Source organism: Hippopotamus amphibius, chromosome 3 (assembly GCF_030028045.1).
Source record: "Hippopotamus amphibius kiboko isolate mHipAmp2 chromosome 3, mHipAmp2.hap2, whole genome shotgun sequence".
NCBI lineage: Eukaryota > Metazoa > Chordata > Mammalia > Artiodactyla > Hippopotamidae > Hippopotamus > Hippopotamus amphibius.
Genome location: NC_080188.1, coordinates 106,666,430 through 106,738,518, shown reverse-complemented (window position 1 = coordinate 106,738,518; position 72,089 = coordinate 106,666,430). Strand labels below are relative to the sequence as shown.

The 72,089-nt window shown below is 35.7% G+C and overlaps 6 pseudogenes; 2 read left to right on the top strand and 4 right to left on the bottom strand.

Annotated features, from left to right (window-relative positions):
- LOC130848554 (M-phase inducer phosphatase 3-like) overlaps positions 1 to 1,954 on the top strand; it is a 1,975-nt pseudogene extending 21 nt beyond the window's left edge.
- Positions 1,955 to 14,714: 12,760 nt separating this feature from the next.
- Positions 14,715 to 15,649, top strand: LOC130848553 (olfactory receptor 4P4-like; annotated as a pseudogene).
- Positions 15,650 to 30,055: 14,406 nt separating this feature from the next.
- Positions 30,056 to 30,991, bottom strand: LOC130848982 (olfactory receptor 4C46-like; annotated as a pseudogene).
- A 9,634-nt stretch (positions 30,992 to 40,625) lies between these two features.
- Positions 40,626 to 41,553, bottom strand: LOC130848552 (olfactory receptor 4C11-like; annotated as a pseudogene).
- A 17,149-nt stretch (positions 41,554 to 58,702) lies between these two features.
- Positions 58,703 to 59,636, bottom strand: LOC130850120 (olfactory receptor 4C46-like; annotated as a pseudogene).
- Positions 59,637 to 66,475: 6,839 nt separating this feature from the next.
- On the bottom strand, positions 66,476 to 67,407 carry LOC130850282 (olfactory receptor 4C11-like; annotated as a pseudogene).
- Between the last annotated feature and the right edge of the window lie 4,682 nt (positions 67,408 to 72,089).

The following is a 72,089-nucleotide window of genomic DNA, read 5'->3' as shown; positions in this document are numbered from 1 at the left end:
CTCTCTCCTGTTCTCTCTCTTCTTTCCTCCCTCCTGCTCTCACTTCCCCTTGTTATTCTTGCTAAGGCCTTATCAGTTTTATTGATGTTTGCAAATAATCATTCTTTCCTATCACTGACTTTTCTATTTGTTTCATTTTCTATTTTGCTGATTTTTTGTCATTATTATTTTTCCTGTCTTCTACTTATTTTCAGTTTAATTTTATCTAGTTCTTTAAGTTTGTTTTCTCTATAAGTCAAAACTTTGGCAATCAATTTTAGACAATATTTTCTAACATATATCAGTATAAGATGTATATCTGAACAGTCCACTGAGAAAAGAGGCGAAGAGTGATCCCAGCCTATCCAGTCAAGAGGCATAGCTGTTGTCTGGTTAAATCGCCTCCTTTCCCCAGATTTCCTTGAATTCCGCAAGAGTCTTCGCTTGTGTGTGGTTCCCTGCCTACTTCTTTTCCTCCTGAATGCAAGTCTCAGACTCAAACCTGAGAACTCGCCTAGTTTTAAGTCCAATCAGAGGAAGATATTTAACCTGCTCCTGGAGAGAGACACTTCCTTTTCTGTCAGTTCAAATCTCCCTAGAACTCCAGTGGAGAAGAAACTTTTTGGTGATTCTGCAAATCTAAGCATTTTGTCTGGAGAAACACCAAAACTTTGCCTTGATCTTTCAAATCTTAGCAGCGGGGAGATGTCTGCCACTCAGTTTGCCAATTCTGCAGACCTTGATGAAACTGGTCACTTGGATTCTACAGGACCTGAGGAAATACAGGACCTGAAGAACTTAGCTGGGATGAATTATCAACAGTACCTTGTAAAATACAGCACAGCACAGCTGCTTTGTAGCACTCCAAATGCTTTGGACCATGGCCACAGGAAGAAAGATGCAATATGTAGCTCATCTGCAAATAAAGAGAATGAAAACAGCACTTCAAAGCCTTTAGAGTGGTGGGTACCCAGGAACCTGAGGTCTCCTCTTTCTCTACTGGACAATGGAAACTTGGTGGAAAGTGAAATGAAACATCTGGGCAGTCCCATTACTACAGTTTCAAAATTAGATGAAAATCCAGAGCTAGGAGAAGACCAGAGAGAGGAGATTTCAAATGAATTGATGGAGTTTTCTCTGGAAGATCAAGAAGAGGCCAAGGCATCTATGAACAGGAGCTGCCTGCATCGCTCCTCTTCATTGCCAGACAGTTTGAACAGTCCAAGACTGAAGCAGGTGGTAAAATTCAAGGACAACACAATACCAGATAGAGTAAAAAGGAAGTATTGTTCTAGCCACAAAGAGCTCAGGAAAGGGCTTAGGTCTAAAGAAAATGGTCTCTCTCTGTAACATTAATATGACTCAGATGCTGGAGGAAGATTCTAACCAAGGGCCTCTGAATGGTGATTTCTCCAAGGTTTGTGCACTGCCAACCATGTCAGGGAGACACCAAGATCTGAAGTATGTCAACCCAGAAACAGTGGCTGCCTTGCTATTGGGGAAGTTCCAGGGTCTGATTGAGAACTTTTATGTCATCGATTGCAGCTATCCATATGAGTACCTGGGAGGACACATCCAGGGAGCTTTAAACTTGTATAGTCAAGAAGAACTGTATAACTTCTTTCTGAAGAAACCGATTGTCCCTTTGGATACCCAGAAAATAATAATCATCATGTTCCACTGTGAATTCTCCTCAGAGAGGGGTCCCTGATTGTGCTGCTCTCTGAGAGAAGAGGACAGGGCTCTGAACCAGTATCCTACACTGTACTACCCAGAGCTGTATATCCTCAAAGGGGGCTACAGAGATTTCTTTCCAGAATATATGGAGCTGTGCGAACCATAGAGCTACTGCCCTATGCATCACCAGGACCATAAGGCTGAGCTGCTGAGGTGTTGAAACCAGAGCAAAGCATGGGAAGGGGAGTGGCAGCTGCAGGAACAGATTGCCTTACTGGTGAAGAATGTGAGCCCATGATGTCAGATCACCCACCGGCTGCCCAGGACTCACCAAAAGACGCAATAGAAACCCTGAGCAGAAAGATGCCATCTTCTATGAAGCTAAAGCCAAGATGTTAAAAGATATCGGCAAACCAACAGGCTGCCAAACTAATGAAATCCCGGGCCTGGGGATTGGTTAGGTTTTAGTAGAGCTGCTGGCTGGTGGGGAATTCCTGGAGCTGGGTCTATAAGGCTGGAGATTTGGGTTGCATAGAGATTTATGTTACTCCAGGGAGCTGTTGCATTCCTCTTCCTAACTCCTCGAATCTTCTCAGAGGTTAGCCAGATCTTTTTCCTCCTGGGCTTCTGGCTATGCAAGAGAGAGTTGCCCATCTTCTTTCTCTACATTTTCCTTGTTTCTCTCTCACACCTTTATTTTAAATGGGAAAATAAACATTGAAGAATGAGAAATGCAAAAAAAAAAAAAGATGTATATCTAATAGCTAATATATTTATTATATATATATATGGGGTAACATACAAAATATATAACAATGTTTCAAATTTTCCTGTATGGATTTCACTGCTTTCCAAAAATTCAGATATTCTGTTAATCCAATACCATTTATTTCAAAATTTTGTATTTGTGGTTATTTAAATTGAGGTAAATTTCATATAACAAAATTCACCATTGTCACCATTTAAGAATATATTATCCATTGGCTTTTAATACATTCACAATGTTGTACAATTATCACAACTTTCCAGCTGCAGAATATTTTCATTACCCCTTAACAGTTAAGTAGTCTATTACATGTTACCATTTCCCCTCCACCCAGGACACGGAACCCATTAATAAGCTTTCTGTTTCTATGAACTTGCTTATTCTGGTCATATTATATACATGGAACCAATGTGCGGTCTTTTGTGTTCTTTCACTGGGCACTGTTTTCAAAGTTTAATTATTCGATAGCATGCATTCATATTTTTTTTGTTTTATAGTTGAATAATAGTCTATTGTAAGGATATATCACAATTTCATTATTCATTCATCAGTTATTAGAAATTTGGATTGTTTTAGCCCTTGTGGATAGTGCTGCTATGAACATATATACATGTTTGTTTGAAAATGTGTTTGTAATTATTTTGGTTATTTATCTAGGAGAGGAATTGCTGGGTTATGTGGCAATTCTATGAGGAACAGTAATTCAGCATTCACAGCTTATGTCTATTTTACATTCACAACAGCAATATTTTTCTAGCTTTCACTTTATTAATAGTATCATTTCATACATAAGAATTTTTAATTTTGATGGAGTCCAACTCTTCTATTTTCTTTTCGCTGCTTGTGCTTTTCTTACATTTAATAAACCATTGCTTAATTCAAGATCATTAAGATTTCTCCCTATGTTTTCTACTAAAAATTTTATGCTTTTAATTGTACATGTGGTCCTTAATCTTGACATGTACACACTGCTATATTTAAAATGGATAAACAACAAGGACCTCCTGTATAGCACAGAGAATTCTGTTCAATATTATGTAACAACCTAAATGGGAAAATAATTTGAAAAACAATAAATACATGTGGATGTATAAATGAGGAAAAAAAAAAAAAAAAGAAGACGAAGTAGACCTGCACATACTGGCCAACAAATTCTCAGCAAATGTCTGTATGTAATTTTTTTTTTCTTTAAGAACTTTTATCGAAATACAATTGACATAAAATAATCTGCATATATATAAAGGGTACAATTTGACTTTTCTTATTAGTATTATATATATGGCAATCCTAATCTTCCAATTCATCCCACCCAACCCCCCACTTTCCCCACTTGGTGCCCATATGTTTGTTCCCTACCTTGTTTCTGTGTCTCTGTTTCTGCCTTGCAAACTGGTTGATCTGTACCATTTTTCTATGTTCCACATATATGTGTTAGTAGGTGATATTTGTCATTCTTTTTCTGGCTCACCTCATTTTGTATGACAGTGTCTAAGTCCATCCATCTCTCTACAAATATCCCAATTTTATTCCTTTTCATGGCTAATATGCCATTGTATACATGTACTGCATCTTTATCCATTCATCTGTTGATGGACATTTAGGTTACTTCCATGTCCTGGCTATTATAAATAGTGCTGCAATGAACATTGGGGTGCATGTGTCTTTTAGAATTATGGTGTTCTCTGGGTATATGCCCAGTAGTGGGATTGCTGAGTCATATGGTAACTCTAGTTTTAGCTTTTCAAGGAACCTCCATACTGTTCTCCATAGTGGCTGTATCAATTTACATTCCCACCAACAGTGAAAGAGGGTTCCCTTTCCTCCACACCCTCTCCAGCATTTACTGTTTGTAGATTTTCTGATGATACCCATTCTAACTGGTGTGAGGTGATACCTCACTGTAGTTTTGATTTGCATTTCTCTAATAATTAGCAATATTGAGCAGCTTTTCATGTGCCTCTTGGCCATGCATATGTCTTCTTTGGAGAAATGCCTATTAAGGTCTTCTGTCCATTTTTTGACTGGGTTGTTTGTTTATTTGATATTGAGGTGCATGAACTGTTTATATATGTTGGAGATTCATCCTTTGTCTGTGATTCATTTGCAAATATTTCTCCCATTCTGAGGGTTGTCATTTCATCTTGCTTATAGTTTCCTTTGCTGTGCAGAAGCTTTGAAGTTTCATTAGGACCCACTTATTTATTTATTTATTTTTTCATTTCCATTCCTCTAGGAGGTGGGTCAAAAAAGATCTTGCCATGATTTATGTCAAAGGGTGTTCTTCCTATGTTTTCCTCTAGGAGTTTTATAGTGTCTGGCTGTACATTTAGCTTCTTAATCCATTTTGAATTTATTTTTGTGTATGGTGTTAGGGACTGTTCTAATTTTCACTCTTTTACATGTAGCTGTCTAGTTTTCCCAGTACCACTTGTAGAGGTTGCCTTTTCTCCATTGTATATCCTTTCCTCCTTTGTCATAGATTAGTTGATGGTAGTTTATCTCTGGGCTTTCTATCCTATTCCATTGATCTATATTTCTGTCTTTGTGCCAGTACCATATTGTCTTGATCATTGTAGCTTTGTAGTATAGTCTAAAGCCAGGGAGTCTGATTCTTCCAGCTCCATTTTTTCCTTCAAGATTGCTATGGCTATTCAGGGTCGTCTATGTCTCCATACAAATTTTAGGATTTTTTGTTCTACTTCTGTAAAAAATGCCATTGGTAATTTGATAGGGATTGCATTGAATCTGTGGATTGCTTTGGGTAGTATAGTCATTTTCACAATGTTGATTCTTCCAATCCAAAAACATGGTATGTCCCTCCATCTCTTTGTGTCGTCTTTGATTTCTTTCATTAGTGTCTTATAGTTTTCTGAGTACAGGTCTTTTACCTCCTTGCTTAGGTTTATCCCTAGGTGTTTTATTATTTTTGTTGCAATGGTGAATTGGATTGTTTCCTTAATGTCTCTTTCTGAACTTTCATTGTTGGTGTATAGAAATGCAGGAGATTTCTGTGTGTTAATTTTGTATCCTGCAATTTTACCAAATGAATTGATTAGCTCAAGTAGTTTTCTGCTGGCATCTTTAGGGTTTTCTAGGTACAGTATCCTGTCATCTGTAAGCAGTGAGTTTTACTTCTTTTCCAATTTGGTTTCCTTTTATTTCTCTTTCTTTTCAAATTGCTGTGGCAAGGACTTCCAAAAATACTTTGAATAGTAGTGGCAAGGGTGGCTCTCCTTGTCTTGTTCCTGATCTTAGAGGGAATGCTTTTAATTTTTCACCATTAAGAATGATGTTTGCTGTGGGTTTGTCATATATGACCTTTATTATTTTGAGGTACTTTCCCTCTGTGACCACCATCTGCAGAGTTTTTATCATAAATGTGTGTTGAATACTGTCAAAAGCTTTTTCTGTATCTATTGAGATGATCATGTGGATTTTATCCTTCAATTTGTTAATATGGTGTATCACAGTGATTGATTTGTGTATATTGAAGAATTCTTGCATTCCAGGGTTAACCCCAGTGATCATGGTGTATGATCCTTTAATGTATTCCTGGATTCTATTTGCTAGTATTTTGTTGAGGATTTTTGCATGTACATTCATGAGTGATTTTTGTCTGTAATTTTCTTTTTTTGTAGTATCTTTGTCTGGTTTTGGTATCAGAATGATGGTGGCCTCAGAATGAGTTTGGGAGTATTCCTTCCTCTGAAATTTTTGGAAGAGCTTGAGAAGGATGGGTGTTAGCTTTTCTCTAAATGTTTGATAAAATTCACTTGTGTAGCCATCTGGTCCTGGATTTTTGTTTGTTGGAAATTTTTAATCACAGTTTCAATTTCATTACTTGTGGTTGGTCTGTTCATATTTTCTATTTTTTCCTGATTCATTCTTAGAAGGTGATATCTTTCTAAGAATCTGTCCATTTCTTCCAGGTTGTCCATTTTATTGGCATATAGTTGCTTGTAGTAGTCTTTTATGGTGCTTTTTACTTCCACAGTGTCCATCGTAACTTCTCCTGTTTCATTTCTAATTTTATTGATTTGAGTCTTCTCCCTTGTTTTCTTGATGAGTCTTGCTAAAGATTTATCAATTTTGTTTAACTTCTCAAATAAACTGCATTTAGTTTTATTGATTTTTGCTATTGTTTTCTTTGTTTCTATTTCATTTATTTCTGTTCTTATCTTTATGATTTCTCTCCATCTACTAACTTTGGGTTATGTTTGCTCTTCTTTCTCTAGTTTCTTTAGGTGTAAGTTTAGATATGTCATTTGGGATTTTTCTTGTTTCTTGAGGTAGGATTGTATTGCTATAAACTTCCCTTTTAGAAGTGCTTTAGCTGCATCTCATAGGTTTTGGATCATTGTGTTTTCATTGTCATTTGTCTGGAGGTATTTTTTTGATTTCCTCTTTGATTTTTTTCAGTGATCTCTTGGTTATTTAGTAGTGTATTGTTTAGCCTCCATGTGTTTGTGTTTGTTACAGTTTTTTTTTTTTCTTGTAATTGATTTCCAGTTTCATAGCATTGTGGTCAAAAAAGATGCTTAATATGATTTCAACTTACTTAAATTTATCAAGGCTTAATTTATGACCCAAAATGTGATCTATCCTGGAGAATGTTCCATGTGCTCTTGAGAAGAACATGTAATCTACAGTTTTTGGATGTAATGTCCTATAGATACCTGTTAAATCTAGCTGGTTTATTGTGTCATTTAAAGCTTGTGTTTCCTTATTAACTTTCTGTGTGGATGATCTGTCCAATGATGTAAGTAGGGTGTTAAAGTTCCCCACTACTATTATTTGTGTTACTGTCGATTTCCTCTTTCATAGTTGTTAGCATTTGCCTTATGTATTGAGGTGCTCCTATATTGGGTGCATATATATTTATAACTGTTATCTCTTCTTCTTGGACTGATCCCTTGATCATTATATAGTGTCCTTTCTTGTCTCTGGCAACATTTTTTTAGTTTAAAGTCTATTTTATCTGATATGAGTATTGCTACTCCAGCCTTCCTTTGATTTTCATTTGCATGGAATATCTTTTTTCATCCCCTCACTTTTAGTCTGTATGTGTCCCTAGGTCTGAAACATGTCTCTTGTAGACAGCATATATATGGGTCTTGTTTTTGTATCCATTCAGCAAGTCTGTGTCTTTTGGTTGGTGCATTTAGCCATTTACATTCAAGGTAATTATCAATATGTATGTTCCTAGACCATTTTCTTAATTGCTTTGTTTTTGTTTTTGTAGGTCCTTTTCTTCAATTGTGTTTCCCACTTACGGAAATTCCTTTATCATTTATTGTAGGGCTGGTTTGGTGACGCTGAATTCTCTTAGCTTTTGCTTGTCTGTAAAGCTTTTGTTTTCTCCATCAAATCTAAATGAGATCCTTGCTGGGTAGAGTATTCTTGGTTGCAGGTTCTTCCCTTTCATCACTTTAAATATATCCTGCCTCTCCCTTCTGGCTTACAGAGTTTCTGCTGAGAAATCAGTGGTTACCCTTATGGGAGTGCCCTCATATGTTATTTGTCATTTTTCCCTTTTTGCTTTTAATAAGTTTTCTATGTCTTTAATTTTTGTCAATTTGACTAGTATATGTCTTGGTGGGTTTCTCTTTGGGTTTATCCTGCCTGGGACTCTCTGTGCTTCCTGGACTTGGGTAGCTATTTCCTTTCCCATGTTAGGGTAGTTTTCAGCTATAATCTCTTCCAATATTTTCTCGGGTCCTTTCTCTCTCTCTTCTCCTTCTGGGACAGCTATAATTCGAATATTCGTGTGTTTATCATTGTTCCAGAGGTCCCTAAGACTGTCCTCATTTCTTTCTTTCTTTTTTCTTTATTCTTTTCTGCAGCAGTTATTTTCACCATTATGTCTTCCAGGTCACTTACTCATTCTTCTGCCTCAGTTAATCTGCTATTGGTTGCTTCTAGTGTATTTTTCATTTCAGTGAGTGTATTGCTTTTCTCTTTTTGTTTGCTCTTTAATTCTTCTAGGGCTTTGTTAAACTTTTCTTGAGTCTTTTCAATCTTTGCATCTGGTCTTTTTTCAAAGTCCTGGATCATCTTCACTATCATTATTCTGAATTATTTTTCTGGAAGATTGCCTATCTCTACTTCATTTAGTTGTTTTTCTGGTGTTTTATCTTGTCCCTTCATCTGGTACAAAGTCCTCTGCCTTTTCATTTCTCTATCTTTCTGCGTCTGTGGTTTTCAGTTCCACAGAATGAAAAACTGCTGATACTGCTTGATACTGCTATCTGTCCTCTTGTGGAGGACTGTATCTAAGAGGCTTGTGGGTGCTTCCTGTTGGAAGAGACTGGTGTTGGGGGTAGGGCTGGATGTTGCTTTGGTGGGTGGAGTTCAGTAAAAATTTAATCCACTTGCCTTCCTATGGATGGGGCTATATTCCCACCCTATTGGTTGTTTGGCCTGAGGCTATCTAGCACTGGAGCTTACTGGCTCTTTGGTGGGGCTAATGGCTAACTCCAGAAGGGCTCATGCCAATGGGCACTTCCCAGGACCCCTGCTGCCAGTTTCCCTGTCCCTACAGTGAGCCACAGCTGCCCCTGACCTCTGCAGGCAACCCTCCAGCACCAGCAGGTAGGTCTGGTTCAGTCTCCTATGGGATCACTCATCCTTCCCCTTGGGTCCTGGTGCCCACACTACTTTTTGTGTGCCATCCAAGAGTGGAGTCTCTGTTCCCCCAGTCTTGGGGAGGTCCTGCAATGAAATCTCAGTGGCCTTCAAAGTGTGATTCTCTGGGGATTCCTCCTCCTGTTGCTGTATCACCAAATTGGGAAGCCTGATGTGGGGCTCAAAACCCTCAACCCAGTGGGTGGACTTCTGTGGTATAGCTGTTCTCCAGTTTGTTTGTCATCCACCCAGCATGTTTGAGATTTGAGTAACGTGAATGCACTGCTACTACCATCTCACTGAGGCTTCTCCTTTATGTCTGGATGTGGGGTGTCTGTTTTGGTGAATTCCAGTGTCTTTCTCTTGTCAACTTAGTAAAGAAAGCCATTTTTGCAACAAAATGAGGACAAAGTTTGGGGCATTCATATGCACTAACAGCAACAACATATTTTATCATTACATCACACCTTGTAAAAAATGAATTCAAATTGGGTCAATGTGTATCGTGGAAAAGTATGCACAATTTTGAATAAAACTAGGAGATGATCTTTGTTGGCTGGGTTAGTAATATAATGTTTACATATGGTACTAATACTGTGGTATTGAAAAAAATGATATTGTACTTTATCAAAATTTAAAGTTTGCAGCAGAACAATGTAAATGGTCAGAGATGAAATCAAGATTTGAGGATGTTAATGGGACATCTGCATGTGTCTCTAAGGAGTATCTAGTTTGTGTTTGTGGGAGATGGAGATTATAGGTACAATCAGCTTTCTCCTAATGTGGATCAGTATAGGCTAGTGTAGGTAAAGTTTGGTCAACAGTGGGGGTAATGTTAAGATTAACAACCAGGAAAACATTGGGTTTTGGTAGCCTCTATGCTGAAGTGCTAGATCCTTCCTTTACTCAGGGTTACTAAACTGGAAGCAGGTATTAAATTTAGAAACACCCATTTTCTTGCTTCTATTGTTTACTCATTGTTTGAGCTAGTTATTTAATCTTACAATCTTCAGCATTGTTAAATACATAGTTGAGCTAATAAGATTTATGTCAAAATATACATTATCATGAGTGTCAAATAATATAATAAACTGAAATCACCCAAAAATGTCTCAATGAATTCTTGTCACTATTATTATTTTGCTAAATTGTGTGATCTGAACCAGATTAGATATTATAAAATTTGATTTCTTGATATTTAAATACATAAGAAAATTTTAAATGTATGAATTTGTATATAGTAGAGAGAGGGAGACTCACTGAACTTCAGTGTGTGCAGATGAATCTGAGTCTAAACAACCTGTGGATATTCAGTGTCAAGAGAAAGAACTGAACGGTAAACAGAGAAACATGCTGTCTCTTGAGTACTTCCTTCTTCTGATTTCTCTATCTCTCTTTTACTTAATAATGCATCCTTTTTCTCCTCACTGTGTTTATGAGGAAAAGGATACTTATTCTTCTCTTATGTTCTTTGTCTCCCATTCCCCAACAATCCTTTTTTCAGAAATGATACTCCCTGGAAACAAGTAACCTTGCTCCAACTGTGACTTTTCAGGTCATCACTTTTATTGATTTATCTGCTCTGTACACCTAAGATCTTGATAATGTTTCATACTTGGAATGTACATGTTTGATTCTCATTGCCCCATTTCATCTCAGATTTTCCTGAAGGCCAACCTAGTACTTTTACAAGTTACATTATGTTCCCTCCTATCCTTCAGAATGCTGGAAGAACACAGAGCAGTCAGAGTTTCCTGAATAGCCTCTGTGGGCCTCCAGATAAATAATTCCTGAGGCAAGATAAGACAAATGTGGAAAGTAAACAACTAGGGGAACAAGGGACATTACCATGGACAGTGGTATGGCAATCTCTGGCCTGGCTCTGTTTACAAATGCCATTGGCAATATAATTACTTAGAGCCTTCAAATACATTAATTTTTGCTTAGTCATTTAAGTTTATATTCTGGTCTTCCCAACCAAATTTTCCTGAGGCATAGGCATAAAAGAGAGAATACTAAGGACCTAAATACTTGTGTTAGTTTTCCAAGAATTTTAAAATGTGCTTTATTTTTTAGTGAGCTAGTATTGAGAAGTTAAATCAACAATTAAAATTCCTAACCTGGTTTCCTGAGGGATGACAATGCACTTCTTGCATTACTGATAATTTTATTGACTATTTTAAGTCTACTTCACTTGTAAACCTGTAGAATTTTTAAGATGGATTGAGTTTCCAAAATCTTTGAGAAAATTAATCTGGAAATGTTTGAATAACTGGTTTTTATTCTCTGCATTTAATTTCAGCTTTTCATACAGGAAACAAATTGACAGAGTAAGTATATGGGGGTGAAATTCCTCTTGATGTACCCTAAAATTAACTTGGCAGCCATCGGGGTCTGATGGTTGTAAAGTACCATGCTTGGGAAGTGTCACACAAACCATGTACTAGGTTGATTATATGCTGTTTATATTTGTTTGATATAATTTCCTTCTGAACACTATTACTTCTTTTGTAACATGTGATAATTTGATTGCTGTAATACTGTCATAGCATATTTTAGTTTTATTTATGCATTACTTAAATGGAAAATTCTGTTTAATAACAGAGTTAAAGCATTTTCAAGATGGCAGTTAATTTCATTGCATCTCATTTCCTCTTAATATGCATACTTCCATATTACTATTAAGATAAGGCCCAGTTTGGGCTTAAATATTCATAAATATCAAGAATTTCTCTATTTAAAAATACCTGCCATTTTCACAAAGGCTCATTTCACCTGGAGCAACTAAAGTAAGTTTATAACATGCTTTATGCTATATGCTAAGAGAAAAATTGAATATGGTCTGGCAAGTTTAAGTTAAATATAAGAGGTTCTGTTCATATGCTGACAGCATAGTACATGTAAAAGATTTATTCAAAAATAGGAAGTAAAGTAATTTTTGAGAATATATTCATAGTGCAAGAAAAATCAGACAAGTGATATATGTTAAAATTTGCCATAGATAACCAACCTATCATCAAATGAATTTAAATTTTTTCATAACCATATAGTTGAAAATGATGCTTATCTGATGCACTTGTTAAAATTATGTGTGATTTTTTTCCTTTATTTTTTTGTTGAATGTGATTGTATATGTATGCATGACAATTGCTTTGGTTGATAAACTACTTACTCAAAGAGAAGTGACCATTTAAAAAAGAACAAAAAACAAAAAGCAAAAACCTATGTGTTTTGAACCATATATATCACTGGAGTATTTCACATCCTTCATTAAATTTTTGAATTATACAATAATACCTTACTTGTGAGATGAATAATATAAGACTTTTAAAGAGATTAAGTAATTAGCTCAAGAAACACAATAGTCAGCTAATTTAGCACTCCTCACCTTTCCCACATCTTTCTTTGCTGCCACTACTCTAACCCTCTGTTTACTGTTGCCTGATACTTTTTATTTCATCCATGTTCAAAATATTATTTTATGACAATTTTCTCCTCACCTGATTTTCACTTTTCCCCTTTACCTATGTTAACAACATTCATTAAATTGCAATAACTTTCAGAATACAGGATGGTGTCTTAAGCTATTAGAGATTAAATGTCAATGATGATCTAGAAAAATAAGCCAGAATCCTGACTAAGGAATTTACATTTTGGTAAAACTGAACTAAAACTATTTCAAGATACTTTAGAGTCAAAAGTTCTAGAATTTGCATTTCTATTAAACACACAGTATCTCTTTAGAAACACAAATACTCAGAAAGACAAACTGGGTGTTCAGTAACCCAATATTTGCATGTTGTTTTCTACTCAGGTGAGGATTCAAAATTGTGTTTTCATGCTGTCCTTCATGATACCTTCTCCCCCATCCCTTTCAGCTCCCCTGCTTGGAAATTTCACACTAGATTAAGTGAGAATCAGAATTTCTGTCTTATCTCATTTTAGTTTATTACTTTCCAATCCTGAGGTATTACGTTGACTCTCTTGCTCTATGCCTCTTCTTAAAATCAGAGATTCAGGTTAATGAAGTGATTTACTTCTTTAATTTTTTTTAGTCTACTTATATGAAAATCCTTTTAAAATCAGTCTGTTTTATATAAATAAATTTATTTGAAATATTAACATTATTGTACCTCATAAACATAGAATCAGTATCAATTGCAATATGTAGATGATAGGTTAATGTACGCCAACAAGAAAAACTTTTAAATACTCTTTGGTTAGGGTTAACTGCTAAACACTGTGTCACTGACATTTTGTTCTTGTTATTATCTAAAAGCAGGAAATGAAGTTTTATAGTGAGAGTGAAAACAAAGTATGATAAAGAGAAAATTTCACCTTTGTGAAATTAGAGTTTTGAATAATAATTTAAAATAGAATTGATGTCACATAGTACAGGTCATTTTAAAAATACCTGTTAAATATTTGCCATCTAAAATAATTTTCATGACTATAAACATGTAGGTAATGATTTTCAGAATCACTTGAGTTGATTTTTAAATATGAAAAACATTTACTTATTGTAAAGGCATTCTGAGTTTTTTAAAATAAACATCCGGGGACCTGGATATGATTGTCACACGCAACAGATGTGAGAGCTTCTGCAAACCCACTGTGGACAGATAATTCCTCACCAGTGGGTGAAATACCATCTGGAAGTGAATTCTTTCTATCCTATACTAATTTTCCACTGATTTGATAATGTCTTATGGTTACACATTAGACACAAAAGATGAAAATCCATGAAATTTTCATTTATACATTGTTGCAACAAGTGCCACTGAGGGATAACTGACCAAAAGTTGTCATGTCATCTCTGTTATTGACATTAGTTTTTTACCTGAAATTTCTAGCAAAAGTCATACATCCTTGAGCAAATTCACAATCTTATATATTCTTTTTTAATATATTCTTTAATGATTGCCAAAAGAAACTTAAATATCACTATGTATTTTTCAATTGTTTTAATACATGAAATGTAAATATGAGAAATAAGTTAATGTGTAGATTATCTTTTACAATTTAAGTTATTAGCTAACATTCTGTCTTAATGTATATTTCTCAACTATTCTTTGCATTTTAATGCAACAACAATTACATTGGTTTACTATGACCCATTGCCAGCATTTGACTTCAAGCAGAATATGTTCTACCCAAATTAAAGTTCAGCATTGCAAGCAGGGTTTTCAAACAAATTTTTGTTTCTCTTGGATTCATCCCAGATAATTCAGGGAATTTGGTCAGATAATTTTAAAAAAAGAAAGTTGACTTCATGTATATAGCCATAAGAATTTAAAAATATGCAAAATAATATTTTTTTGCCTTGTGTCAATTAGCATTCTTTGTTTTGTAAAAAACTTTAAGGGAAATCAAATATTTTATTTTCAAAATAATATTTAAATATCAATACATTACAAGTAATATTGAGTAAATTATGTAATTATTTCCATTGCTAATTGTTTTGCAATAGATTTATAAAAGGAGATATTTAATAAAAGAAAAATATTTACTTAAATCAAAAATAATTAATATTAAGATTTTATTCATGTCAATCTGTTTTTGGTAAATTTTATATTACTATGTTCATACTATTAATTTTCCACCCAAATTTATGTTTTCTTTTTTTCAGAAACATAAATCATTTGTGTATAACCTACACTGAACTCAAATGGAAAGCCAAAGAAACATCTCAGAATTCATTCTTCTAGGACTTTTGTATGACCAGAACATACAAATATTTTGTTTTGTGTTCTTCTTGTGTTATCTTGTCCTGTTGGTAGGAAACCTTCTGATCCTCTTCTCCATTCAATACAGTCCTCTTTTTCACAAGCCAATGTACTATTTCCTCAGCCACTTATCCTTCATAGACATCTGCTATACCTCCAGCATTGCACCCAGATTAATTGGAGATCTGCTAGCAGAGAGAAAAACCATTTCCTATAGTAATTGCATGGTACAGGTCCTTATCATGCACTTCTTTGGAGGTACTGAGATCTTATTCTTACTGCCATGGCTTTTGATTGCTATGTTGCCATCTGCAAGCCTCTCCACTATGTGATTATCATGAACAGAACAAGATGTAATCTCCTACTCTTAGCTGCTTGAGCTGGTGGAGCTGTCCATTCCTTTCTTCTGTTCTTCATGGAAATTGGATTACCATTCTGTGGTCCTAATCAAATTGATCACTACTTCTGAGATACTTTCCCTCTGCTGAAAATTGATTGCACTGATACCTACATCACTGGTGCCCTTGTGATTGCCTTTTCAGGTATGATTGCCTTAGTTACCTTTGCTGTCTTATTTGTTTCTTATGGCATTATATCATTCACCTTAAAAACTCACTCAGCTGAGGGAAGACACAAAGCCCTCTCTACCTGTGGGTCTCATATCACTGTGGCTATCTTATTTTTTGTACCTGTTATCTTTATCTACCTTAGACCTCCTACTACTTTCCCTGAGCAGAAGATATTTGCACTGTTTTATACCATCATTGCTCCTATGTTAAATCCCCTAATTTATACTCTGAGAAATACAGAGATGATAAATACTTTGAAAAAAATTAGTATCAAGCACTTTCCAAGGAAGCACACAATTAAGAAATAATTTGGACAACCAAGAGATATTTAGAGTAGCAAATATTTTAAGGTGGTTCCTGGGATGCAACTAACCTGGTGCCCTGTGGAAAATAACAATAACAACCTGTGAATATAAAGCAAGAATCAGTAATTCAGATTGCTGAAAACAAATTGACTGGCATTCCACCTATTGACCTGAGTTTAATAACATTTCCAGTATTACTTAAGGAACTATGTAATAAAATTTGTGTTGACTTACCCTTATCTACCTAAATTGGTGAATAAATGACTAATCATTGTATCCAGAATCAAATACTTTTCCTGTTACAATGAAGGGAAAAAATAGGAAAAGACAAATAAAATATGACCTAAAAACAGATTTAAAAAAATGCACACAAAAGGAAAAAAAGCAGTTTGGTTGCATGTAGATGTTTATAGCAGCTTTATTTATGATTACTAAACCTTGGAATTAACCAAGTTGTTCTTCAATAGGTAAATGGATAAACTGTGGTCCATCCAGACAGTAGAAAATCATTCAAAGCTAAAAATAAGTGAGCTATTAAGCTATGAAAAGATATACAGGAAACTTAAATGCATATTTAAGGTGAAAGAAACCAAACTGAGGGTGCCACCTGCTTTATAATTTCAACTATATGACATTCTGAAAAAGGCAAAACTATGGAGAGAACAAAAATATCAATGAATGTAAAGGATTAGGGATGGGTGAGGGATGAATAGGTGGAGCACTGAGGATTTTTATGGCAGTGACTCTCTTCTGTATGTTCTTACAATTTTAAATATCATCATTGTATATGTCAAAACCCATTAACTGTACAGTACCTGGAGTGACCCTTAATGTAAACTATGGATTTAGGATGATAACAATGCAGTAATGTAAGTTCCTTTGATTTTAATAAATGTATCACTCTGATGGGGAAGATTTCCTGGTGTGGGGGCAAAGGGTATATGGGATCTCTGTAATTTTTTCTCAATTTACCATGAACCTAAAACCACTCTAAAAAAAAAAGTCAATTAATTAGCAAATACATTATGGTACAATACTTAAAGGAAATCTTCTTACAACTAAGAAGAAACTCCAAGAAAGAATTTCTAGTAAATAAAGGAGGGGAAAGCCATTAAAACTTCTCAACTTTTATAAAAAGATCTTTTGTGCATACTTAATAGTTTTTAAAATTAAGAGCACTAAATATACATTGAAAATATCATAATAGAGAAGGAACTGGGCAATGGGATTTATGAAAAGATAGTTAAAATACTGAAAGAGTTTTAGAATTTTTAAATACAAGAATTATGGTTATTCTGGAGGCACTGTACAAAGAAAGTTAAAGAGTAGAAAACAATAGTGAGGGTGACAGAATTAAGTGTGGTTGTTTTATCCAAGAGGAATTAGACACATTGCTATCACAGCCATTACTATAAAAAATAACCAAAAATATCACAAGATTTAAATGTATATTTTAACAACCAAAAGAAGGGGAACTTAAAGAGATTTCCCATATACTGCTTGCTCCCCCCAAAACAGAATCCTCATTATCAACATCCAGCTCTCAAGTGGCACATTTATTGGTTCATTTATTACAAATGAAGGTATGTTGCCACATCATAATCCCCCCAAAGCCACAGTTACATTATGGTTCATTCTTGGTGTTGTGCATTCTATGGGTTCAGACAAATGTATAATAACATGTATCCACAATTATGGTATGTACAGACTGTTTTCGCTGTCCCCCAAATCTGCTGTGCTCCTCTTATTTATCCCTCTTCCACATATTATGTCCTTTTTTTTTTCTTTTTTTTTTTCCCCTTCACCCCCCACCCCCTCCCATACCTTGAGTTCTCCAGTCCATTCTCTGTATCTGCTTCCTTGTTCTTGTCACTGAGTTCATCAGTACCATTTTTAGATTCCGTATATGTGAGTTAGCATACAATATTTGTCCTTCTCTTTCTGACTTACTTCACTATGTATGACAGATTGTAGTTCTATCCACCTCATTACATATAGCTCCATCTCATCCCTTTTTATAGCTGAGTAATATTCCATTGTATATATATGCCACATCTTCTGTATCCATTCATTTGTTGATGGGCATTTAGGTTGCTTCCATGTGCTGGCTATTGTAAATAGTGCTGCAATAAACATTGTGGTACAAGTTTCTTTTGGCATTATGGTTTTCTTTGGGTATATGCCCAGGAGTGGGATTACTGGATCATATGGTAGTTCTATTTGTAGTTTTTTAAGGAACCTCCAAATTGTTTTCCATAGTGGCTGTACCAACTTACAGTCCCACCAACAGTGCAGGAGAGTTCCCTTTTCTCCACACCCTCTCCAACATTTGTGGTTTCCAGACTTTGTGATGATGGCCATTCTGATTGGTGTGAGGTGATACCTCATTGTGGCTTTGACTTGCATTTCTCTGATGATGAGTGATGTTGAGCATCTTTTCATGTGTTTGTTGGCCATCTGTATGTCTTCTTTGGAGAAATGTCTATTTAGGTCTTCTGCCCATTTGTGGATTGGGTTATTTGCTTTTTTGGTATGAAGCTGCAAGAGCTGCTTGTATATTTTGGAGGTTAATCCTTTGTCCGTTGTTTCATAGGCAATTATTTTTTCCCATTCTGAGGGTTGCCTTTTAGTCTTGTTTATGGTTTCTTTCACTTTGCAAAAGCTTTTAAGTTTCATGAGGTCCCATTCGTTGATTCTTGATTTTATTTCCATGATTCTAGGAGGTGGGTCAAAAAGGATGTTGCTTTGATGTATGTCAAAGAGTGTTCTGCCTATGTTTTCCTCTAGGAGTTTGATAGTGTCTGGCCTTACATGTAGGCCTTTAATCCATTTGGAGTTTATTTTTGTGTATGGTGTTAGGAAGTGTTCTAATTTCATTCTTTTACATGTTGCTGTCCAATTTTCCCAGCACCACTTATTGAAGAGGCTGTCTTTTTTCCATTGTATACTCGTGCCTCCTTTGTCAAAGATAAGGTGCCCATATGTGTTTGGGCTTACTTCTGAGTTCTCTATTCTATTCCATTGATCTTCCTTTCTATTTTTGTGCCAGTACCATACTGTCTTGATCACTATGGCCTTGTAGTATAGTTTGAAGCCAGGAAGCCTGATTCCACCAACTCCATTTTTCCTTCTCAAGATTGCTTTGGCTATTCGGGGTCTTTTGCGTTTCCATACAAATCGTAAGATTTCTTGCTCTAGTTCTGTGAAAAATGCCATTGGTAATTTGATCGGGATTGCATTGAATCTGTAAATTGCTTTGGGTAGTACAGTCATTTTCACGATGTTGATTCTTCCAATCCAGGAACATGGTATGTCCCTCCATCTGTTTGTGTCATCTTTGATTTCTTCCATCAATGTCTTAAAGTTTTCTGCATACAGATCTTTTGCCTCCTTAGGCAGGTTTATTCCTAGGTATTTTATTCTTTTGGTTGCAATGGTGAATGGGAGAGTTTCCTTAATTTCTCTTTCTGCTCTTCCGTTGTTAGTGTATAGGAATGCAAGAGATTTCTGTGCATTAATTTTGTATCCTGCTACTTGACTAAACTCATCAATTAGTGCTAGCAGTTTTCTGGTAGAGTCTTTAGGGTTTTCTATATATAATAGCATGTCATCTGCAAAGAGTGACAATTTTACTTCTTCTTTTCCAATTTGGATTCCTTTTATTTCTTTTTCTTCTCTGATTGCTGTGGCTAACACTTCCAAAACTATGTTGAATAACAGTGGTGAGAGTGCACACCCTTGTCTTGTTCCTGTTCTTAGAGGGAATTCTTCCAGTTTTTCTCCATTGAGAACAATGTTGGCTTTTGGTTTGTCATATATGGCTTTTATTATGTTGAGGTAATTTCCTTCTATGCCCATTTTCTGGAGAGCTTTTATCATAAATAGATGTTGAACTTTGTCAAAAGCTTTTTCTGCATCTATTGAAATGATCATATGGTTTTTATCCTTCAGTTTGTTGATATGATGTATCACGTTGATTGATTTGCGTATATTGAAGAATCCTTGCATCCCAGGGATAAACCCCACTTGATCGTGGTGTATGATTTTTTTAATGTGCTGTGCAGTCTGTTAGCTAGTATTTTGTTGAGGATTTTTGCATCTATATTCATCAGTGATATTGGTCTATAATTTTCTTTTTTTGTGACATCTTTGCCTGGTTTTGGTATCAGGGTGATGGTAGCCTCGTAGAATGAGCTTGGGAGTGCTCCGCCTTCTGCAATATTTTGGAAGAGTTTGAGAAGGGTAGGTGTTAACTCTTCTTGAAATGTTTGATAGAATTCGCCTGTGAATCCATCTGGTCCTGGGCTTTTGTGTGTTGGGAGATTTTTAATCACTGCCTCAATTTCTGTACTTGTGATTGGTCTGTTCATGGTTTCTATTTCTTCCTGGTTCAGTCTTGGAAGATTGTATTTTTCTAAGAATGTATCCATTTCTTCCAGGTTATCCAATTGATTGGCATATAGTTGCTTGTAGTAGTCTCTCATGATCTTTTGTATTTCTGAGGTGTCCGTTGTGACTTCTCCTTTTTCATTTCTAATTCTGTTGATTTGCATCTTCTCCCTTTTTTTCTTGATGAGTCTGGCTAATGGTTTATCAATTTTGTTAATCTTCTCAAAGAACCAGCTTTTAGTTTCATTTATTTTTCTTATGGTTTCTTTCCTTTCTTTTTCATTTATTTCTGCTCTGATCTTTATGATTTCTTTCCTTCTGTTCACTTTGGGGTTTCTTTGTTCTTCTTTCTCTAGTTGTTTGAGGTGTAAGGTTAGGTTGTTTATTCGATCATTTTCTTGTTTCTTAAGGTAGGACTGTATTGCTATAAACTTCCCTCTTAGAACTGCTTTTGCTGCGTCCCATAGGTTTTGGGTTGTTGTGTTTTCGTTGTCATTTGTTTCTAGATATTTTTTGATTTCCTCTTTGATTTCTATAGTGATTCCTTGGTTGTTTAAGAGTGAATTGTTTAGCCTCCATGTGTTTGTATTTTTTGCAGTTTTTTTCCTGTAATTGATGTCTAGTCTCATGGTGTTGTGGTCTGAGAAGATGCTTGATATGATTTCAGTTTTCTTGAATTTGCTGAGGTTTGATTTGTGACCCAAGATGTGATCTATCCTGGAAAATGTTCTGTGTGCACTTGAGAAGAAAGTGTAGTCTGTCGTTTTTGGATGGAATGTCCTATAAATATCAATGAAGTCGAGATGGTCTAATGTGTCATTTAAAGCTTGTGTGTCTTTATTTATTTTCTGTTTGGATGATCTGTCCATTGATGTAAGTGGGGTGTTCAAGTCTCCCACTATTATTGTGTTCCTGTCGATGTCCCCTTTTATAGCTGTTAGTATTTGCCTTATGTATTGAGGTGCTCCTATATTGGGGGCATAGATATTTACCATTGTGATATGTTCTTCTTGGATGGATCCCTTGATCATTATGTAGTGCCCTTCCTTGTCTCTTTTAATAGTCTTTACTTTCAAGTCTAATGTGTCTGATATGAGTATTGCTACTCCAGCTTTCTTTTGACTTCCATTTGCATGGAATCTCTTTTTCCATCCCTTCACTTTCAGTCTATATGTATCCCTTGGTCTGAAGTGGGTTTCTTGTAGGCAGCATACAGAAGGGTCTTGTTTTTGTATCCATTCAGCCAGTCTGTGTCTTTTGGTTGGAGCATTTAATCCATTGACATTTAAAGTGATTATTGACATGTGTGTTCCAATTACCATTTTCTTAATTGTTTTGGGTTTGTATTTGTAGGTGTTTTCCTTTTCTTGTGTTTCCTACTTAGAGAAGTTCCTTTAGCACTTGTTGTAAGGCTGGTTTGGTGGTGCTGAATTCTCTTAACTTTTGCTTGTCTGGAAAGCTTTGGATTTCTCCCTCAAATCTGAATGAGATTCTTGCTGGGTAGAGTATTCTTGGCTGTAGGTTTCTCTCTTTCAGGACTTTCAGGATATCCTGCCATTCCCTTCTGGCCTGCAGAGTTTCTGTAGAAAGGTCAGCTGTTATCCTGATGGGTTTTCCCTTATATGTTGTTTGTTGCTTTTCTCTTGCTGCTTTTAATATTTTTTCTTTGTGTTTAATTGTCATTAGTTTGATTAATATGTGTCTTGGTGTATTTCTCCTTGGGTTTATTCTGTATGGGACTCTCTGTGCTTCTTGGACTTCGTGAATTATTTCCTTTCCCATGTTGGGGAAGTTTTCCACTATAACCTCTTCAAATATTTTCTCAGACCCTTTCTTGTTTTCTTCTTCTTCTGGGATGCCTATAATTCGAATATTGGTACATTTAAGGTTATCCCTGAGGTCTCTGAGGCTGTCTTCTAGTCTTTTTATTTTTTTTTTCTTTTTCCTGCTCTGTGGCATTTATTTCTCCCATTCTATCTTCCAACTCACTTATTCGTTCTTCTGCCTCAGTCATTCTGCTGGTTATAGCATCTAGAGTATTTTTAATTTCAGTTATTTTGTTATCCATTGCTGTTTGTTTTTCTGAGTTCTTATGAACTGTTTCTTGTACTTTCTCTATTTTGTTATCGAGATTTTGTATCATTTTTACTATCATTACTCTAAATTCTTTTTCAGGCATTTTTCCTATTTCCTCCTCATTTATTTGGTCTTGTGTTTTTTTTTTTTTTTTTTTGCTGCTCCTTTGCCTGCATGGGGTTTCTTTGTTTCCTCATGGTTGTCCAAGCTTTTGGGGTTGCTTGTCCTGGTGATAGAGGTGTTTATAGAAGACTGTCCAAGCCTCAGACTAATGTCCAAGTATTGGATTAAATGAATATTCAGTCTAGGAAACACATACATGTATAAGACACACAATTATTGAATCCATTAGGACATAAGTCTCTAGAAAGACCTGACAGAACCCCAGTGTGCTATCAGATATTCAAAGAGAAACCCAGCAGAAACTGACAACTGAAACAGAACAAATCAGAGACAAAAGCAAAAGCAAACAAACAACAAATAACACCCTACACATACAAACATCAATCCAGGGAGATTTTGTAATCTAGGATCAAATATAGAAATGAGCTGGAGTACCACCAGAGAGAATGGAGATTCTCAGAATGTAATTAGACAACTGTACTAAGAACTAAGATAAAGACAAAAGCCTAATATTAATACCAAGGCAGTGCATCATCTGGAGAATAGAGCAAGGAGTCTGAGCAGACCGATAGTGTTGCTTATAAGTATGTTAAGAGAAAATACACTTAAAATGGCTAGAAGAAAGGGGAACAGAAGAGTGTAATGTGGTTGGAAATATGCAAAGAAAAAGAAAGGAATAGAAGTGTATAAAACAAAGGGATGAAAAGAAAGTATGAAAGATATTTTGTCCGTACTACCAAAAACTTAGCTAGATATAGAAGTATATAAAAAGGCAAAAAAAAAAAAAAAAGAATGAAAAATATCATTAAAAAATTATGGTATGAAACTTGTATATCCCTTAGGGCTAAGATCGTATTTAATAAATCAAAAAAAAAAAAAAAAAAAAAAAAGAGAGAGAGAAAGAAAAAAAGAAAAAAAATCCAGAACTGATCCCAGAATGGAACAGTTCAATAGGTATTGATACTACTGTTTCTGTTTCCTTAGCGTCTCAGCTGTAAGTGTCCTTCTCCTTGCCTTGGGTTTTTTTTTTTTTTTTTTTTTTTTTTTTTTTGCGTTATTCTGTGACCAGCAGAGGTTCCTTTATTGTTCCTCTGTAAGCCTCGGTGTGTGCGGAGGGAGAGGGTACAATAGTGGCTCCTTCTCCTGGGAGTGAGTGAGCAGTGGCACACTGTTGTTTCAGTCAGGCTTGGAGGTGCCTGTTGCAGAGGGCGCTGGTGGCTCAGGCGTACACAGAAAGTCTTAGAGTTGGGCCTCTCTCGGGGTTTTTTCTTTTTGATGCTGGTTTTTTTTTTCTCTCGGCAGCCTCCCTGCTGCTGGCGTTGCAAGGAGTTTTAATCTAGCCCTGCCTGAGTGCCTGAGGGTGCTTGTCATCCCTGAGCGCCTTAGGTGGCCCGCAGGGCGTCTCTCCACTACCTGTTGCAGAGGCACCGAAAGAGAGGGAGAGGCTATGCGCGCGGCTCCTCCCCCTCGCCCGGGAGCCTGCAGCCTCCAGCGGCCATCATGGCCGGGCAGCTCTCAGGGACCGGCGCTCCTCTCCGCGGACCTCCTCCCTCCTGACCTCTCGGTCCGTCACCCTACCGGCAACAATGTTTCTCACTCTGAACCAGCTCTCCGGTTCCCACGCTCCCGCTCCTGGACCCTCTGTTCAGCCGCGGATCGATGTCTCGGTCCGGGAACGCTGAGCTGCGCTGCGGACCCTCAGTATGTTTCTCACTCCCTCCCGTCTGCCACAGCTCCGCTGCTTCACCCTCTTTGAGCCCTCATAGATGCCTCCCTACCGGCTATGTCGGGCTCCCCGCAGCCCTTTCTGGTGTCCGAGGCCGTCTGCTGGTGTTCAGCTGGTTCTCTGTGGGAATGACTGCGTCCTTCCATGCATTCCCAATGCATCTGTGGAGAGGGATGTACTCCACGTCTCTCTACTTTGCCGCCCCACATATTATGTCTTTTTACTCATTTATTTCCTTCATTAAGGAGACGCTACTCTTTCACTTACCCTGTACATTCACATCTTATAAATTGTAACCTAGTTTCAGGTGTGTCTTGACACCTATTTCCCAGACATGTCTCTCTGCTCAGGCTCTTCTCTTTTCTCAGTAGAATGACTGCATTTCTCCCACACAGTACATACACCTCAGTGAGTTACCCCTGCTTTATCACCAGGAAGACTTTCAGGGAAAACAATTCCTTTAATGTCAGGAATTACTCTTTGTTGTTCCACTACTTGGTCCCTTTTCTACAGCTAGCTTTTATTCTCCTGGAGCCATGGAAGCTTCTGGGTTACCAGGAGAAAATATTCTGCTCATTCTATAGGAAATTATCTCTGATTAATTAGTTATATAAGAGTCCACTTGGTTTGGTTGAATGTACTATTTTTCCATGGACTTCTGGATTTATTTTTTTTTCGCAGAGATAGGTAAAGAAAATGTTCATGTGAATGTATGTCTGTGTTTGTGAGATGACTGTCTCTGGATGTGCATAATATAAGGATGTGGGACTCTGATGGACATTCACAGGAAAGACTCCATTGGAGAGAATGCTATGAAACAAAACCACGAAGCCATCATCATTGCTGAGGATGGCTTCTTCCAGACACAAAATGCCTTGCTTCTGCCATCACCAGGGACCACTCTAAAAGTGGCACAACCCTGGGTCCCTACAAAGTTCCCCATTTTAATCAGTGAGTCTCAGGTTAATTTATCCTTCTCCACTTGCCCAGATGACCACCCAAGGTCTTTTGTGTTTTCTAGTTACTCAGTGGTTAGATTTCAACACATATTCTTTTTCTGTTAAGTTTTCAGGATTTTGTATATTTTCCTTACTGCCCATGAGCTCAGCAAAACAATAAAAACTACACTCTGTGTAGGCCATTTGCTGTGAAAGCCCTTACAAACAGCTCATAAGCCAAACTGTTGGCATTGATTGGCAAACAGGTGAAAAAATAAATGTATTCACTGAAGAATAAAAATAAATTTATTAATTTATTAATTTCAACCTTAGAGTATCATTTTAATTGCACCATGTGCAGTGATGTACAGAAGCCACAGATAGGGCTCTGCTGAGTCCACACACAACTAATCTGTCCTGCTAATGTGCTGCATGCAGGCTGTCAGACAGGAAGAGCTGATGTTTCAGTGTGAAGGCTCTCAGGCAGAAAAATTCTCTCATACTCAGGTGAGGTCAGCCTTTTGTTTTTTGTAGACCTTCAACTGATTGTATGTATTTGGCGAGGATCACCCACAGTAGAGAGGGAAATCTGCTTTACTCAGTTTACAGTTCAAATGTTACTATCATCCAGAAAAACCACACAGACACAACTTAAACAATGCTTCACAAAATATTTGTGCAGGTTGTGGCCTCATCAACAGAAAAAATTAGCCATGACAAGCCTACAGTGATCAAGCCAGTATAGTACTGGCACAAAAACAGAAACATAGATCAATGGAACAGGATAGAAAGCCCAGAGATAAACTACGGTCAACTAATCTATGACAAAGGAGGCAAGGATATACAATGGAGAAAAGGCAGCCTCTTCAATAAGTGGTGCTGGGAAAACTGAACAGCTACATGTAAAAGAATGAAATTAGAGCACTCTTTAACACCATACACAAAATTAAACTCAAAATGGATTAGAGACCAAAATGTAAGGTCAGACAGTATAAAACTCCTAGAGGAAAACATAGGAAGAACACTTTTCAACGTAAATAACAGCAAGATCTTTTTTGATCCACCCCCTAGAGCAATGGAATTAAAATAATAATAATAAATAAGTGGGACCTAATGAAACTTCAAAGCTTCTGCACAGCAAAGGAAACTATAAGCAAGATGAAATGACAACCCTCAGAATGGGAGAAATATTTGCAAATGAATCAACAGACAAAGGATGAATCTCCAAAATATATAAACAGTTCATGCACCTCAATATCAAATAAACAAACAACCCAAGCAAAAAATGGGCAGAAAACATAAATAGGCATTTCTCCAAAGAAGACATATGGATGGCCAAGAGGCACATGAAAAGCTGCTCAACATCACTCATTATTAGAGAAATGCAAATCATAACTACAATGAGGTATCACCTCACACTGGTTAGAATGGGCATCATCAGAAAATCTACAAACAGTAAATGCTGGAGAGGGTGTGGAGGAAAGAGAACCCTCTTTCACTGTTGGTGGGAATGTAAATTGATAGAGCCACTACGGAGAACAGTATGGACGTTCCTCGCAAAACTAAAAATAGAACTACCATGTGACCCAGCAATCCCACTGCTGGGCATATTCCCAGAGAATACCATAATTCAAAAAGACACATGCACCCCAATGTTCATTGTAGCACTGTTTACAATAGCCAGGACATGGAAGTAACCTAAATGTCCATCAATAGATGAGTGGATAAAAAAAAGTGGTACATATCTACAATAGAATATTACTCAGCTGTAAAAAGCAATGAAACTGGGACATTTGTAGAGACATGCATGGACTTAGACACTGTCATACAGAGTGAAGTGAGTCAGAAAGAAAAACAAATGTCGTATATTAACACATATATGCGGACTATAGAAAAATGGTACAAATCAACCGGTTTGCAAGGCAGAAATAGAGACACAGACATAGAGAACAAACATGGGCCCCAAGTGGGGAAAGCGGGGAGGGTTGGGGGGGAATGAATTGGGAGATTGTGGTACCAAATTGTACACTCTAAATATATGCAGTCTATTGTATGTTAACTGTATCTCAATAAAAGTTATTAAAAAAATTAGCCATGACAATTCTATTTTGTGCCAACTTAGCACCTATATGTGTCTTCTTAAATCATAATTAATCTCCAAATAAAGACAATACTAAAGTCAAAATTCTACCTAACATGGGATAGCTCTCCTGTGCACAAATTAAAATTTACTCAGTTCTTCCCAGGAAGGGGAGGTAAAGTCCTTGATATCCTGTAACTTAAATACTATGGTGGAAATTAATAATAATCAAATACTAGGATAGAAAGTCAACACATCTTATGTTACATGATAAAGTGTTAAGAGAAAGAAAAAACAAAGATATGCTTGCATATCCTACATATGTATGTGTGTGTATATATACAAATATGATAAAACATTCATAAAATAAAGGAAATACAATGATTATCATTCACATTTCTGTAACCGGTCACATAGTTCTAGCTGACCTTTATAACTAATTTCTTCTGCTTCTCATTTTTATTCACTGTGCCTTCAATAATACCTAAGCTGCCCATGGATATTTACCTAGCAAAGTGGCACAGATCTTCATTGCTAAAAAATCTGGGTCATTAGAAGTTCTACCTGGACTGTGTTGCTATAGTTTTGTATTGATTTTAATCACCAGACATGGTGCTACTAAGACAGGCCCTATGGGAACTCCTTATTCCAGACCTACATTTCCTTATCTCTGTTCTGGAGTAGTAGTTCAATTTCCTTTGGTAGTCAGGATCTATACCCTAGCCATTAAACATCTTTCTTATTTTCTTGTTGATTTGGAAGCATGTGCAGCCCACTCTCTGATCAACACAATCTTGCTATGTCTCTGGGGGGAAGCACTGTACCTTTACAACTAAGACCTTTAAGCAAGCAGAAAATAAGTTAATGAGAATAGGAAGCAAAAATTTTGCTCATAGTTTCCTAAAGGTGGTAGTGAGTAGTGCCTCTTCCATTTTTACTTTGTGGCATGGGACACACATATTGTTATGCTTTTTGTCCATCTAGAAGTATGTAAATACACCTCTTAGTTATCATTCTAAAACTCAAAACTAACTTCATCCTTTGCTAGCTTAAAAGACTTTCTGATATTTTCCCCATAGTAATTGACATTAAGCCTGAACACAATTATGAGATTGATCTTCCCTGTTCCTGTCTCTCCACCTTCCTATCTTGCTATTTGAACTTTATGAGCTAAATGTCCAGCATGTTGCCTGGCACGCAGAGAGCATTTAATAAATAGTTATTGAAGGAATAGTTGATTTAAGAACCGCAGCTATATCAAATTTATTGGGATTCCTGCATACTTATATTCACCTTCTGGCCTTTGTTGTATATTCCCTCTCCTAGGAACACTCTTACTCTAACTGATGCCTATTCATTCTACTGACTATTTCATCTATTGCTTCCCAATTTTCATATCTTTTAATCCTGAATTTTTTTTCTGACCCACCAAGGTCTTTGTTGTACCCTTGAAACATGTTTTCATGGTACAGTGTTACTGATTATAACACTGAGTTGTAATTTTCTGTTCTCTTTTGGGAGTCTCTCAATATTCCTAAGCTCTGGGAAGGCATCACTTGTATTTCTTTTTATTCACCACCAAAGCCCTGGCATCTGACAATATGCCTAATACCTTCCTTGGGCTTAAAATATTTGCTGTTTAATGAATGAAGGATGGAAGAAATAAATGGAATATGTTTATTATAAAGCAACTTTTTGTGAGATATGAAGATACACATTTCAAAACCAGCTTTTCATGAAGAAGTGTTACCTAAAAGCAAACTGATTAACAGAGAACTATAGCAAAGGCAGCCCACTTTCATATAATGAGGAAGTCTTGCTAAGAACAGGGAGAATATCACAGTAAACTATTCATATGATGACATACTCAGTTTCCATTTTCTTCTTATTTCTTGTTTATAAAAACAAAACCAAGTTGTGCTTTCCAAAACAGATATAACTAAAAATCCTGTAAAATGGTAGGAAAAATTTCCTATTCTTTAGAACTACTTTTTCTCATCTATATGTTTTTAAATTTATTCATCTTTCTCTATAATTATACTTATTCACTTGGAATTTATTGTTAACCAGTCAGTGTGCTACTTGTAGAAATGGTTGCTATCAAGTAGGCAAATACTTTATGAAGTATGACAGTTTATTTAATAATTTGAAATTCCATTTTTGACTTTAAACTCTTATTTTACTTGAATCCTCACTCTTTCTGATGGATTATCAGCATAAGATGGTCACATGGACAATACAAATGATTCTGAATGCTAAAAGGAAATTTGGAAACATGTCATAATATTCATTACTTGCCCTTTAGAGATTAAATAGCCTGTTGTTTTTATATTCCTAGAGCAGTTACATACCACAGTGTTACAGTTAATGTCCAACCATCAACTATGATATATAAAAATGGGTGTAGTTATTAAAAATTATTAGAACTTTGTTATCTGTAAAAACTATTATATAATTGTATACATACTAACATATAATAATCTGTAATATAACTAATTATGAGTATAGAGAGATGGGAGTAGTCCCTGTCTCTATGAATGGTGATGATTCTAGTTATGTCACTTTTCTGTCACCATTTCCTGACAGTTAAGAACAAGGTCTGAGCGATCAGTTGGATTCTGTTTATGGGTTCTTCAATATTTCTTTTTGGAACTTACTCCTTTCTGTTTGTTCCCTCACCTGTTAATTGGAATAATAGCAGTGCCTACCTCTTTGCACTGTTATTCAGATTCTTAATAAATACAAGTACATTTTATTGCCTTTGTTTTATGAGAATAACAATTTTGCATCCATACAAGTTGATAAATTTAGTCATATCAAGTTCCAATTTGATAGAAGTTTCCAAATATTCAAAGAGTAGTTCTGGACTAGGTTTTCCCCATATTCTTGCACCCATTTCTACTCCCCTTCTTGCAGAATCCAAGTTTTGTACTGTTTTGTTTGTTTGTTTGTTTGTTTGTTTGGTTTTGGTTTTGTTTTGTTTTGTTTTTTATCTCATAGGTCTACTTTGCAGAGATTATCAACAATGCCCTTTTGACAGTTGCTTCTTTTCAATCAACTTTGGGATCGAGGCAAATTTATACTTCACCTGAAATAGCTTTACTACTAAATAAGTTCCTAATGGCACTTTTCAACTGGGCATTTCTCAAGGTATAGATTAAGGGATTTAACATGGGAGTTATCATAGTATAGAATACAGCAACTGCTTTATCAATAGGTAAAGTAACTGCAGGTCTCAGGTATACAAATATGCAGGGCACAAAGAATATGACAACCGCTGTGATGTGGGAGACACAGGTGGAGAGAGCTTTGCGTCTGGCCTCCAAGCTCTGAGACTGTAAGGAGTGCAGAATGACTGAGTAGGAGCCAGACAAGAGGAGGAAGATTAACAGACAGATGAAACCACTGTTGGCAGCAACAAAGAGCCCTAGAGTGTGGGTATCAGTGCAGGCAAGATCAAGCAAAGGGATCAGATCACACATAAAGTGATCTATGACATTAGGGCCACAGAAGGGTAATTGGAAGATGAAGAGGATCTGTATGAACACATGAAGAAATCCTCCTACCCATGACACTCCCACTAGCAGGGCACACAGCCACCGATTCATGATGGTTACATAGTGCAGGGGCTTGCAGATGGCCACGTAGCGGTCATAGGCCATCACAGTTAGCAGGATGACATCAGCACCTCCAAAGAAATGTTCCCCAAAGATTTGGGTCATACATCCATTGAATAAGATAGTCTTCTTTTCATGGAGTGAATCTACAATCAGTTTAGGGGTATTGACACAGGAGTAGCAGGCATCAATAAAAGAGAGGTGGGCCAGGAAATAGTACATGGGGGACCCCAATAATGGGCTGGTAGTGATGGTGATCATGGTGAGAACATTTCCTACCATAGAGACGATGTAGACCACCAAAAACACAACAAATACAATTTTCTGCATCTATGGATTCTGTGTGAGTCCTAGAAGAACAAACTCTGTCACGTTGTTCCTATTTTCCATGTTATTGTTAATCACATTACCTGAAAAAGTCACTTTTTTTAGTTCAACCTTGAATTTATTAAATTTTTATAAGATTTTTTGAGATAGAAAAGAAAATTTTCTCATTTCTTGAAGACTGTTCAAATATGAGTGCATTGAGAATATGTGTATAAGTATCAGAATATAAGCAAAAGGAAGAAGAGGAATTTGAGAAAAAGGAAATTTTGTGTAATATATAACTCTAGGAAAGATTTTTGTATGATTTGGATGAAGTGGACTGAGGTTCTGATGGAGATAGAAGCCAGACAGTTAGGTGTAACAGTGTAATTATGTATATACATTAAGTGTTACAGGGCACCTGTAATGGGAATGTAATGAAAGGATACAGGGGACAGGGGCTTCTGTAATAGAACTGAAAAACCTTGTTGCCTAAAACCAATAACTTTATGATAGTTAATAAATATATTTTCAATGATTGACTGCTATGGGCATGGCATGGTAGCAACTGTGCATGGTATTATTTCATCCATTTGCACATGGTATAGAATCTCAGAGACTAATATTACTATTGATCTATTAATATTAGTTAATATTAATACTAATGATAATATTAACTAAAACCTAATTATATCAACTAACTTCAATAAAAATTAGTTTGAAAAAAGTAATGAATACTTACTGTAGTGTTTTTTCCCCCAGATATTTTGTTATTTAATCCTCATTACAAAGCTGTGAGATGATTACTACTATCATTTTACACACTAGTGATCTGAAGTTTAGAGAAATTAAGGATCTTGACAAATTCAAGCAGCTAACTAAAGGAAAGATTTAAGATTTAGTTCAGATTATGCTTCTTATCTTTATTTTCCTCCAAATTCTTAAACTGTGTCCTGTAATGTTAGGTTAAAATAAACAGTGTTGAATTAGTAAACTACTTTTGATATAACCATAATAATTATAATTACTTTCATATTACTTCAGAGGCAGTTATATATGAAGCAATGTCATTGACAGACAAATAAGTACACAAACACACAGACTCAGACACATGCACACACAGTGTAACATACTGGAAGCCCCAGTTTTAAATAATCATGTGGTACTGCTTTCATTGAAGGTCCATTTTACTTTTATCCTTTCCTCACTCCCATTTCTTTTCTACCCAATTTCTCTGAACCTATGGGCTCTTCTGCAAAATACTGATATGACGATCCCAGTGGTTAAGTACATCAGTTTGAGAATCAGAAAGAACAGATGAGAATCCTGCCTTTCCCCACTTGCATCTTCTTGATCTGGGGAATGTTTCTTGTGACCTTGCACCCTTATTTCCTCTAATGTCAAGTGAGAACAGTAATGTCCATCTCAGAGGATATGTAAGTGTTGATTAAGGAAACGTGTAAGAACATACCCACCACACCACTGTGGGCACGCAAAGGATCTTCACTTATTTTGATGACTATTTATGCACCTAGGAGACAGAAAAAGTTGACATTTTGAACAAAATTACAAACATTTAACCATGCAATAAATTGAGAAAGAATCATCTCCAGTTTTAAAGAAGCCACTGAGACTCTTAGGATGCATAGTACTGATCATAGGAAGAGATCTTCATATTCATGTTTGGACCAAATAGACAATAATTTATACATTTGATATTTACATTTATGTCTTTTTGTGCATGAAGTGCATTTAAATTTTGTTTTCATTCTCATGATCAGTCAAATTATTAAAAGAAGTGTCCCTTAGCAAAAGAAGGATATCTGGTGGTAGAAAGCTGGTTCTTACAAAGTTATTAATCTCTATGAGCCTCAAATTTTTATATCTGACAAATTATGTTCATCATATTTACCAAATATCTTTTGAAGAATGGGATGAAGATGAAATGCTCTTTTAATCTATTTGAAAAGTGCTGAAACATAAGCATTACTATATATGGAAACTCACAATATTTAATAAGCATCAACACTGTTGAAAAACTTACTTTCTGATCTGATATGATCTTAGTGATATTTGGGGCTATTCAGAAATAATCTCATATTCAAATTGACCTCCTGTTGGGATTAAATAACTTCCAGTATGAAAGATATGACACACTCAGAAAGAGGCTATTCAGACAATTCAATGTCACTTCAACAGTAGATAAAGCATTTTATAAGTCTAAACTTTTCCTTCTAGCCTAAAGCCTCAAAAAGTTTTCACAGAAAACCTGGGACTTGAATTTAGAATGAATTCACCTGGAGCACTATGGAGAAATGATCTTCTATAGATGGCTCTGGTCCCATAGGCAGGAGGCAGAATGTGTGGTGGACACACATTCAAATGGGTCATTCCACCCTTGCTGAATCTTGCTCTGTAGATGTGAACAACTGAAAAGACATTTTCACCTGCAATGCATGGATATTTAAAGAAGTTTACATAAATGTTCAAGGATCTTGTCTTGTAGCTGTTATTTTCTCTCCCAGGAATTAATTATCTTTTCTGATGGAAAGGCTTTGTCTTAGAAGCTGGTATTCTGGAGAGACATGTTTGAAAAACACTTATTCTTAGGTGGGGAATAGTATTCCCTGCTCTTGCAATGAAAACATGTAAATCCCTTTTCTCTATCTGAAACTGGCTTTCTAAGAAAGCTCAGTGTCCTAAGAATAGCAATGATGACATAATTCCAGTGTGGGATTTGTGATGTAGTTAACCTGTGCACTCATCAGAGAGAGAACTTCTGCCTCATTTTCAATATTAAACACTTTCTGGAAACCTAGTATTGATTGCCCGAGAGTTAGAGCATTGAGGGCATAAAATTAAGGGCAGCTATTTAAAAGTATTTGAATTCATAACCTGTTTTTCATATTCATTAGAGGGCTATGAAAGTAATAAGCAGAATCTCCAAAAGGTTCCCAAAAAGTTATCTCTTATGATAGTCGCTAAGCAACACTAGGCAAGGTTAAACATGTGGAGAGATGTCAAGAGCACAAGAAGGGAGATCCAAAACACAATTATTGTTCAATATTCTTGTCACTTTGTATTATTTTACTTCTAATCATTCTAGGAGGAGTGCAGTGATAAATTATTGTTGTTTTAATTTGCTTTCCCTGATGACTAATGATGTTGAGCATTTTTAAAAGTATTACTATCAGTATATCTTTTGGTGGGAAATTTCTTTTCAAGTACTCTGCACAGTTTAAAAATAGGAGTTCTGGGTTTCTTATTACCAATTGTAAGGGCTTTTTATATATTGAATATGTAGGGTTTTTTTGTCATATACATGCTATATATAACATAAATGTAAAATTTATATACACAAGTTTATGAATAAATTTTAAATATGTACACTTGTGTATATATGTGTGTGTACACACACACACACATATATGCTCCTAGTCAGTGGATTGCCTTTTCATTTTTTAAAAGAGGAGATATCTAATTAGCAGAAGATTTAAATTATTGAGAAATTTCAAGTTTTTTAGTTTTTCTTATGGTTCATGCTTATTGTGTCATGTGTAAAATATTGATCTACTTCAAGATCGAAAATATTTCTTCTAGAATTTTTCCAGGCTTAGGTTTAACATCTAGTCTCTGACACATTTTATACTAGTTTTTGTGTATAGTGTATGGTAGTGTTTCAGTTTCTTTTTTCTTTTTCTCATATGAATATCTAATTGATCCAGCATTTGTTGAAAAATCTATTCTTTCTGCATTGAATTACCCAGATAACTTTGTTATAAAATTTGTACACTTAGATCTGTTCATGAACATTCTATTATGTTTCAGTACCACACAGCATGGTTTATGTAAGCTTTATAGTAAAACTTGATTTTAGGTAGAGTAAGTTCTCCAGCTTTGTTACTCTTTTGAAAGTTATTTTCTATTCCAAGTTCCTTTAAAATTTCATCTTTTTATATAAATTTCAAAATACAATTGTCAGTTTCTTCAAATGTCCTGTGGAATGCTTTTTTGGAATTGCATAGAAATGATAAAAGTTGATGTGGTAAACATATAAAGTCTGTTAATCAACACGGCAAATCTCTCCTTTATTTCTTTACATTTTTGGAGTTTGACATTTGAGTTTTCAAATTTTTTAAGCTGAAGAATAGTTCATTTAAAATGTTGTGCTAGTTTCAGGTATATACATATTCTTTTTATTACAAATTATTACAAGGTATTGAATATATTCCCCTCTGCTATTTAGTATGTCCTTGTTGTTTACCTATTTTATATATAGTAGCATGTATCTGTTAATCCCCAAATCCTATTTATCCCATTTCCTTTCCCTTTGGTAACCATAACTCTGTTTTCTATGTCTTTGAGTCTATATCTCTTTTGTAAATAGTCCATTTGTCTCATATTTTTAGATTCTATGTAGAAGTGATACTGTATATTTGTCTTATTCTGTCTTACTTCACTTAATATGATAACCTATGGATCGATCCATGTTGCTGGAAATGTTTATTTTCTAGGCAATGTTTTCTGTTTTTCATATAGGTCTTGAATATATTTTAAAAGTGCATTCCTAAATTTCATGTTTTAATTGTATTTTACATAGCATTTTGTTTCTAATTTCAATCTCTAATTGCTATTTTTTTAGAAATACATTTGATATTGTGTTGACATTGTATGCTGTGACCCTGTTAAGTTAACTGATTAGGTTTATGTCATGTTTATAGAGGCCTGAACATTTTCCACCTATATAATGTAGAAATGCCTGTATATTTTCTGCCCAGAAATGTATTTTTAAAATTTTGCCTCTTCTTTTCTCATCTTTGTCTCTTTTGTTTCTTTCTCTTACCTTGCTGAAATAGCTAAAATCTAGGATACAACACATAACAGAAGTTGGGAATAGACAGACTTATTTGTTTACAATCTTAGAGAGTATTCACCATTAAGTATGATGGTAGCTGTAGGTTTTATTCAGATTCTCTGTCCGGTTGAGCAAATTCCTTTCTATTCTTCATTTGCTAAAATACTTGTATTCATAAATCTAAATTGAAATTTATCAATTTGTATGCATTTTTTGAAATGGTCCTGTGATTCTTCTCTATTATTCTGTTAATTTATTGAATGTCAGTGATTATTTTTGAATGTTAATATTTTATTTCTGGTTTAAACTACACATCCTAATGGTGAATTATTATCATATAAATTGACAGATTTCCTTTACTGATATATTGTTTAATATCTTTTTTGCACATGTTCAAAAGAGATATTTGTCTTTCAATTCATTTCTTATAATGCATCTTGGCAGTTAGGCAATGCTAGCTTCATGAAATGTGCTTAGTGTTCTCTATTTTCTGAAAGAATTTCTATAAAATTTGTTTTATTTATTTTTAAAGTACTTTGCAGAATTTAGAATTTGAATTTATTGGGTCTCTAGTTATTTCTGAGAATGATTTGAAATACAAATTCAATTTCTTCAACTGGTATAGGACTATTCAGGTTTTTTATTACTTCTTTAGTCAGATGTTTGTATTTTTTTTACAATCGATTGGTTTTAAAGTTGTCAAATTTTCTGGCTCCAATGTGTCCATGATATTTCCTACTATCCTGTTAATATCTGTATGCTAATATTTCCTACTATGTTAATATCTCATGCTCTATGTGCTTTCATTGTTGATATGAGTCATGTGTCTCTTCTCTCTTGGTCTCTTTCTTCTTTCCTCCCTCCTGCTCCCCCTTCTTTTCATTAATCTAGGTAAGGCCTTATAGTCTTATTGATGTTTTCTAAGAATCAACTTTTTCTTTCCTTGATTTTTGTATTGTTTTTTCATTTTCTATTTTACTGATTTTTTTCTTTATTTTTTTCTGTCATCTACTTTCTTTCTGCTTAGTTTTCTCTAATTTTTCTATCTCTGTAAGTCAAAACCTTTAGTAATTGATATTAGCTATTACTTTCTAACATATGTTTGTGTTAAATATATATGATAATACTATATGATCTATATCTATTTATCATCTATCTATCCATCACTCTATTATCTATCATCTATCATCATTCTGTATTAGATAATGCATGCATCTTAACTATCTAAGGTGGATATCATGTTTCTTCTCACCCTGAACTCCACTCATGTTGCATCATCTGGGAGTGACTGCAGTGGGGGATGGCTTGGCCAGGATATCCTCTGCCTATCAGAATGGCAGGCAGCACTCTTTGTCCACAGTGCCTCCTCTTGGTCATAATTTAATCAACATTTGGGAGGCATTTTATGATCAGTTTTTTCCCTCATTGCTAGGAAGGCACATTCCCAGATCAGGAGAGGATTCTGTTAATAGGCCACATTATGTGCTAATTTTTGCTTTAGGCACTGTTAATAATCTAAAATTATCTGGATTGTCTATCTTAATCTTGTATTATGATCTAGGGAAACATGTTCCCTTCTTGCTTCTTCCCATATCTTGAGTTGCCTTATTATATTTATTCTGTGTAGATTTATATATTGATCAGCAGCCTCAAGACATTTAGCCATCATTAATTTTGTTGGAAGACTGGTTATGCATTGGTAATACAACAGAAAACAATCTTCCAAAACTGACAGGATATAAGTAATACAGAGAGGAATATTAATAAAGTCACAAGTAGATATTTACACCATGAGTTTCCAGAAACAAACTGGCTCCCTAAAAGATCAGCAAGACTAGGAAGTGGATCACTTAAGCTAGAAACCCAAATTTCTGTGTGGGTTAGTAAGAAAATGCTTTATGTTGTAGGAGTTGTCTGGTATGAAAATACAGCATTCAGTTTGAATTATAACATAGGTGCTGCCTTAAAATGCTGTAAGGATATACGACCATGTGATTGTGTAACACAGCTTTCCTCATCATTAGAGACCTCAGAATTCAGAATAACAGTCCAGTTACTATCATTTATGTCCTTTTGGGTGAATTGTGTCAAGGTTTTTATGTGGACAATTACTTCTTCCCATCCTACTGAAGGCAAAAAAAAAAAGCTGCTAAGTGTTTATGTCAGAGAAATACAGATCTCTCGGTCCATTGGTGTTCTATTAATGGCAAAATGCTAGGGTCATATCTAAATTAGCATGTTTCCACTTTGGTAACTATAAGTTTGTTTTTAATATCTGTAAGTCTGTTTCTGTTTTATAGATACTTTCATTTATACCATTTTTTATCAATTAGTTTCCATGTATAAGCAATATCATATATTTGTCTTTACCTGACTTACTTCACTTAGTATGATAATCTCTAGGTTCACCCATGTTGCTGCAAATGGCATTGTTCTTTTTTATGGCTGAGGAATATTCCATTGTTTATATGTATCACTTCTTTATCCATTCATCTGGCAAAGGACATTTATGTTGCTTCCATGTCTTGGCTATTGTAAATAGTGCTACAATGAACATTGGGGTGTATATATCTTTTCTAATTATGTTTTTCTCTGGATATATGCCCAGGAGTGGTACTGCTGGATCATATGGTATCTCTCTTTTTAGTTTTTTAAGGACCCTCCATACTGTTCTCCACAGTAGTGGTGCCAATTTACATTCATAACAACAGTGTAGGAGGGTTACATTTTCCCAAAACCCTCTCCAGCATTTATTGTTTGTAGATTTTTTTGATGATAGCCATTCTGACAGATGTGAGGTTGCACCTCATTGTAGTTTTGATTTGCATTTCTTGGATAATTAATGATGTTGAACAGTTTTTCATGTACTTTTTGGTGGTCAATTGATCTTGACAAAAGAGGCAAGAATATACAATGGAGAAAAGACAGTCTCTTCAATAAGTATTGCTGGGAAAACTGGACAGCTACATGTACAAGAATGAAATTAGACCATTCTCTAACACCGTACACAATGAGCTATCATCTCAACATGTTCAAATGGCTATCATCAAAAAGAACACAAATAACAAATGTTGGCAAATATGTGGAGAAAAAAGACCCCTTGTACACTATTAGCAGGAACGTCAATTTGTGCAGCCACGGTGGAAAACAGTGTGGAGTTTCCCCATAAAACTACCATATGACCAGCAATTCTACTCCTGGGTATATAGCTGAAAAAAAGAAAAACATTAATTTGAAAAGATATGTGCCCTTTAATGTTCATAGCACCATTATTTACAGTTGCCAAGATATCACTAACTTTAGTTTTGTTGTACATTATTCATATGCAGAATTGTAGTTGACAATAAGAACAGCTGAATTAAAGTTAATAAGGTCTTGAAACTGTAGTGAAATTTATTGACTTGCATTTTGGTGCTTTCATAGTTTTCTTCATATTCTTATAAAAGAATAGAATACTTTATGCTTGAAAATCTTCAATAATGAGAAATTTTGTTTCAAAATCCTTCCCATCCTTATTACAAAATTTAGTAAATATCTTTAAAAAACCATTTTATGATTAAAATAGCACATACTAAATTTTCATGATTTTTCAGACTTCTTCATGTATACTCTCTTGTTTAAACCACATAGTAAGTCTGTAAGATAGGAATTATTTTCATTTCCAACTTACACACAAAAGAAATAAGGACCAGGATTCCACCTATCTTTCCTGAAGTTGCAGAGCTATGAATGGTAGAGCCAGGATTTAGATTCACTGAGGCATAGTCCAGAGCTCATACTTGATCATTACATTCTACTACCCACTTGAAGCTAGAATGAAATAGTTCATGATCACATTATCAATTCCTAGTGTTTCCTGTGTTTGAGGGCACATTTCAGATGTTTGAATTAAGGGCTTAAGTGGATTAGAGGCATTTATTACTGACATGGGAGACATATGTCTCTGGTTTAAAACCTTGTTTGTGATGATTCTTAGCTGAACAACCTCAAGGATGTGTTCACTTCTCTGAATTTCAGATTTGCTATTTGTATATGTTAAGTAGACATACCCAACTTTGTACTATTTCTTGAGACACAAGCATGGTAACAAAAAAGCACCGGACACTTTTCAGGCATTCTACTTCTTCCTGAAAGAAATGAAAGGGTACCTAGAATTCATAGTTACTCTCTTACTTGAAGCACTTTCAAGGGCCATAATCACTTCAAAATTATAGATTGGATTGATGTCATTTCCCAAAAATCATTTAAAAACTACATCATTTACCCATTTTAAGTTGACTACAAGTACTTTTGAGCCACCTATAAACTTCTAACTTTTCTAACCCTGTATAACTTCTTATTCTATTATGTATATTTTTTCAACTGCAGGTTAGCTTCTTTTATTTTCTACTTTACCTTTTAACTTCATTCATTCATTTATCTAACTGTGACCCCTGTACAGTGTCTGTGTGTGTGTATGCCACTGCTGGTTTTATGGAGGAATAAATTAGATGATTTTTGATGGAATCATGACATTTAAATTGGCTTCAATATATATGGCCCTCCTCATGCATTACATGTAGACAATGAACTTTGTAATGCCCCAGAAATTAAAAATAAATGAGAACAAGGAAACTCATGCTTTTTTTACTGAATTCATGTCAAAATAAACTGACAGAAGAATATCATTAGAATTGGTAAGTTTGGTCCACTTAAGTAAAGTGAAGCCTTGATATTCATCTTGCCTGTGAACCGGAAACAAATAGCATCTCACATTTTTTTTTATGTAGAATGTATGTTATTCTGATAATAATCCTACACTATCATATATGTTATCTGTACAGATTAGACAAAGCATGACTAAATAAGTCATCAAGCAAGGCCCTCAATTCATCTTTTGTTTTCTGAGGTAATTCTGACATGCCATAACTTTCTCATGGCATTTTTCACTTCTGCATTCCTCAGTGTGTAGATGAGTGGATTGAGGAAGGGTGTTCCAATAGTACAAAATACTGCTATCATCTTATCCATAAGGAAAGTGGTTGGGGGCAGGTATATAAAAATATACATGGACCCAAAAATAAGACAATCACAATGATGTGGGAAGTGCAAGTGGAGAGAGCTTTTTTCCTCCTTTCTGCAGTGTGGTTCCACAGTGAATGCAGGATAACAAAGTATGAGATCATCAAAATTATAAAACTGATTGTGCAAAGGGCCCCACTATTAAACACCACCAACAGGTTCATCACATGAATATCCATGCAGGCAAGTTTCAACAAGGGCTGCATATCACAGCAATAGTGATGAATCAAATTGGATCCACAGAAGGGCAATCTCAAGGCCAGGATAACCCAAGCTGTAGAATGTATAAAAGACCCTATCCAGGCAAGAACAATCAGGTTGATGCAGACTTGCCGGCTCTTGATGGTTGGGTAATGCAAAGGCTGGCAGATGGCCACATAGTGATCAATGGCCATGAGCACCAAGACAAAGATCTCCATGGAGACAAAAAAATGCAGTGCAAAGATTGGAGTCATGCACTCCTTGTAAGATATGCTTTTTTTGTAGACAGGGCATCCACAATTACTCTGGGGGTCATGGAAGTTGAAAAGAAGATATCAACTAAGGAAAAATTAAATATTGAGAAGTACATGGGACGCCCAAGTGTCCAGCTGGACTTGATGGTCACAATAATGAGTGAATTCCCCACCACGATTCCCACATAGAATATGAACACTACAAACACCACTTTCTGCCTCTCAGGATCCTGTGTTTATCCTAACTGGATGAACACAGTGACACTGTTATTTTGCAGCATTGTTTCCCTTGATAAGGGGAAAGAACCCATTAGAAAAAATCTGCAAAGGAGAAAAGAAAAAAATACTTATGATATGAATTCTACGGTTGGAGGCCAAAATAAATATGGAAGCTCCACTTTCCAATTGCTAGTCATTTATCTGCTGTGTACTACTTTTACCTGAATAAAATGGAATTTATAATACTTGATCTGTTTCCAGGATTGCATATGAAAATACTGGTACAAGAAATAGGAAAATAATAGAAACAAGTAATTTTTTTTCTTCGGACTGAAACACACACACACCAGATTGAAGGTAAGGTAGAGAGAAAGAAACAATTATAAAATTTTAGCAATGAATACACAGTCAGTTGGTCCAGGCCATCATGGGACTTATTTTAATCTGTTGCTTTGGCTCAGTTTGCTTCTTTTTTACTTGACTTCTCAAACCTTTCTAGTTGTTTACAGTTTTAAATTCAGCTCCTGTTATCAAAATGTATAATCTTTAAATTATAATATGTTGTCCATTTATTCTTTATTTTTCTAAGTCTTTCAATATGTTTTCTTAGGATGCAAGGCCCCACTGAGTTTAAATGAAGGAAAACTAGAAAGAGAATATTTTCAATAAATCAGAACCCTCTTTCAAGTTTCATGTTTAAGATTAAGCACCAGGAATTTGGAAAATGAGCTCAGGAAGCTCCAAGTCATACCTGAAACTTTTTAATAGAATTTTTGAGATATATTGATATATCTTGAATATCCTGTACTCTAACCTCAAGTAAGAGAAAATAGAAATAAAATGACAATTATTTTGTGTTCATATCTAGCTATACACCAAAAGTAGACAAATTGTTTTATGTGCCCTTATATTATCCAAATAGTAGCATAGTCAATAGCAAATTAAAAGTGACAAACTGGTAAAGTATATTCACAACTTGTATGCCAGACAAAAGAATAATTTTAAAGTATAAATTGATTTCACTTGCTAAGCTTAAAAATACAGTAAAATAAATACTGGACAAAGAACCAGTTTTAAAAGAGACTTTAATTTTCAACATCTGTAATATTACAATTGTACATAGACATGGGTCTAGTGATTCCATTTTCTAAAGATACTCTCGCTCCCAAGGACAATGACTACCACTGCAACACTTTCTATCATATCAAAAGATGGAAAAAGACTTAAAACACATCTGAAGGGAGCTTAACGAATAAGGGATGGTACTTATATTGATAACCATTCATTGACAGAGCCATACATGAAAACAAAGCAGATATGTATTCAGTGGTATCTAAGTGTAAAATATATCTAACGTATATTGTCAAGTGAAACATAAGAGGACAGAGTAATATGCCAGGCTGATAAGTCTTAAATAAAAACAAGATAATACATGTGTCACACACATACAGTCTTCTACAGAAATAAATTACATTTAGAAGGATGTCAGCAAGAACATGGATTTGTATTCTCTGTGTGAAGAAACTGTTTCCTTGGCACCAGACACATGAGCCATCGCTAATTTTTAAGATGTGTCCTTTGGTAAAATTTGAAATACATCACTATCATGTGTTGCATTAAAAATATAAAGTTTTTTAAAACCTCATTTTAGCTGATGGACTATTATTCACATTGGCCTATCCCTGAGCTGTAATAACTGTCTTCTGATGTAGGCAGGAAAGACAGTGATATTTTGGGGAGAAACAAGACTCAAGAGCATGAGTTAGATGCTAAGTCACATGTAGAGGTTTTTATAGAACTCGATGCTTTTTAATCACACTGTGGACCACCACCACACTACCTTTAATGAAAGGTTCAGAATTTTCTTGGAGGTTTTCCAAATATATACTGGTTAAAGCTCTTCAGCAATGAAATTGAAAATTGTTTGCATTTTATATCTATGAAGAATAATATATAAATATTTCTCCTTATCTATACCTGTATATTTATACATATAGATAGGTAGGTAGATAGTAAGATAGATATGGATAGGAAGATGAGATAGATGATAGTCTCATATGAATAATTCACATAACATATTTATATCTATATACATAGGTGTATAGATATGCATATATTAGAATTACATATATATAAGTGACACAAATTGGAATGAAGCAACAGGATTGTAATTTTTGTCCATAAACTACTGAATTTGAGCACCTAGGAAAAAGCAGGTGCTTAGCAAATATTGGTTGAATGAATGAAAGCTTTAAGAAAATATCCTATACATAGAGTCTAATAGTGTTTCTCAGTACATTATACTCAGATGGCATTGAAGAAAAGGGAAGATTGCATTCTACTACCTCCATCACCAATTATCATATCTATGGAACATATCCTGAAACTCCCAAGCAGATCTTATTTGTAGTTGCTTATCTCTCACACCCTCCATTCCAATAACCTTTAACAAGCAGTGCTCATTTGGGGCTTCCTAGGTGGCGTAGTGGTTGAGAATCTGACTGCCAATGCACGGGACATGGATTCGAGCCCTGCTCCAGGAAGATCCCACATGCTGTGGAGCAACTAAGCCCGTGCACCACAACAATTGAGCCTGTGCTTTAGAGCCTGTGAGCCACACATATTTAGCCAATGTGCTGCAACTACTGAAGCCCACATGCCTAGAGCCCATGCTACATAACAGGAGAAGCCACAGCAATGAGAAGCCCATGCACCACAACAAAGAGAAGCCCCCACTCATCTCAACTAAAAAGAAAGCCTGTGCACAGCAAAAAAGATCCAACACAGCCAATAAAATAAATAAATTAATTAATTAATTAATTTAAAAAAGCAGTACTCATTTCAATCAGAAGCTTCTGGGCAAATCCTTTATTTCCAGCATCTGACTTTAGAATGTAGAAGACACCTAGAAATGTTCTAAACTTTCTGTCCTTCCACAAATGTGATGTATGTATTAGACACTCATAGTGACATTGATCTGATTCACTTTTTCCAAGTATTATATAAAAATATTTTAATGTCCAGTAGAAATTACATTAGCTTTGTAAGAGTTCTTCCAGAGACAAGGATGTTCAGTTGTCCTCTTTTCATCCCAAGGAAATTTTGAACACACTTTACTCAAAGGAGAATAAAACAAGTGACCCTAAAATTCTGTTTATCTGTAACTGGGAACTCTTTGATCTCAAAAGGAGGCTCAGGTTCTCACCTGCATGGTAGTAGACAAAGTTGATTCCAGATTCATCCCATACTTTCTGAAACCCACCCCCACAGAAGACTTTGGGAACTATATCACTTTTCCCATCCATGGAGCTGTATTTAAACATGAATGGGGGCTTCCTAGTTGGTTCAGTGGTTAAGAATGTGCCTGCACTGCCTGCCAGTGCAGGGGACACAGGTTCGATCTCTGTTCCAGGGAGATCCCACATGCCGCAGAGCAAATAAGCCCATGCACCACAACTATTGAGCCTGCACTCTAGAGCCTGTGAGCCACAACTATTGAGCCCATGTACTGCACCTACTGAAGCCCATGCACCTATAGCCTGTGCTCTGCAACAAGAGAAGCCACAGCAATGAGGAGCCCATGCACCACAGCAAAGAGCAGCCCCAGCTCTCCACAACTAGACAAAGCCTGTGTGCAACAACAAAGACCCAACACAGTCAATAAATACATTAATTAATTAAAAAAAAAAACACGAATGATGCAAAATACAGATTCTGGAGAAGGTCCTTCCCTAAGGTGTCCCTTCCCTTCACACACTGAAACACTGATGAAGATACCCCAAAGGGACATAGGAGCCAAACAAAACAGCCCTCAATGCCCAGAGCTGGAAAAAAGTCAGCAACAAAATAAATAACATAGAATTGAGATATAGCTCAAAGTTCAAAATAAATAAATAAATAAATAAATAAATAAATAAACTGTTATTTGTAATGATCCAAATACTTGAATAAGCAACTAAATGAATAGGTGCGAATAGACAGAATTCCAAACAATTTATGTAGATAGGCTGTCCTCAATCTCTCGACCACTTAAGCATGACCTGTGCACACACTTAAGTGACTTCCTTCCAAAGAACACAGGATGGGATGAGGGAAAAGAGTAAATTTACAAACAGGAATTATGACAAACACTACCTTAGGTGATCAAGATTAACACCAACAGTGATGAGTCACATTGAGTGTATGTATCCACTGATGTGATACGATGAAAATGGCACCTTATCTCTGTGGTCTTTCTCCCAATAACTTATAACACAGGACTAACTGAGAACAAAATGTCAAACAAACACCAATGCAGGGCCTTTATACAAAATATTTGAATAGTCCTCCTCAAAACTACCAACTTCAAGGTCATTCAAAACAAGAAATTCAGAGAAACTGTCACCCTCTGGAAGACGTGAAGAAAAGTTGGCAAGTAAATTTAATGTGGTTTCCTGCATCAGATCCTGGAGGAGAAATATGGCATCAGTAAAGAATTATATATGTAGATAAAGTATCAATTTTAGTTAAAAAATGTAACAATGGAGGTTAATAGGTAAAAATATTCCATAATAATACAAGATGATAACAGGGAAAACTGAATGCGGGGTATATAGAAACTTGATGTATTATTTTTACAACCTAACTGTAAACATAAATCTGCTATAGAATATACATTTTATGAGAAGTAATGACTTATTTTATTAAACATAACCACACAGTTTATCTGTGTTGTAGCATGAGTCATAAAGTTGTTCCTATTTTTTTTTTTAACGCTCCTTATTGGAATAAAATTTTTTACACTGTTGTGCCAATTTCTCAGGTACACCAAAGTGAATCTGCTGTATTTATACATATACCCCCATGTCCCCTGCCTCGCATGACTCCCTCTGACACTCCCTATGCTGGACCTCTAAGTAATCATCCATCATCGAGTTGACCTCCCTATGTTATGCAGGAACTTCCCATGAGCTATATATTTTACATTTGGTAGTGTATATATGTCAATTCTACTCTCTCAATTTGTCCCAGCTTCCCCTTCCACTCCCATCCCCCACTGTGTCCACAATTCCAGTATTTACCTCTGCATCTTTATTCTTGCCCTGTCACTGGGTTAATCAGCACCATTTTTTTTTTTTTTATTCCATATATATGAGTTAGCACATGGTATTTATTTTTCTCTTCCTGGCTTACTTCACTCTGTATGACAGACTCTAGGTCTATCCACCTCATTACATATAACTCCATTTCATTCCTTTTATGGCTGAGTAATATTCCATTGTATATATGTGCCACATATCCTATATCCATTCATCTATTGATGGGCATTTAGGTTGCTTCCATGTCCTGGCTTGTGTAAATAGTGCTCCAGTGAACATTGTGGTACATGTTTCACTTTGGATTATGGTTTTCTCTGGGTATATGCCCAGCAGTGGGATTGCTGGGTCATATGGTAGTTCTATTTTAGTTGTGTAAGGAACAACCATATTGTTTTCCATAGTGGCTGTAACAATTTACATTCCTACTTACAGTGCAGGAGGGCTCCTTTTTCTCCACACCCTCTCCAGCATTTATTGTTTCTAGATTTTTTAATGATGGCCATTCTGAACAGTGTGAGGTGATATCTCATTGTGGCTTTGACTTGCATTTCTCTAAAGATTAGTGATATTAAGCATCTTTTCATGTGCTTTTAACCATCTGCATGTCTTCTCTGAAGAAGTGTCTTTTTAGGTCTTCCACTGATTTGTGGATTGGGTATCTTCTTTTTTGGTACTAAGCTACATGAACTGCTTGTATATGTTGGAGATTAATCCTTTGTCCATTTCTTCATTGGCAAATATTTTCTCCCATTCTGTGGGCTGTCTTCTAGTCTTGTTTATGGTTTCTTTGCTAATTTTCATTAGCTCCATTTGTTTATTTTTTATTTTCTATCCATTATTTTAGGTGGGGGGTCAAAAAGGATTTTGCCTTGGTTTATGTCATAGAATATTCTGCTTATGTTATCCTCTAAAAGATTTATAGTGCCTAGCCTTACATTCAGGTCTTTAATCCATTTTGAGTTTATTTATGTGTATGGTTTTAGGAAGTGTTCTAATTTCATACTTTTACATATAGCTTTCCAATTTTCCCAGCACCACTTATTGAAGAGGCTGTCTTTTCTCTATTGTATATTCTTGTCTCTCTTATCAAATATAAGGTGCCCATATGTGTGTGGATTTATCTCTGAGCTCTTTATTTTGTTCCATTGATCTTTATTTCTGTTTTTGTGCCCGTAGCATACTGTCTTCAGCATTGTAGCCTTGTAGTATAGTTTGAAGTCAGGGAGCCTGATTCCTCCAGCTCCGTCTTTCCTTCTCAAGATAGCTTTAGCTATTCAGGGTCTTTTGCGTTTCCAGACAAATCATAAAATTTCTTGCTCTAGTTCTGTGAAAAACGCCATTGGTAATTTGATAGGGATTGCATTGAATGTGTAAATTGCTTTGGGTAGGATAGTAATTTTCATAATGTTGATTCTTCCAATCCAAAAAAACAGTATGTCCCTCCATCTGTTTGTATCATCTTTGATTTCTTTCATCAGTGTTTTAAAGTTTTCTGTGTACAGATCTTTTGCCTTCATATGCAGGTTTATTCCTAGGTATTTTATTATTTTTGTTGCAGTGGTAAATGTGAGTGTTTCCTTAATTTCTCTTTCTGCTCTTTCATTGTTAGTGTATAGGAATGCAAAAGATTTCTGTGCATTAACTTTGTATCCTGCTACTTTACTAAATTCAGCGATTAGTTATAGCAGTTTTCTGGTAGCATCTTTAGGATTTTCTATGTATAATATCATGTCATCTGCAAAGAGTGACAGTTTTACTTCTTTTCCAATTTGCATTCCTTTTATTTCATTTTCTTCTCTGATTGCTGTGGCTAAAACTTCCAAAACTATGTTGAATAGTGGTGGTGAGAGTGGGCACTCTTGTCTTGTTCATGTCCTTAGAGGGAATTCTTTCAGTTTTTCACCATTTAGAATGATATTGGCTGTTGATTTGTCATATATTGCTTTTATTATATTCAGCTAAATTACTTCTATGCCCACTTTCTGGAGAGTTTTTTTTTGTTGTTGTTGTTGTTTTTATCGTACATGGATGTTGAACTTTGCAAAAAGCTCTTTCTGCATCTATTGAGGTGATCACACGATTTTATCCTTCAATTTGTTAATATGATGTATCACTTTGTTTTGTGTATATCAAAGAATCCTTGCATTTCAGAGATAAACCCCACTTGATTGTTGTGTATAATCTTTTTAATGTGCTGTTGGACTTTACTAGTATTCTGTTGAGTATTTTTTCATGTATATTCATCAGTGACATTGGCCTGTAATTTTCTTTTTTTGTGACATCTTTTTCTGGTTTTGGTATCAGGGTGATAGTGGCTGCATAGATGAGTTTGGGAATGTTCCTCCTTCTGCTATGTTTTGGAAGACTTTGAGAAGGGTAGGTGTTAGCTCTTCTCTAAAGGTTTGATACAGTTCACCTGTGAAGCCATCTGGCCCTGGACTTTTGTTTGTTGGGAGATTTTTAATCAGAGTCTCAATTTCAGTGCTTGTGATTCGTCTGTTCATATTTTCTATTTTTTCCTGGTTCAGTCTTGGAAGATTGTGCTTTTCTAAGAATTATCCATTTCTTCCAGGTTATCCAATTTATTGGCATATGGTTGCTTGTAGTACTCTCTCATGATCTTTTGTATTTCTGTGGTGTCAGTTGTTACTTCTTTTTCATTTCTAAGTCTGTGGATTTGCATCTTCTGCTGTTTTTCCTCATGAATCTGGCTAATGGTTTATCAATTTTATTTATCTTCTCAAATAATCAGCTTTTAGTTTTATTGATTTTTGTTATTGTTGCTTTCATTTATTTTTCATTTATTTCTGATCTGATCTTTACGATTTCTTTCCTTCTGCTCACTTTGGGTTTACTTGTTGTTGTTCTTCTTCTTTCTCTAATTGTTTTTGGTGTAAGGTTTTATTGTTTATTCCCAATGTTTCTTGTTTCTTGAGGTGGGACTGTATTGCTATAAAGTTCCCTCTTAGAACTGCTTTTGCTGCGTCCCATAGGTTTTGAGTCATCTTGTTTGCATTGTCATTTGTTTCTAAGTATTTTTTATTTCCTCTTTGATTTCTACAGTGACTTCTTGGTTGCTTAATAGCATATTACTGCTGGAGAGGGTGTGGAGAAAAGGGAACGCTCTCGCACTGTTGGTGGGAATGACAATTGATCCAACCACTATGGGGAACAGCATGGAGGTTCCTTGCCAAACTAAAAATAGAGTTACCATATGACCCAGTAATCCCACTGCTGGGCATATACCCAGAGAACACCATAATTCAAAAAGACACATGCACTCCAATGTTCATTGCAGCACTATTTACAATGGCCTGGACATGGAAGCAACCTAAATGTCCATCAAAAGATGAATGGATAAAAAAGAGATGGTACATATATACAATGGAATATTACTCAGCTGTAAAAAGCAATGAAACTGGGACATTTCTAGAGACATGGATGGACTTGGAGACTGTCATACAGAGTGAAGTGAGTCAGAAAGAGAAAAGCAAATACCATATATTAACACATATATGTGGACTATAGAAAAATGGTACAAATCAACCAGTTTGCAAGGCAGAAATAGAGACACATTGTAGAGAACAAATATATGGACACAAAGTGTAGAAAGCGGAGAGGGTTGGGGAGGGAATTAATTGGGAGATTGGGATACCAAATTGTACACTCTAAATATATGCAGTTTATTGCATGTTAACTGTATCTCAATAAAAGTTCTAAAAAAAAATGAAAAAATAGCATATTATTTAACCTCCATGTGTTTGTATTTTTTACAGTTTTTTTTTCCTGTAATTGATATCTAGTCTCATGGTATTGTGGTCAGAGAAGATGCTTGATACGATTTCAATTTTCCTGAAATTACTGAGGATTGATTTATGCCCCAAGATGTCATCTATCCTGCAGAATGTTCCATGTGCACTTGAGAAGAAAGTATATTCTGTAGTTTTGGGATGGAATGTGCTAAAAATATCAATTAAGTCAAGGTGGTCTAATGTTTCATTTAGAGCTTGTGTTTCCTTATTTATTTTCTGTTTGGATGATCTGTCCATTGGTGTAAGTGGAGTGTTAAAAGTCTCCTACTATTTTTGTGTTGCTGTCGATTTCCCCTTTATGGCTGCTAGCATTTGCCTTATGTATTGAGGTGCTCCTATGTTGGGTGCATAGTTACTTACAATTGTTATACCTTCTTCCTGGATTTATCCCTTGATCATTAGGTAGTGTCCTTCATATCTCTTGTAATAGTTTTTACTTTAAGGTCTAATTGTCTGATATGAGTATTGCTACTTCAGCTTTCTTTTGACTTCCATTTGCATGGAATATCTTTTTCCATCCCCTTACTTTTAGTCTGCATATGTCTCTAGGCCTGAAGTGCGTTTCCTGTAGACAGCATATATAAGAGTCTTTTTTTTTTTTTTGTATCCATTCAGCCAGTCTGTGTTTTTTGATTGGCACATTTAATCCATTTACATTTAAGGTGATTATTGACATGTATGTTCCTATGACCATTTTCTTAATTGTTTTGGCAGTATTTTTGTAGGTCTTTTCCTTGTCTTCTGTTTACTGCCTAGAGGAGTTCCTTTAGCAATTGTTGTAAGGCTGGTTTGGTGGTGCTGATCTCTCTTAAGTTTGCTTGTCTGTAAAGCTTTTTATTTCTCCATTGAATCTGAATGAGATTCTTGTTGGGTAGAGTATTCTTGGCTGTAGGTTTTTCTCTTTCAGGACTTTCAGTATATCCTGCCACTCACTTCTGGCCTGCAGAGTTTCTGTAGAAAGGTCAGCTGTTATCCTTATGGGTTTTCCCTTATATGTTATTTGTTGCCTTTCTTTTGCTGCTTTTAATATTTTTGCTTTGTGTTTATTTTTTGTTAGTGTGATTAGTATGTGCCTTGGTGTTTCTCTTTGGGTTTATTCTGTACAGGACTCTCTGTACTCCTTGGACTTTACTATTTCCTTTCCCAAGTGGGGGGAGTTTTCTAATATAATCTTCTCAAATATTTTCTCAGACCTTTTCTTTTTTCCTTCCTCTTCAAGGACACCTATGATTTGAATGTTGGTGTGCTTAATATTATCCCCGAGGTCTCTGGGACTGTCTTCCAATCTTTTTATTCTTTTTTCTGTTTCCTGCTCTGTGGCAGTTATTTCCCTCATTCTATCTTCCAACTCACTAACTCGTTCTTCTGCCTCAGTTATTCTGCTGTTTAAACCATCTAGAGTATTTTTAATTTCAGTTATTGTGTTCTTCATTACTGTTTGCCTGCTCTTTACTTCTTCTAGGTCCTTATTAAATGTTTCTTGTATTTTCCCTATTTTGTTTTCAAGATGTAGGGTCATCATTACTCTGAATTATTTTTCAAGCAATTTGCCCATTTCTTCTTCATTTATTCAATCTTGTGGGTTTTTATCTAGCTCCTTTGCCTGCAAGGTGTTTCTTTGTTTTCTCATTTTGTCTAATTTATAGTATTTGCTGTCTCCTTTCCCTAATAGAAATTCCTCTTATCTCTGTTCAGTTTGGCTTGAGGTGTAAAGCCCTGGAGCTTCCTGGCCTTTGGTTGGATTTGGAGCTTGGTGTTAACAATGAGAACTCTGGTGGAGCTCTTGCTGATTAATATTCCATGGAGTCAGGAATTCTCTGGTGGTCCAATGTAATCGACTCCACTCTGCAGTCTCAGAGGTCCAGGTTTGACCCTCTGCTGGGGTACCAAGACCATGGAAGCTGCACAGCACAGAGAAAAAGGAGGTAGAAGGAGAGCAAAGAAGAAAAGGAAGAAAAAATGAAAGAAGGGAAAGGGACAGACAGATCCCCAAGACTGGTGGTAAAAGCAGCTCTAATCAGTCAAAATCAACAAGATGTGCACACTTGCACTTTAAGAAAGAGAAGAGGAACAGGACTGATGAAAAGAGAAAATGAGAGAGCAAGAAAACAAAGAAGAGAACTCATACCAATTACAAGCAAACCCACATACACATGCATACAGTAAAAATTTAGCTAACAAATACCTAAAACCAGAAACAAGATAAGCATACCAAGAATTCCTACAATACTTCTAGGTAGCCCTGCACCTGCTGTGTGGAGGACTGTGGAGAGCTCAGACTGTGATCTGGTATTAGTCCTGTATGTATTTGTCCCCACAGTCCCCAGTTGTCCCCTTTGTGTACAGTCTGTATTGTAGAAACACTCTATTCAGGTGATCCACAGACACAGGTTCTTTCAAGCTTATTGTGGGCATTAAATCTGCTTCTGCTATGGCTGTTTCTCTTTCTTTTCTTTGGTCCTACAGTCCAAAGGCATCAGTTTTGGTTTTGGTCTCTACTTTGTATGTGGGTTGCTTTCAGGAGTTGGTTCACTACCCAGGCAAGAGAGGGTAAAAGAGGGTGATTGAAGCTCACTTGCAACTTCAAGTCCAGATAGGGAGGGATATGACAGCCACCTGAAATCTGTGGGATTGCTTGCATCAGCAGAGATCAGTGTGAACCTGAGGTGTGCTGTGCATTCTTCCAGGAAAGTTGGTCCTGATCATGGGATCCTTGGTGTTGGTGGGCTTCCCCTGCTGCTGAGAGAGTGTGGCCAATAACTTGCCTTGCACACAGGACCCTTGGTAGCTATGGGTGAGTGGGCCATGGCCCAGCAGCACGGAGGTGGGGGCGGGGGAGTGAGGCAGTGGGCAGATGGTTGGATGTTCAGCAGGACCCAGTGGTGCATGGGGCAGGTGGGGGCAGGGGATGGCAAGCTTTTCAATCCAGCAACAACTGGTCTGGCGCACAGAGCGGGAGGTGGGCTTTTTGATCCAGCAGCCATGGGTCATGCTGCTTTACAGCCTGTGAGTTCCTGTAGAGGAAATTTCCTCCCAAACACTCTGAAACAAAAGTCCCCTGCCTCTCCGTCTGGCCAAGGATTTTCCACAAACTCCCTCCTAGCTTGCTGGCACACCTGCCAGCTGCCGCCTCCCTGCCCCCAGGCTGTTCTCATGCAGCCAGACCCCACTATCTCCCTGGGGTCTGTTCTCTGAAGCCCAAGCCTTGGCACCCAGTCCCCACCACCACCGTTGGTTAGCAGATTAGCTTCTCTGGATAGGGAGTGCTGCCTGACTCCTCTGTGTGGGGATCTCTCCACTCTGTCCTCAGCAGACCTGCTGTTGCTCTCTCTTCTGGGGGCTCCGAGACTCCTCCTGTCCTTCCCCACCCGTGAGGGGGCTCTCCCGTCTGTGGGAGCCTTCCCCCCTCACAGCTCTTTCCCAGAGGGGTTGGTATCCTCAGAATTCTTTGTCTCTTTTTACCTTCTTTCCTTTTCAATACTCACTTACATGGAAATTCTCCTGCCTTTTTGGTGGTCTGAGGTCTCCTACCAGCATTTGGAAGGTGTTCTTCAGGAGCCACTCCCCAAGTAGATGTGTTTGTGATGTATTTGTGTAGAGGAAGGTGGTCACCACATCCTACCCCTCTGCCATCTTTTTCCAGTCTAAACTTGTTCCTTTTTAATACTGAATAATATTTTATTGACTGTACACCACATTTTGCTTCATGTGGTGTTGGATGCTTTGGCTGCTTAAACATTTTGACTCTTCTGAATATACTGTTAGAAACATGGTTGTAGAAATTTGGATAAAAGGTCCTCTCAAGTTCCTTGTGCATTTATTACTTGGGTTATTTTTACTGAGTTATAGAAATTCCTTGTATGTTCTGGACATGACCTCCTTATCAGGCATGTGTTCATTTCCTTCCATTCTGTGAGTGGCCTTTTCTCTCTGTTGCTTGTGTCCTTTGATGCATAGAAGATTTAAATTGTGATATAGTCCAATTTACATCCTTTTTCTCCTTGTGCCTTTGTTTTTGTTTTCATTTAAAAAAGCATTGCCTAACCTAATAGCCTGAATCTTTTCCTCTTTAATTTTTCAACATGTTTCACTGTTTTAGCTCTTAAGTTAAGGCTTTTGATCCATTTGAGTATACTGTGTCAATGATAAAAGATGAGGGTTCACCTTCATTCTTTTGCATGTAGACCTCTAGCTTTGTCAACTAAATTTGGTGAAAAACTGTGCTTTCCCCATTGGATGGTCTTGGCACACTTGTAGAAAGTCATTGGACTGGGACTTCCCTGGTTTCAGAGTGGTTAAGAATCTGCCTGCCAATGCATGTGACATGGGTTTGAACCCTGGTCCAGAAAGATCCCACATGCCGTAGAGCAACTAAGCCCATGTAGCACAACTACTGAGTCTGCTCTCTAGTGCCCACAAGCCACAACTACTGAAGCCCACACACCTAAAGCCCAGGCTCCTCACCAAGAGAAACCAACACAGTGAAAAGCCTGTGCACCACAACAAAGAGTAGACACCACTGGCCACAACTAGAGAAAGCTTGCATGAAGCAACCAAGACCCAACGCAGCCAAAAACAAACAAATAATTAAATAATATTTTGTAAAATAGTCATTGGACCATTTATATGATGATTTATTGCTGGGCTCTCTAATCTATTCTACTCCTCTATATGTCTTTCTTTATGCTAGTACCTCACTGATTTATTTCCTATAGCTTTACAGTAAGTTTTAAAATCAGGAATTGTGAGATATCCAACTTTATTTTACTTTTCAAGGTTATTATGGCTTGAGATTCAGTACAAATGTTTTAAATGATCTTTCCATGTCTACAAAAGTGTCCCTGAGTATTTGACAGGGGTTGTGTCTAATCTGCATTCTTTTAGGTATTACTGATATCTTAAGAAAATTGTATTCCAATTAATGATAATGTAATATATTTCAGAACCAATGGCATATACATAAAGAGGTTCACTATTAGGAGCAGACTTAGAGGAAGCACTTACAGACACCAAGAGAGTAAGGGGGAGGGGAAGGGATGGTTAGGGAACTTGGTATTTGTATGTGTACACTGCTATATTAAAATGCATAAGCAACTGTACAGCACAGGGGACTTTGCTCAATGTTTTGTGACAACCTCAATGGGAAAATAATTTGAAAAAGACTAGATACATGCATATTATAAGAATCACTTTGCTGTACACCTGAAACTATCACAATGTTATTAATCAAATATATTCCAATATAAAATAAAAAGTTATAAAAAAGTAGAAAAAAATAGTATGATAGAAAGTCAACATATCTTATGTTACATGATAAAATAATATGAAAGAAGAAAACAAGGATATATATGTATATACTTATATTATATATATAATATACACACATAGCAATGCATTTGTAAGATAAATTGGACATACAGCAATCACAATTATCATTTCTGTAACTAGTTACATGGTTTTGGCTGGTCTTTATAAGGGCAAAAATTGAGAGAGGCCATCTATAGAAGGGGAAAAAGGATGTACTCCCACTCAGAGTCTGGCTTCAGCCTGGAGCCATGGGAACTATGGAATATATATTGTACTATAGCACTGGTTCCACCCTAAATCAAGGGGACCAGCATTTTCACCCCTGCTCCAGTCATTCATTGGCTACTCCTGGTCCCTGGGATGATGGGCATAATCCCCAAGTGAAGCAGTTCCAATTTTCTCTCTTGCAATTGTGCAGAAAGAATGGGGCTGTGAGGTGTCAGCAGCCCAGACAAACAGCAGCTTTCTAGGTGCACTGGTGCAGTGAATTAGCTTAGACCCAGATGCAGAAGTGTCTGCAGCATTCAGCATCATCATTGGCACCAGCAGAGTTCAAGCCTCCATTCTTTCCCATCCAAATAATTACAAAAACCTTCTTATGCTCTTTTTGCTATTTGTCTTCTTCAATTCATTTTCTATACTATAACTAAAGTTTTATTCTAAAATTGAAATCTAACTGCATCATTTGCTAGCTTAAAGCACATCCTAAAAATAATCTGAAAAATACACACACACACACACACACACACACACACATACACACATATAAATAAAACTGAATCACTTGGCTGTACACCTGAAACTCAAATAACTTTGGGAATCAACTATACTTTAATATAAAAAAAAGACCTTCAAATATTTGTCCCATAGTACTTAGCTTTAAGCCTTAAAAGAATTATGAGGACCTACCCCATCTTTCCTGTCCTTATCCCTCCAGCTTCATATCTTGCCATATACCCTTTAGAAGCTAACTGTCCAGCATGTTGCCTGGAATGCAGTGGACATTCTATAATAATTGTGGAATAAATAGTTGGTTTAACAACCATAGCTATGTCAAATTCATTAGGATTCTCTGTACATGTTTCACTTTCTGGCCTTTGTTACATATTCCCTCTCCTAAAATACTCTTATTCCAACCAATGCCTGTTCATGCTGCTGACTCTTTTTCAACCTTTGAGTCCCATTTTTGATGTCTTTTCACCCTGGAATCTTTTCTGAAGCCCCAGGTCTTTGCTGTGTGTCCCTCAAAAGTGCTTTCAGAGTAAGTACCCTGTGCTTCCATTCTCTTATTTACTGTTGATACTACTTTGTTTTAATTTCCTGCTCTCTTCTGGAAGTCTCTCAGTGGATCTAAGCTCTGGAAAGGCATCACCCAAGTTTTTCTTTATTCATTGCTGAAGCCCCAACAACTATCATTGTGCCTGATACATTCCCTGGGCTGAAAAAATAGTTGTTGTTTAATGAAGGAAGGATAGATGAAATGAGTGGAATACATTTATCCTGAAGTTACTATTTTGTAGATGGAGCTACAAAAAAAGAGTCATTTTTCATAATTAAATGTTACCAAACAGGAAACTGATAGAGAAATAAGAAAAACAGGATGAGGAAATTTTGCCTAGAACTGGGAGACTATCAAGGTAAACTCTGTATTCATAAGATAATGTGCTCACTTTCAATTTCTCCCTTATTCCTAGTTTAAGGAGGAATAAAACAAATTGTGGTTTCCAAAAGAGAAATACCTAGTCTACTTCTCTGACTCTGAAACAGATGAAAGTACAAAAACTATCCTAGTCTCTAATACTACATCTTTGCTCTTTATTTTATTCAATTTATACATCTTCTCTTTTTTTTTTCTTTTTTTAAAATTTAATTTATTTATTTATTATTTTTTGGGGGTACACCAAGTTCAATCATCTGTTTTTGTACACATATCCCTGTATTCCCTCCCTCCCATCTTCTCTTATACTTACATTTACATTCAATATTCACATAAACCAGGCCATGTGCTACTTGAAGAAACTCTTGTTAACAAGTAGGTAAGTATTTGATAGTGTACGACTTTTAATTTATTTAATAAATTAAAATTCCTGTCTGACATTAAAATATTCTTTTACTTGAATCCTCACTCTTTTTGATGGGTTATCAGGATAAGACACTGACATGAGTGATACAAAATGACTCTGAATGCAACAGGGACATTTGGACACATGTATAATATTCCTTACACACCCCTTAGAGGTTAAATGGTCCATTGCTTTAAACCCCCAATGTAGTTACACACCACAGTGCTACAGTCATCACATTACCATCAACTAAGAGATATAAAAATGGGCAGTGTCATTAATGAAAATTATTAGAATGTAATAATATGTAATGAACATACATAATAATATACATAATAATATATACAAGTATATAACTATATATATGTAAATTATAAATGTAGTTGTGTATAATAGATGATACTGTACACATATTCCAGCACAGTCCCTGAGTCAATAAATGATAAGCAATATAATTATGTTACCGTCCTATCATCATTGCCTGGAAGCATAACTCAGCAGTTAAGAACATGGTCTGAGAGATCAGCTAGATACAGGTTAGTGGTTCATCAATATTTCTGTTTTGGAGCTTTCTCCTTTCTGTTGTTTAGTCACCTGTAAAATGAGGACAATAGTAGTGCCTACTTCTTTAGATTGTTACAGAAAATAGTGCTCAATATCAGTGTAGTTTTTATTTACTTTGTTTCATTGGAATGAGTTTATTAACAATATGCATTGATGAAAATCCAAAACTAAACTCAAATTTTGTAGACTGTTCCAAATATGCAAAAGTAGCCCCTGCTAAGTTTTTCTCACTTTTTTTCTCCCATTTCTTCTCCCCCTAGCAGAATCTATGATTTTGGTAGCTCATTATTTTTTTTTTCCTTTATCTCATGGATATTCTTTGCTGAAATCAACAATGTCCTTTTGACCTTTGCATAAGTAGAATCAATGCTGGGCTCCAAGCACGTTTTACTTTTCACCAATGACAGCTTTCCTACTACACAAATTCCTAATGGCATTTTTCATCTGAGCATTTCTCAAGGTAAAGATTAAGGGATTTAACATGGGAGTTATCAAAGTGTAGAATACAACAACTGCTTTATCAATAGGTAAAGTAACTGATGGTCTCAGGTACTCAAATATGCAGGGCACCAGGAGTAGGATGACAACTGTGATGTAGGAGACACCAGTGGAGAAGGCCTTGTGCCTCACCTCCAAACTGTGGGTCCTTAGGGTGTGCATGATGACCACATAGGAGCCCACCAAGAGGAGGAATTTCAACAGACGCAGGAAACCACTGTTAACAGCAACAAAGAACCCCAGAGTGTGGGTATCAGTGCAAGCAAGCTCGAGTAGAGGATTCAGATCACACATAAAGTGATCTATGACATTAGGGCCACAGAAGGGTAATCAGAAGATGAAGAGGATCTGTATGAATCCATTAAGAAATCCTCCCACCCATGACACTCCCACTAGCAGGGCACACAGCTGCCGATTCATGATGGTTACATAGTGCAGGGGCTTGCAGATGGCCACGTAGCGGTCATAGGCCATCACAGTAAGCAGGATGACATCAGCACCTCCAAAGAAATGTTCCCCAAAGATTTGGGCCATGCATTCATTGAATAGGATGGTCTTCTTCTCATGCAGTGAATCTGCAATCAGTTTAGGGCTATTGACAGAGGAATAGCAAACATCAATAAAAGAGAGATAAGCTAGGAAAAAAGTACATGGGGGACCCCGATAATGGGCTGGCAGTGGTGGTGACCATGGTGAACATGTTTGCTACCATAGAGACAATGTAGACAACCAAAAACACAACAAATATGATTTTCTGTATCTGCGGATTCTGTGTGAGCCCCAGGAGAACAAACTCAGTCACGTTGTTCTTATTCTCCATGTATCTTATGTTACGGTTAATTATGTTACCTGAAAAAAAAAAAGTCACTTTTTATTAGCTTAACCCTGAGTTCACTAAACTTCTCCATGTAATAAACAATAAATACTTAGATTCTACTGAGTTCTGGATTCTTATGAGTCTTTTTTCTTTTGATATAGGAAAAATAGTTTCTGATCTCTTAAAGATAGCTCAGATCCTCTCTTGAGGGAAGATCATGTTTAAAGTTAGAGCCATGAGGAACTTTTTGAACACACAGGCAGGAGATCATCTGTGTACATTTTATCATGTGAGATGACTCAGAGCCGAATTTGAATCATAAATCTCACCTTAGAGGCAGCCAAGCCCAAAATCAGATGTAGAAAATGAATGTAAAGGCTATGAATGAAAAGCCTAGGGATTTTTCCTTTTTTCTTAGGAAATGGGAAACCATGCAATGTAATTAAGAATTTGAGTGTAAGCAAGAAGTGGGATTTGAGAAAAGAATGAATGTTGGATATAATTTGTGTGACTTGTATGAAGTGGGCTGAGCTTCAGTAAGGGGATGGAAGACAGATAGGAACACTAGTATCAGACTATTTCTAATAGTTGACATACAGTGTAACAGAGCATTGGTAATGAAAAGTCATGAAAAGATACAGGAGCTACTGTAATAAAATTGATTCACACATTTCATAATTCCAATAAGTTTATAACCTATAAATATACTTTTAATGATCGATTGCTATATGCATGGCATGAGTGCAACCTGTGTGAATTGTATTATTTCATCCACACAGCTGATGGAAAATAATCTTAGTATATAATATTAAAAATTTAATCATAATAGGAATAATAATAATGTTAGCTAAAGCTTATTGAACAACTACTGTGCTCTAAGACACTGTTATTTAATCTTCATTAAAAAATTTAAGGTGGTTATTACTATCATTTTTATTCTTATTTTACACATTAGGAAGTAGAAGCATAGAGAAGTTAAAGATCCTACCTAAAATCAAGCAGCTAAAAATGGCAGAGCTAAGATTAGTTCAGATCGCACTTCCTTTTTTTGTTCCAAATTCTTAATCCATGACCTATATCATTATTATAATAGTCAATGTTGAATTAGTAAACTTTTTTAATAGGACCAAACTAGGCATATTTATCTTAATACTACTTCAGAGACAATTATATATAAAGCAATTTCATCAACCTACACACAGACTCAGAGACATACACACACAGTATAACTTACTGGAATCCCCAATATTAATAACTATGCAGTACTGCATTCATTGAAGGTCCATTTTATCTTTATCTCCCTTACCCTCTTTTATTCCATCTATAATTTCCCTATAAAGAGTGAACCCACAGACCTTCTGCAGAATGTTGAAAATGATGATCCCAGTGATGAGCACATTGGTTTGGGAGTCAGAAAGACCAGATCAGAATCTTGCCTTTTCCCACTTGCATCTTCTTGATCTAGGCACCTTACATTCTTATTTCCTCTATTATTGAGTGAAAAGAACAATCCACCTCACAGTCTATTATGAGAACTGATTGAGAAAACGTAAGACTGTATGCACCACACTGCTGTGGACACACAGAGGACCGTCACTTACTTTTATGACTATTTATGCACCCAGGAGTAGGAAGAATTGACATTTTTGGCAATAATACAGAAAAATATTTAACCATGCAATAAACAGAGGAAGAATCTCTAATTTTGCTTTTGAAAAAGCCTAGGAAACTCATATTATGCACAGCAGCTGATCCCAGGAAGAGGTCTTCATATTAAGTTTGGACTAAACAAGTTATGGTTTATAGCAGTTAATATTCACATTTGTTTCTTTTTGTATGTGAAGTGTATTTACATTTTGTTTTCATTCTCATGCTTAGTGCTAATTATTAAAAGAAGTGTTTGATGGCAAAATATGTCTATCTGATGATAGAGAACTGGGTCTTACAAATTTCTTAATCTCTATAAGACTCAAATTTTTCATCTGTCAAAATAGGTTAATGACACTTACCAAATATATTTTGGAGAATGGCATGAAGGTAAAATGTTTTGCTATTGTATTTGAAAAGTGTTAAATCATAACAATTACTATATATGGAAAGTAACAATCTTTACTAAGCATTGGAACTATTGAAAAACTTACCTCTGGTCTTTAGATGATCTTAGTAATGTTTGAGGAAGTTCAGAACTATTTCCATCTTCAGATTGACCTCCTCTTAGGATAAGTAACTTTCAATATGAAAGATATAACACACTCAGAAAGAGGCTATTCAGATGATTCAATATCAATTCAATAGTAGACAAGTAAGTCTTTCCATAAGTCTAAATCTTTCCTTCTAGCCTAAACCTTAAAAAGATTTTACAGGAAAACTGGGACTTGAAATTAGAATAAATTTATTTAGAACAGCATGGAGAAATGATCTCCTATGAATGGTCTGGTCCAAAAGTCAGGAGGCAGAAAGTGTGTTATAAACACAGTCAAGTGGGTTTTTCCACTCTGAACAAATCTTTCTCTGGAAATGGAAACAACAAAAAAAGACATTTTCAATTGTGTGCATGGATGTTTAACAAAGTTGCAATACAGGTTCAAGGACCTTGTCTTATAGCTGCTATTTTCTCTCCAAGGAGCTCAGTATCTTCTTTGATGGAAAGACTTTGTCTTGGAAGCAGGTATTGTGGAGAGACATGCTTGAGAAACACTCATTCTTGAGTGGGGAATTGTATTCCCTGCCCTTGCAGCCTAAACATGTAAGTCCCCTTTCTCTATCTGAACCTGGCTTTCTAAGAAAGCTAATATCATGTGAATAACAAGGATGACATAATTCCAGCCTTGGGAACTGTGATACAGTTAACCTGTGCACTCATGTCAGAGAGAGAACTTCTTTCTTCTTATCAATATTAAACAGTTTCCTGGAAACCTAGTACTGATTGCTCCAGAAGGAGAGCAGTGAGGGCATAAAAGTAAGGGCAGCCATTTAAAAGTACTTGGATCCAAAATTCTGTTTTTCACATTCGTTAGAGGGTGATGAATATAAATAGAAACTCTAAAAATTTTCCAATAAGTTATGTCTGGTACTCTTGTGATGGTTAGTATGGAATACTAGGTGACATTAAACATGACCAATATCTAAAGCACAAGAAAGCAGTTTTGATTTCAAACAAGTGAATTATTTGACATTCTCATCACTTGGTATTATTATCATTTTTGTCATTCTAGGAGATACAAAGTGATAAATTATTGAGGTTTTAGTTTACTTTCCTGATGACTGCTGAAATTGAGAATTGTTTTAATGTTTTTGTAGGCAATTTCTACATGTTTTTTGGAAGCTTCTTTGGAAAACTTTGTGCAAATTAAAATAGAAGTTATGGGTTTCTAATTACTAATTTGTAGGTGATTTATATATATCCTAGATATACTTCTTTTGTCATATATATATTTTTATATATAAAGTAAATTTATATAAACAATTTTGCACATAAATTTATATGTAATATAAAATTTTGTATGTACAAATATAGTTTTCTTCTATTCTCTGGATTGCCTTTTCATTTTTAAAAAGGGTGATATCCAAAGAGCAGAAGATTTAACATATTGACAATATTCAACTTTTTAGTTCCATTATGGTTCTTATTTGTTGTATAATATTTAGTAAATATTAATCTACTTCCAGACAAATTTTTTTCTTACAGAATTTTTATAGGGTTAGCTTTAACATCTAAATGCCTGAATCATTTTGAGTTAATTTTTGTCTATAGTGCCAGGTAATGGTTAAGGTTCCTTTTTTTCTCAAAAGGATATCCAATTGATGCAGCATAAATGTGTTCAAAAATACAATCTTTCTGCTTGAATTACCTTGATACCTTTATAAGAAAATTCATACATTTAGTTCTATTTCTGAACTTTTTATTATGTTTCAATGATTTTTTCTGTTTATCCATATGTCAATACCTTGGGGTTTTTTTGTTTGTTGTTTTCTTTAATTTTTATTTTACATTAGAATATAATTGATAATGATGAATCAGTACTGTGTGTACACATGTAAAGCAAAGTGATTCAGTTATACCCATTATTGTATCCTTTCTTTTTCAGATTCTTTTCCAATTTAAAGCATTACCAAATATTGAGTCAAGGTCCCTGTGCTATACAGTAGGTACTTATTGGTAATCTATTTTATCCCAAACTCCCAGTCTATCCTTCTCTACCAGAACCTTTTCCCATGGTAACCAAAAGTTCATTTTCCAAGTTTCTGAATGTTCCTGTTTTGTAAATAAGTCCATTTGTATCATTGATATTAGACTCTGCATATGTGCAATGTCATATATTTGTCTTCTTCTGTCTGACTTACTTCACTTAGCATGATAATCTCTAGGTCCATCCATGTTGCTGCAAATGGCATTATGTTGTTCTTTTTCATGGCTGAGTAATTGTCCATTGTATATATGTAGCACTACTTCTTTATCCATTCCTCTGTCAATGGACATTAGGTTTCTTCCATGTCTTGGCTATTGTAAATAGTGCTTCAATGAACATTGGGGTGCATATATCTTTTCTAATTAGAGTTTTCTTGAGATACATGCCTAGGAGTGGGATTGCTATATCATATGGTAGCTCTCTTTTTTCGTTTGTAAGGACCCTCCACACTATTCTCCACATTTGTGGTGCCAATTTACATTCCCACCAACAGTGATGGAGGGTTCCATTTTCTCTACACCCTCTCCAGCATTTATTTTTTGTGGAATTTTTGATGATGGCCATTCTTACAGGTGTGAGGTGCTACCTCACTGTAGTTTTGATTTGAATTTCTCTGATAATTAGCAATGTTGAATATATTTTCATGTGCCTTTTGGTGGTCAATTAATCTTTACAAAGGAGTCAAGAATATACAATGGAGAAAAGACAGTTTCTTCAACTAGTGGTGCTGGGAAAACTGGAGAGCTATATGTAAAAGAATGAAATTAGACCATTCTCTAACACCATACTCAATGAGCTATCACCTCAAACTGTTCAAATGGCTTTCACCAAAAAGAACACAAATGAAAAATGTTGATTAGTATGTGGAGAAAGAGACCCCTTGCATTCTGTTGGTGGGAATGTCAGTTGATTCAGCAACAGGGGAAAACTGTATGGAGTTTTCCCAAAAAAACAAAAACTAAAACTATCACATGACCCAGCAATTTCACTCTTGGGTATATATCTGAAAAAAACAAAAATACTAATTTGAAAAGATACATGCTCCTTAGTGTTCATAGCAGCTTTATTTACAGTTGCCAAAATATCTCTAACTTTAGTTTTGTTGTACATTATTCATAAGCAGAATTGTAGTTGACAAGAACAGCTGAATTAAAGTTAATGAGATCTTGAAATTGCAGTGAACTTTACTGACTCCCATTTTGTTGCTTTCATAGTTTTCTGCATATTGTTATAAAGGATGATTACTTTAGGCTTGAAAATCTTCAGTGATGAGAAATTTCCTAACTTTCAAAATCCTTCCAATCCTAATTTTTAAAAATCCATTTTTATGATGAAAATAGTACACACTAAATTTTCATGTTTATTCAAACTTCTTCATGTATACTCTCTTATTTAACCCTCATAACAAGTCTTTATGATAGGGATTATTTTCATTTCCAAAGTAACACACAAAAAATGAGGCCCAGGATTCCATCTATCTTTCCTGAAGTTACAGATCTATAAATAAATGGTAGGACCAGGATTTCAACTCACTGAGGCATGGTCCAGAGTTCACACTCTTAACCATTACGTGCTACTACCCACCTTGAAGCTGGAATAAAAATAGTTTGTGATCACATCATCAATTCCTAGTGTTTCCTGTGTTTGAAGGTACATTGCAGATGTTTGAATTAAGGGGATAAAGTGGATTACAGGCATTTGTTACTGACATGGAAGACATATGTCTCTGGTTTGAAACCTTGCTTGTGGTGATTCTTAGCTGATCAATCTCAATAATGTGTTCACTTCTCTGAACTTCAGATTTGCTGTTTGTATATGTTAAATAGACATACCCAAATTTGTACTATTTTTGAGACACAAATATGATAACCAAAAAGCACTGGACACATTTCAGTCATTCTACTTCTTCCTGAGAGAAATGAAATGATACTTAGAATTCAAAACTCTCTCTTTTATGTGACTCACTTTTGAGGGCAGGTGATCACCTCAAAATTATAGATTAGATTGATGTCATTTCCCAGTATTCATTTAAAAATTACAACATTTTACCCATTTTAATTTGACTACAAATACTTTTAAACCACCAGAAAACTTCTATGTTTTCTATCCCTGTATAACTTATTCTATTATCTTAAATTTATAGTTTCACCTGCATGTTAGCTTAATTTGTTTGCTTCTTTACCTATTAATTTAATTCATTCATTCCTCTATTTGTGACCCCCTATACAGTGTCTGTATGTGTGTATGAATGTGCTGGTTTTATGGAGGAATAAATTTGATGATTTTTTTATGGAATCCTGATATTTCCATTGTCTTTAATATATATGGCCCTCCTCAGGCATGACATGTAGACACTGAACATTGTAATGCCCCAGAAATTAAAAATAAATGAAAACAAGGGAACTCATGCTATTTCACTGAATTTATTTCAAGATAAACATTGACAGGAGAACATTGTTAGAATTGGTAAGTTTGGTCCACTTAAGGAATGACAACCCTTGGCATTCATCTTGCCTGTGAACTAGAAACAAATAGCAACTCAATTTTTTATGTGATTCTTTGTTATTCCCAAAATAATCATACACTACCATATATGAAATCTGTACAGATTCAGTCAAACCATCACTTGATAAGTCATCAAGCAAGGCCCTCAATTCATCTTTTGTTCTCTGAAGTAATTCTGACATGCCATAACTTTCTCATGGCATTTTTCACTTCTGCATTCCTCAGTGTGTAGATGAGTGGATTGAGGAAGGGTGTTCCAATAGTATAAAATACTGCTATCATCTTGTCCATAGGGAAAGTGGTTGGGGGGCGGGTATATAAAAATATACATGGACCCAAAAATAAGACAACCACAATGATGTGGGAAGTGCAAGTGGAGAGAGCTTTTTTCCTCCCTTCTGCACTGTGGTTCCGCAGTGAATGCAGGATAACAAAGTATGAGATCATCAAAATTATAAAACTGATTGTGCAAAGGGCCCCACTATTAAACACCACCAACAGGTTCATCACATGAATATCCATGCAGGCAAGTTTCAACAAGGGCTGCATGTCACAACAATAGTGATCAATCAAATTGGATCCACAGAAGGGCATTCTCAAGGCCAGGATAATCTGAGCCATAGAATGTATGAAAGACCCTATCCAGGCAAGAACAATCAGGTTGATGCAGAATTGCTGGTTCATGATAGTTGGGTAATGCAAAGGCTGGCAGATGGCCACATAGCGATCAATGGCCATGAGCACCAGGACAAAGATCTCCATGGAGCCAAAAAATGCAGTGCAAAGACTTGTGTCATGCACTCATTGTAAGATATGCTTTTCTTTGCAGACAGGGCATCCACCATTACTCTGGGGGCCATGGAAGTTGAAAAGCAGATATCAGCCAAGGACAAATAAAATAGGAAGAAGTACATGGGGCTCCCAAGTATCTGGCTGGACTTGATGGTCACAATAATGAGTGAATTCCCCACCACAATTCCCACATAGAAAATGAAGAACACTGCAAACACCACTTTCTGCCTCTCAGGATCCTGTGTCAATCCTAACAGGATGAATTCATTGACACTGTTATTTTGCTGCATTGTTGCACTTGATGAGGGGAAAGCACAGATTAGAAAAAATCTGCAAAGGAGAAAAGAAAAAATACTTATGATATGAATTCTAGGGTTGGAGGCCAAATAAATATGAAGCTGACACTTTCCATTAGATAATTATTTATCTGCTGTGTACTACTTTTACCTGAATAAAATAGAATTTATAATAATCTATTTCCTCTATTGCAGTTGAAACTAATGATGCAAGAAATAGGAAAATAATAAAAAAGTAAATTTTCTTCAGACATAATAAATACAAACACAAGATAGAACATAAGGTGGAGAGAAAGAAACAATAAATATAAACTTTCAGCAATGAATGCACAGTCAGCTGGTCCAGTCCATCAAGGGGCTTATTTTAATCTATTGCTTTGATTAAACTTACTTCTTTTTACTTGACTTCTCAAACCTTTCTAGTTGTTTACAGCTTTAAATTCAGTTCCCATAATTAAAATATATAATCTTTAAATTATAACATGTTTTCCATTTATTCTTTATTTTTGTAAGGCTTTCCATATGTTTTCTTAAAACACAAAGTCTCACTGAATCTAAACTGAAGGAAAACTAGAAAGAGAACATTTTCAATAAATCAGAACATTCTTTCAAGTTTCAGATTTAAGATTAAGCATCAGGAATTTGGAAAATGAGCTCAGGAAGCTCCAAGTCATACCTGAAACCTTTCAATAGCATTTTTGTGATACGTTGATATATATTGAATATCCTGTACTCTCACCTCCAGTAAGAGAAGATAGAAATAAAAAGATGATTATATTTTATTCATATCCAGCTCTATACCAAATACTAGACAAATTGTTTTATGTGTCCTTATGTTATCCAAACAGTAGCATGGTCAATAACAAATTACAAGAAACAAACTAGTAAAGTATATTTAAAACTTATATGGCTGGACAAAAGAATAATTTTCAAGTATGAATTGATTTCAATTTTAACCTTAAAAACACAGTAAAATAAATAACACACAAAAGAATAAATTTTAAAAGAGACTCTTCTCCTTCTTAAATATAAGTATGGCTATGAAAAAATGCTTAATTGTATTGACTGGTAAATCCATTGAAATTTAATGTCCACTTAGATAATTCAATTTAATAAAGTTTTCTTTGTGGTGCAAGTCTGTTGACATAGAGGGCTGACAAGTTTTGAGTAATTGTCGATCCCATTCACTTTTGTAGGAATCTAAGTGGGCACAATCTCTTAAGTCGTAATTTTCAACATCTATAACATTACAACTGTATTCAGACGTGGATCTAGTAATTCCATATCCTACAGATATTCTCACTCACAAGGACAACACTATCATTGCAACACTTTCTATGGCAGAAAATGATGAAAAAAGACAAAACACATCTGAAGGGAGTTTAATGATTAAGGGATGGTACTTATATTGATACCATCCATTGATAGAGCCAGTCATGAAAACAACACAGATATATATGCAGTGGTATCTAAGTATAAAGTATATCTAAAGCATATTTTCAAGTGAAACATAAGAGGACAGAATAATATGCTAGGATAGTAAGTCTTAATTAAAAACAGGATAATACATGTGGCACACACATATACTCTCCTATAGAAATAAATTACATTTAGAAGAATATCAGCAAGAACATGAATTTGTATTCTGTGTGTGAGAAAACTGTTTTCTTGGCATCAGATACATGAGCCATCACTTTTTTTTAAGATGTGTTCTTTGGTAAAATTTGAGATACATCACTGTCAGGTGTTGCATTAAAAAAATAAAGTTTTTCAAAACCTCATTTTAGCTGATGGATTATTATTCACATTGGCTTATCCCTGACCTGTAGCAACTGTCTTCTTCTTTTTTTTTTAACCATTTTATTTTTTACTTATTTATTTTTTAAAGCTTTTTATTGGAATATAATTGCTTTACACAGTCATGCCAATTTTTGAGGTACACCAAAGTGAATCAGCTGTATTTATATATATATCCCTATATCCCCTCCCTCCTATGACTGCCTCCTGCCCTCCCCACCCTGGCCCTCTAAGTCATGACCAATCATCAAGTTTATCTCCCTATGTTATGCAGGACCTTCCCACAAGCTATCTATTTTACATTTGGTAGTGTATATATGTCAATGCTACCATCTCACTTTGTCCCAGCTTCCCATTTGCAACCCCCACCTCCCCCACCCTGTGTCCTCAAGCAACTCTCTTCTGATGTAGGCAGGAAAGACAGTGATGTTTTGGGGAGAACACAAAACTTAAGAGCTTGAGTAAGATGCCGAGTCATGTATAGTTGTTGTTATAGAACTTGGTGCTTTTTAATCATACTCTGCTTTAATGAAAGGTTCAGAGTTTTCTTGGATGTTTCTCAAATATACACTGGTTAAAGCTCTTCAACAATCAAGTTAAAATGATTTGCATTTTGTAACTATGAAGAATAATATATAAATATTTATCCTTATCTATATATCTGTGTATTTATACATATAGATTGATTGGTAGGTTGAGAGCAAGATAGATATAATTAGGGAGATAGTTGATAGTTGCATATAAATAACTCATGTAATTTACAAGGGTGAGTAAAAATTATCCACACTCCAGTTACATTAAAACTTCTATAAATTCTACAGCCAGGTTTTGGATAATTTTTGACTCACCCTCATATATTTATAACTATATACCTATGTAGATATACAGCTATACATACATAAGAATTACATACCTACAAGTAACACAAATCAGAATGAAGCAACAAGGATCATAATTTTTTTCCATAAACTACTGAATTTGAGCACCTAGAAAATAGCAAGTGCTTGATAAATATCTGTTAAATGAATGAAAGCTTTAAGAAAATATCCTATACATACAGTCTGATAGTGTTTCTCACCGCACTATACTCAGATGGCATTGAAGAAAAGGGAAGCCTGAATTCTGCTACATCCATCACCAATTATCTATGGAACATATCCTGAAGCTCCCAAGCAGATTTTATTTCTATTTGCTTATCTCTCACATCCCCCCATTACAATAGCCCTTACCAAGCAGTGCTCTTTTCCATTAGAAGCTGCAGGACAAGTCCTTTATTTCCAGCATCTGACTTTAGAATATAGAAGACACCTAGAAATGTCCTAAACTTTCTGGTCTTCCACAAATATGCTGTATGCATTAGACACTCAAAGTGACATTAATCTGCTTCCCTTTCTCCAAGTATTATATAAAACTATTTTAATGCCCAGTAGAAATCATATTAGCTTTGTAAGAGTTCATGCAGAGATTAGCGTGTTCATTTGTCCTCTTTTCATTCCCCAGGAAATTTTAGACACCCTTTACTCAAAGGAGAATAAAACAAATGACCCTGAAATTCTGTTTATCTGTAACCAGGAACTCTTGGATCTCACAAGGAGGCTTAGGTTCTCACCTGCATGATAGTAGACAAAGTTGATTCCAGATTCATCCCGCACTTTCTGAAATCCACTCTCACACAAGATTTTGACTGGAAAGCACATAGATTCTGACATCCATGGAGCTGTATTTAAATACAAATGATGCAAAATATAGAAGTCTGGTGAAAGTCATTCCTTAAAGTATCCTTCCCCTTCACACACTCACACACTGATGAAGATACCCCAAAGGGACACAGGAGCCAAACGAAAGAGCCCCTAGTGCCCAAGCTTGGAAAAAAGTCAGCAACAAAATAAATAACATAGAATTAAGATATAACTCAAAAGTAGACAATAAGTATCCATGAGTTGTGATGATATAAATAATTGAGTAAATAACTAAATAAATAGTTGAGAATAGACAGAAGAATTCCAAACAGTTTTTGTAGATACTCCATCCTCAAACTTTCCACCACTTAAGTGTGAGCTGTGCACACAATTAAGTGACTTCCTTCCAAAAAGCACAGGATGCAATGAGACAAAACAGTGAATTTACAGATGGGAATTGTCACAAACACTACTTCACTCAGGTAATCAAGATTAACATCAACAATGATAAGTCACAATGAGTGTATTGACCCACCGATATGATACAATGAAAACGGTATTTTATCTCTGTGTTCTTTCTCCCAATTATCTATAACCTTGGTCTGTGAGTAAAATATCAGTCAAAACCAAATGGGGGGACTTTATTCAAAATATCTGACTAGTCTTCCTCAAAACTATCAAGGTAAAGGTCATTCAGTAAAGAAAAGTCAGAGAAATTGTCACCATCTGAGGAGCTAAAGAAAACTTGACAAGTAAATATAGTGTGCATTAGATTCAGGAGGAGAAACATGGCATCAGTAAAGACTAATACATCTAGTTAAAGTATGGATTTTAGTTAAAATAATGTAACAATGGTGGTTAATTAGTTGTGACAAATGTTCCATAATAACATAAGATGATAATAGGGGAAACTGCATGTGGGGTATATGGAAACTCTCTGTATTATTTTCACAACTTACCTGTAAATATAAATCTGTTATAGAATATACATTTTATGAGAAGGGAATGACATTTTATTAAACATGTCTACACACTTTATCGTGTTGTGGCATGACTCATAAACTTCTTCATTTTTACCACTCAATAATGTTCTGTTCACTGTACACCACATTTTGTTGACCTGTTCATGTGGTGATGGATACTTTGGTTGCTTAAACACTTTGACTTTTCTGAATATACTGTTAGAAACATGGTTGAACA